Source organism: Amia ocellicauda, chromosome 3, assembly GCF_036373705.1.
Source record: "Amia ocellicauda isolate fAmiCal2 chromosome 3, fAmiCal2.hap1, whole genome shotgun sequence".
Taxonomy (NCBI): domain Eukaryota; kingdom Metazoa; phylum Chordata; class Actinopteri; order Amiiformes; family Amiidae; genus Amia; species Amia ocellicauda.
In genome coordinates this window covers 30,447,778-30,507,328 of record NC_089852.1, presented here as the reverse complement: position 1 = coordinate 30,507,328, position 59,551 = coordinate 30,447,778, and the positions used below count along the sequence as shown (strand labels likewise).

Here is a 59,551-nt window from a genome sequence, read left to right as displayed (position 1 = left end):
ATATTCTATGTGTTTTTTAAAAAGCATAAAAAAATTTAAATCACACACACACACACACACACACACACACACACAGTCCAGTCCAGAGGCACCTGTAGGGAGAGCTGTGCTGATCCCCTGTGGTTTCCCGCTCAGGTCTGGTTACTCAGCGCTGCAGCATCGGGGCCGGATTACCTGCCTCCCTTACAGGGAGAGGCACCGCGGCACCGCAGGGGCTCAGCTGGCTGAAAGGTCACAGGGATCTGCTGTCAGCCTCAGCAAAGCAAAACAAATTAAAGCTGGCTTTGGATTCCTTTGCTCTCGTTTCCTTTGTTTTGATTTTCTCTCCTTGCTTGCCTAATGGCACGGGCAATGCATTCCATGCCATGACAACACAACACACACCACTTAATACAACTCAAGAGGCCTTGATCACAGTCCAGTTTCGTGTTCCCAATGTTCCTACAGACTTCGCTCATTAGTTATGTACTCCACTCCTGAGTTACCGTCTCTCCTCTGTGTGTAACACATTATAACAGAAACCATTGGAACCTACAGGGCTCGGCCCCTCAGCCCTGCAGACACCCTGCGTCTTGCTCCATGCTCCCTGCCATTTGGGATGTTCCTCTTTCAGTTCTCTGAGCCCCCTGTACTGTAGGAGACTAGCTTGGGCTCGACCAGGCAATGCCTTCCAGTCACAGGAATCAGCTGGGAGGCTGAGAGTCTACGTTTCTACCTTGCTATCATCAGACCCACAATCATAGCGACAGCTCTGCCTTACCCTGAGGTGAGCCTATGTGCTGCTAACCCCAAGGAGGCCAGGACAAGTCTCACATCAATGACTTACTTTGTTTAGGGCGGTAAAATGTGCACAGTGACTTTGTAGTTTCCCCTGTCTCTCTGTTGGTGTCGTACCTCTCCATCCTTTTGCTTGGAACAAGTGTCTCTGAGAAAGTGTTTGTGTTTGTGCATGTGTGTGTGCACTGCTTTTTTTCTCACTTGTTACTCCATATAAGTCCTTCCTTTCTAAATCATTTCATCAGTTGTGTTATTTTCCATGGTCACGTCGCATGTCTCAGAATGATCTGCACTCCTTCCGCGGCCCTGGGGGGCTGATTATACACTGCACACAACAAATTTTGTTGTCAGCGGCTCCCTGTGAAAGCGCTGAGTGTTAAACGCATGCCGTTTTAATGACCACTTACTTCCTGGTGGTATAAATCTGGATCTTTAATAACCCTGCATGCCTTAGTTGCAGGCGACAAGGGCCTGGCAGCGTCTGCACAGACCTGCAGCTGTATCTGCGTGCTGGACAGGGCAGGATTGGTCTCCTTGGTGTCTTATGCAACTGTGTTTGAGAGGCTGGGAAAAGCACCTGGTACACCCAAGTTACTTTTTACGATCATAGGTTGGCATTGGCCAGGAGGTACAGTATTAACATAAAGTGCCCTGGGGTGTCCTTGAAAAACTGTAGACTGCAGACTAACAGTGTCTCCTACAGAGACGGAGGCACAAGGTCACTCTGGCATTGTGGGCGGAGAGTGTAATTGTTTCTCTCCCATGGAGTTCGGTGCGTTTCTCCTCCAGGACGGAGCACGCAGTAGGAGGGTTGCAAATCAATTATACACCCGATTGATTGCCAGCGGAGTTCGGAGGGAGTTGGCAATTTACGGCACCCTGCTTGTTAATAACCAGCGAATTAGAACATTAAATTCACTTTAAACATGGAGGAAGTCCCAGGGTGGAAGGGGGACCAGGCGATGGGAGGAGAAAGGAGGCAAATAGATAAAGAAACAGAAACAAGACACAAAGGAGAAGGAACAGGCGGGATAAAAAATTGAATGTATTCACTTTATTTTGATCTATATTAGATTATTTCTGTGGGAAGCTTTTTAATTTGTATGCAAACTATTAACAGCAGAAAGGATAATGAAAGAAAGGATATATATATATATATATATATATATATATGTATATATATAGAGAGAGAGGGAGAGAGACAGATAATAATAATAATTATCATTATTATTATAATTCAGTGACCAACAGGGCTCTGGGCACTTGATCTCTTTAAATGGACACGAGCAGCTAGATTTACACCACGCTGTCACATCCTCCAATGAGCCGCATTTGCAATTCTAACGGTTCGGGTGGAGGCTTTAAACCCAAACACAATGTGCTGCCTCACCTCCTTGCTTATTTGGGCTGCTGTGACTCAGTTCATTTTGAGTCAGTGCTCCCAAGGGTCACCTAAAACACAAGAGTTTCACACTCAACTAGACAGGGCAGAAAACATTGTCCTCGGTAGGTTCATTTTAAATTCAGGCCATCTGCAGTCTGACTTTCCACAGTAAAGCTCTGAGAGAGATTTTAATGCAGACTACACACAATAAAAATGTGCAGTGTATGAAAAACTTCTGCTGGGCACAATCCACACGGGTGCCTTAAAGGAGAGCTTTTTGTCAATTAATTTCAACCACTGCTGCCATTACAACCTGAGCAGCAGTTTCAGTTGACAGGGCTCTATATCTGCAAAACTTATTTTGATATATTTTTATCCGGCTGATGACAGCAGTATTACAAATTCTCTTCCAGATTTATTTTTTGTATGTGTATATTCTTTAACTGTCAAAGGAATATGTAACTAAATTATTCTGAAAATGTGCCATATTGAATTACTGGCTGCCGGGTTGAGCACACTGCCTGTTTGTGTTTTTTCCTTTGCAAAATGAAAGACACACCTTGCAAAGCAGCATGCTTTGCACAAGAGACGAGGTAAGAAATCACAGAGAAGTCAAAGTGTGTGGCTCCCTCTTGTGGGTTCACATGGATTACTAGCATTGGAAGGATAGTATTAGGGTTACCAGGATTATGAAAAACCGAGACAGCCCTTTGAGCCCTCTCCCTAAAATAGATTAGAGAGCTGACAAATAAAAGGGGCATTTCATGTCCTGGACAATGTTTCAGATTCCCAGGGACAGTCCCTAAGAAAAGAGAGCAATCCCGGCCAGGAGGGGTGGCAACCCTGGACAGGACAGAGCAAGACTCCAGTCAGCAACGCTGGTTGATCGGCCAAATCCCCTGTGAGATTGGTGTGTGCTATTTTATTATTTAAAAAGAGTGGGTTTGACACTAAACAGGTTTACAGTTCAATACATTTGATTAAATATTAGGTGCTATGGCAGACAGATGGTGCACACAGTGTCTGCCGCAGATTCAGCGTGTCCAGTGCAGAGCTGATGGGAGGAGATCCTCAGGTGACAGGGCCTTCTCCACTCACATCTCTGCTTTACAGACTCTCACAGGGAACTGTCTGGACAAGCATGATTATCCTACTATATTTCAACACACACACGCACACACTCAAGCAATCACACAGTGACACAAAGGTTTGTTATGTGGACTTTTCCCTTTTTAAAAAACCTCTCTGTATGTTTTTTATTTGTTGTTTAAGTGTGTTCCTTTTTCTACATTGAACAGAAGTCATGACTTCCCTTACTGTGAAAAAGAACAAGCACGAGAAATGACAGAGACTCGAACACCGCCCTTCAGACCAGTCTTAGTCAGTTACAGAGTCATACACTTCCCCCTGCTTTAACATAACGCTCTTGAAAGAACACAGATAAGAAACAGGAATACAGACGCCTGTGAACTATTGTAGTAACTCAGAACCCGGGGCAAACATGTCATCCTCTTTAACCAAGCGGCTACTGAAGCTGCCCCCAGCCTGGGCTGCACTGTGGCCATTGTCACAGTCTCACTCTGGAATGCATTCCTGTCATCACACTCAGAGCAACACCTCACTATTGTTATTTGTTTTTATTATTATATTTCTGAGCAGACGCCCTTATCCAGGTATATCACATTATTTTTACATACAATGACCCATTGATACAGCTTACTGGATAAATCTAGGTACAGTACCTGTACAGTACAATATGATTGCCCTGACCAGCACTCCATGCTGCTGCCCTCTCCCTTCTGTGGTCGGTGATAATAAATCATGTATACATGCACACAATGGCAAAATCTGAGAACAAGTATGGAGAATGTGTTTGTTTGTCTTGCTTGGTTTTCTTAATCTGCCGACCCGAGTCACATTCTCCACACAGTAACCTGCAGTTGTTGTCCATGGTGTACTCTGTATTGTGTAGTATCTGCGTTGTGTGCATCAGATGTAATGTTGCATCCTGCTATTTTACTGGTACTGGGGAACTTCTTATTGTCCTGCTTTGCTAGCTGGATGTTGGCAATGTACTTTCACACAAAATGCAATTGGAGGGGTAGTCCTTAGTCAGCTTGGATAAAGGCCCAGGCTAAATGATTTTCATATCATAATAATGCATTAATAATTCATGTTGCCCCTTGGTGTTAGCAGTGGGATTGAATATACGGATTTACTAGGGGAAATTGGGGTGGGGGGGCCTGAACAGCACAGCTACAGCCCAGGATGGCCATCAGAGAGGAAATGACGGGGGTGAGTTAAATAAACAGGCAGCTGCAGGGTAGTTCTTCTAATGTGAAAAGATAGTAACAAAAAAAAATTATGTGAGAGGTGTAATTCCCTTCAGTCTACAATGTAATTAGCACATATGTAGAGAGAGAGAGAGAGAGAGAGAGAGGGGGGGAGAGAGAGAGAGAGAGAGAGAGAGAGAGAGAGAGAGAGAGAGAGAGAGAGAGGGAGAGCCTTTTAAGATTTAATATTTCCCTCAGGTGTTTCTTATGCACAGCCCCAGTTGAAGGAAACCTGAGGACTGATTCAGGAGGTAACAATTATACAAGGAATGATTTGCTTCTGACCTGGGAATACTCTGGATTGGTCTAATTAAGTACTGTAATTAATTCATACACTGTGGCTGAGTGACTGGTGCTGTGGGACAGTCAGACACCTAGAGAGCCTGCAGCTATGAATAAGGACTTGAGCAGTATGACCTGACACACGGCAAAGACAGACAGAAGGATAAAACAAAAGAATGAATACGTAAATAAATAAATAACAAGAGTATCCTGTTCAGCCTCACAGTTCCAGTAGATCTGCCCAGTTTGTTATTGCCATGGCAACAGGGTGTCGGCAGTGGCGTTTTTTAATTGTTGTGAATAATTTTTAAACCATTCACACAGTGGCAGTGCCAGGAATACAACACACAGAGGGGATGAGGAACTGGGGCACAGCAAATGAGAAGACAGAGACTTTTGCAGGTCTTTTGATATTATAAATAGTTTATTTTACTGTTTTATGTATTATTATTTAATTTATTTTTATTTTTCCTGCATGAAACACAAATGAAGAAACTGATCTAGTACAATAGGGCCTCGTTCGTGGGAACTCTGCAGGCCCTTTGTGTAACAAGGTGAACGTCCACTTACCATTACAGAGAGCTCGGTCAAGGTCAGTGCAAGGTCAGTGTAATGGATACACCCATCAATACACCTGCAGACAAGCTATGCGATGAAGCTCCCTTCACTGGGACGGGGGTGACACAGGTTTCTTGCTCCTCAGAGGCTATATGTTGTGAAGAGACAATATGTACTGTAATGTTTTAGCAACAGCAGTACTGCCAGTCAGACCGGGCCCCTAGCCTACACAAACACATTGTCAGCTGCAGTATTCTGGCTTTTATCTGTTCCCAAGATGCTTGGTCACATTCTGCCTATTCATACACTTATTTGTTCACAAATGCCATCGTCTTTACATAGATGTTGAATGCTAATGAGTATGAAGACCGATGATGGAGGTTTGGGGCAGCAGGCAAGAAAAGCAGGGATCCATTTAAACAAGCACACGTCTCTAAGAAGTTAAAATAGTTTGACTTAATTTAATTGAAATTGTACAAAAGGTTCTGAAATATTATTATTATTATTATTATAATTTGTATTATTATTAAGTGTGACCTTGCTTTGCGTGAAGAGAAATCACGGTCTCATCCCCGCTCTTCCCAGCACAGTGCCGAGGGTCTCACTGAGGTCCCAGATTCTTCAGTTTCACAGGGGAAATGCAAGGGAGGGAGAAACTCAATTATTTGATTCGACTTCCTTTTTCTGTAATTTGCTTTGGGAATATTTCCGGTCCCAACTCAAACCCAAAGAATAATCAGTGACTCCCCCCCCCGCTTCTTTCTTTATTGTCCTCTCTTTCGCTCTCTCTTCCTCTGTACCAGTTCCTGTGACCAAAAGATCAAATGATGTTCCCGTGTTTTCTTTTTTTCATTCCTCTTACTACCCATTCTCCAGTTCAAACCCAAGAGACTCAGCAGTATCTGTTTCAACCCATTTCACGTGTTAATGTCACCATGCTGCCTCCTGGCCCACTGATCGGGAATATTCACAACACTAACCCCCTTCTGACACTTCTCCAGCAATCTGCCCATCCCAGGCTGTACAGTGCACCTCAACGTGGTTATTATCCGCAACAAAGCTGGACTAATTAGATACTGCTGCAGTTAATTAGGCAGAAATTCACCATGGAAGATCCCATCAAGAGAATATGTATTACAGACCCTGGGTGAAGCCCTTTCAAAATGCACCCACCATGTTTTGTCATGTTTCGTATGTTATTTTTAAAATCCTAATTACACACATCATGCATGCTCATGGTTTAGCTATGAATGAACTGATTCCAGTCCTCGCCAAATACACACACAATGGCTGAGTGTGTTTCTGTTGTTTTTGCTTTTTCCTTCATCACTTCCCCAGGAACTTTCTGAGTATAGCCTGTTTAAGAATATTAGGGGATGGTGGGGCAGTGGGGGAATCTATTATTGGACACGGTCTTGTCTCAATGAAATACGATCTCAACAACAACAACAATTGGGAGCCATTGTCGGAGGCCTGTGTGCACGCAATGAATGGCTTCAGGAGTGAAAGCGGAGGATGCGTGAGAGACGCTGAGAGGGGGGGTATTGATTTTTGAAAGCTATCTCCCCTCAGCAGAGCCTCACTGAGAGCTAACTGATAACAACCAGATGGGCTCAGCACACATACAAGGGAAGGGGGGGCATAACACGCCCACATGACAGAAAAACTCTGACAGGATGGCTGGGTTAGGAACGCCAGCACCTGTTTGTATCCCTTTAACAATGCATCCCCACTCTCACACACACACACACACACATGTACACACGCACACACACGCACACACGCACACACACACACGGTGCTTGTGAGTGGAGAGCTGGGTCTCTGAGAACAGGAGTGATTCCACCGCTGCAGCCAGTCAGTTCCCTAGCTCTGTGACAGCCGGGGGTTGAGTGTAGTCACTGAGCACTACAGTGAAGCATATCTGACGAAAAAAGCAACAATTAATTGAAACAACCATTTGCATCCTTCACCCTGCGAGTGTCAGTGGGGTTATCAGCTTGTGGTGGCGGCGCCGGGCCTACATGCACTGACATTTAAAAGAGATCCATTCAGAGATCACCCGATATGTCAGTAAGTGCATTACACAGCCCCTGAAACAGTGCAGCAGAGATTTACACGTTCATTCCCAGAGTAATCCCTGTGCTGAAACCCCCCCAGGACAGGGCCGGTTTGAGGAAACATGCACAGAATTACATTGCACTGGGAGAAAAGCTGGCCAGTGTAATGAAAATTGAATCCTTGATCTTTTCATTTTTATTTTTTGTATGGACATTATAATGACTTTAGGGAAGGCAGTCACTGCCAGGAATCAAACCCTGATGTCCCACACACCAGCAGAGCACCCTGCCACAACCTCCAGAGCAGCTGGCTGGGCATGTTGGCTTAAACACAGAATATTTAGAAATTCGCAGACTGTTTTAGGAAGGTGTCTGTGAAACCTACTCCTTTTTTAACAGAGAGACAGTACAACAAGAAAACAACCCCCTATCACTATTGCCCGGTGATGAAGAGACTTGCTTGTGTGGGCTGACATACAAAACTATCATTACTTATTTCAATTTTTTTGTTACATTGTCAGTATTTTCTGCATTAAGTTAAATGTCATGGGGGTCTTTCCTCAGACTGCTTCAGTTAACATGTTCTGGGAGCCTTAAACTTTAAGCTACATTCCTGGGAATTCTTTGAAAGAAAGAAATTGCAGCTTACAGAAATCAAATATTCATATATATATATATATATGGAGGGAGAGAGGGAGAGAGAGAGAGAGAAAGAGAGAGAGAGAGGGGGAATATTGTGAATCGCTGTGCATGTGCTATAAAACACACACAGTAGGTTTGGACACAACTGTTTCCAGCAAAACAATAGTGTTAGCTCTCTGGTTCCTGACTGTATGATCCTTTCTTGTTATTATTGTTCGAAAAGAATAAGAGACACAACTGGTTTGGGGAGCTTTTAAAAAACACCAGCCATGGCGCAGGAGCCTGAGGGAATCTATGCTACAGCACCGGGAAGCAGGATGACTGTGCCTCTGCACACAGGTCCACGCCCCAGCAGACACAGGCCCGCCTCCTGACTGTCTACAGTGATGATGTTGTGGAAAGATCCAGTGACGCTGGCTGAACGTCATCTACTGAGGATAGCAGGCGCACTGAGCCGAACGGACTCATCTGCAGAGGTGTCCAGCGAGTTCAACAGCATATAAATCTGGGGACTCTAAAATAAGTGGCAGCATTGTGTCCTTACGATGCACTTACAACAGTTGCTACACCCCCCATCATAGAGCCATAGAAAACAATACCAGGAGAGACTTTTCTGGACTGTTTATTTTCCAAGGATAAGGGGTCAGATGGGCACCTGTGCTCTGTTCACTACCTGTTCAGGGCAGACAGGAAAGAAAAACAAGCTGCTGTGAGAGGGGCACTGATTTTAGTCCTAAAGTGTGTCAGTCAAAGATTTGCTGACTCATGGCCTCTCTCCTGACTGTGACAGAGACACTAATAACAAGAGCAAATCATTCATTTCACAGGGTAGCAGCCCAGACCATTGCATTGCTATTTCCATTGGAAACACCCTGGATTCGCAGGGTGCCTTATTGGTTCAGCCACCACCAGTCAGGGATGAAAGTATTTAAATTTTTGTTGGTGTTGATATTCTCAAACAAGGAACCAGTCATCAGGGTTCCAGCACTGGGACTTTATCAGGGGCAAGCTCCAGTCCTGAGCCAATTAGAGATTAATTACACCTTTCATTTTCAATGTCACAAATCTATCTATCTATCCATCTATCTATCGGTGTATCTAAATAGTTGTTTCTTAGATTCTGTTAATTGTTTCGTAGTTAAAAGTCAATTTATTGAATGCAGCCCCGTACGATACCTGATATCTCTTCTGTTACTCCTCATACAGACCACATATTAATTCTAAATATATGACACAAATGTTAATCCTTATACTTTTCAAATGCCAAATTCCCCCATTGTATATTTAAAATATATGGGATATATTTTCCATATAGTTTCATATATAATGGATGTCTATTTTATATGTTGAAAATATATTGTAGAAATGAACCTGACCATTTATTTTCATTCAATATTATATATATATAACTTGTATAGAAATGAAAGTGTCTAAAGCAAGTGGCTTCTCTCAGATGGTCCATTGTAAAGACATAAAGACAGCTAAATGCTGTATCTGCGCCCTGTCTCCGTCTCCTCACCCTGGTGAGTGGGCTTGTCCCGCAGGAGGCGCGTCTTCAGCTGGCTGGCACAGTTGGCTGCGCATACAAGTTTGACTCACTTCTGCGCTGAGCGAGCTGTACTGTGCTTTTAACCGGTTTGCTGTTGTTTGTGACAATAACTTTTTTCTTTTTGGAGGAGTTCTTTTTCCTCTTTTTTTTGGGAACTGTGACACAGATTGCTTTACCTAAATGGGGAACAGGCGTCTGTTGCGGACTTGTGCTCATTAATATCATGCTTTGGGAAACATCTTCCGTCCGCGACCGGTATACCAAGGTAAGCGATTTATACTGACTTTGAATTAGGCGTCTGGAGAGGTTAAACATACTGACCTTTACGGATGTGTCGGGTCCTCGCCGCACAGGTGCGTATATCCTAGTTGTCTTAAGTGGAAACATGTTCAAACTTAGACTTCTCTACCCAGTTCTAAATAGTTCAACTACAAGGAGCTGTAATGGTTCATGGTATTTCGATTCTATGTATCTATGTATGTATCTATCTATGTATAACAAAACAAAATATTCCATACATACATACAGACCTAAATCCCTCCTTACTCAAATGTCAGGTGTGTTTCAGTTTTAATACACAGTCCTTCACTTGCAGACAGCTGTATCCACACAAATTAAAATACTACCATATACAATTATTCACACAGGCAAGGGCACATATTAATTTAAGGAATCCATAGACTACATTGTGGAATATGTATAAGGTGATAGACACAGTTTATTGCAATGATTGATACCAAATAGATGCTCTGTGAAGTATAAGAGGTACAGCAGGGCCCCTGTCTTGGGAGGGGGTGCATTTCTGGGGACACCATATTAGCAGTCGGGTGCCAGTTTGCCACAAGTGCCCATTATTATTATTATTATTATTATTATTATTATTATTATTATTATTATTATTATATTATAATAATATTATTATTATTATTTCTTGGCAGACGCCCTTATCCAGGGCAACACAACATGCCCATGTATGTCTGTCTAGTGTGGGACCTTCCTAGCTGCATCAGTTCCAACATGCCCAATCAAACTGCACCTAATTCGAATTGGTTCATGTATGAGTGGTGTGTTTTGTAATGGAAAATATATTAATGATGAATCATGTTATTGTTATTAAAATTATCATGTGAACCATTACTATTGCACACAGATGGATTCCATTCAACTTATGGTGCAACCGATTGCACAGTGAGTTTATTTTGGAGTGTCATAGCACCTTGGCTGAATAGTTCTCTAATGAACACTTTTCCGTTTTTTATTTTTAGTTGATTTTTCCCCACCCCACACCATTTAATATGGTTCCCCGCTTGGCGAACAGGGGGAGGGGCAAGAGAAGCATATTTGTTGTGGTGAAAGACAAACATACTTTAAATAACTGTTTCGTACTGGTCAACATTAAACCCAAAGGAGCTGAGCGTGATCTGTTGCTGAAATGTAAGTGTGGTGTGCACTTTGCAGAATACAAACTTTATGGTTCTGAAAATAGCTCTGCATTGTTAAAACTTTTAGCACCCCAAAATACAAGCAAAACTAAGTGCTTATTTAATCAGGAGTTTATTGCCGGTTCAGTTAGGGTAATTCAGCAGTATTCCACACCCTTTGAAACTGAGTTAACTAACGCAGTTCACATTAAACTTTCACATTGAGTCATACCAGACAATTATTTTGATGTTTTTTTTTCATCTTTTTAAAAATAAAGTGTTTAATTTGGAAGAACAATGAGTGTGCAGGGAGGTTTTATGTTTTAATTAAGACAGTGAAGTGGTTAGAGCAGTGTCTGTAAAACACAGATCCACAGCAGACTGCGGTTTATTTTACAGAACCATGCTGTGTGGTGAGCTACATCTCTGGACTGTGACGGCTGCTCTGCGCCAGGGCCTCCCTCTTCTCCTGCTGCTCGTCTGCTGTGCTCCCAGAGGTAAGACAGTCTGCTCACGTCTCGGATACTGAGGCTACAATGGGAGTTCGAAAATGACACACGGCCATCCAGGACCAGCCCTCTGCCCCTCCATTACCAGAGAGTGAAGAACAGTGCTACAGTGGGACATAGCAGACACTGCTGGACACACCTAGCAGGCACTCCACTGCAGGGTGTGGCTATAACCACGTCCCAGATTGTGTTACTGAAATGGGTTTCAAATAATTAAGCAATGGCCTTTTGGTTCTGCCAAAATGTCATTATGAAACGCTACTGGAAAAGCAAGTCATGAAGTATCCAGTACCATCTCATGTTATTTTTAAGATTTCAGTGACACCTAGTGGATTTTAATAAGAAAAACACTAGGAAGATAATGATATGTGGGAGAGATAGAAAGAGAGAGAGAGAAACAAGAGATAGGGCAGATTCAGCCTATAGAGTACTGTAGCACTAGCTTTATCTGGAGGAAAAGGGAAAAGTTTTAAAAACATCAACAAGTCAACAAGTATCTGCACTCTGAACGCAAACAGCATTCTTAGAATAGCACTGTGGTGAAACTGTCCCTGTGAAGAGCAGCCCAGACCAGTCTAAAAATAAAAATCTTTATCTTCGCATCGCTGGCATCCTTTGTCAGCATTGCAGTTCCTCCTGCCTATTGTTTCCAAGTATATGAATACAAAAAGCTGCTCATCTGGTTCCAGATGTACGTCACTCCTTTCACAATGAGGTGCAGCTCTGTGAGCCCCAGTGCAGCAGTGCATGGGGAAGGGCGGGGTGACAAACAAGCTGTCCAGGGATTACATAATTTAGCAATGACAAAACTAATGAACACCATTAGTTAATGTGTGTTAAAGGACAGACAGAGACCAGTCACACAGAAATAAAGTATTCATTTGCTGCTGGACCCTGGGTGTGCTGGGGAATGGGACAGAAGTCACAACAGACTTGACTTTTCAGCACCTGTGCCTGACCTGCAGCATTAATTAAATATCAGCTGAATTACTGGCATTTGCCCTTATTGTAAACATCAATAACTTGTATTTATTTATACACTACTACTTAACAATAACAAAAATAATAATCATTTTTCTGCAGGGCACGGGGATTTCTTGGGCAGCTACAGTGCTGAGTTCACAAAAGGATGCAATGATGGCTGGACGCTCAAGGAGACCGTGAACTTGCCCAGTCTTGTGAACCTGACTGTATGCGTGAGTGTCAAGTTGAAGGCGCCAGGAACCTGGACTGCCTTCACCTATAAGGCCGATGAGTCCAAGAACTATGACCTGGCCATCAAGGGCAACCAAAATGGCATACATGTCTGGCTCAAGGGGAAAGATTACAAATTTACAAACATCATGAGTTGGAATATTTGGCATCAGATCTGCCTGAAAGTGAACATGATTGAAAAGGGCTTCACCCTGGATGTCAGTGGGGCCTCGAATTGGACGTCAGTCAGTAACATCACTGTGCCGGGCAGGGGGAAGCTGAGGCTGGGCTGTGGGGCTGGCTTGGATGACTCCGACTCCAAGAAATTGGAGCTGTACCTGTTCCGGCTGTGGAGGGACACCGGGAACCACTCAGCCTGTGAAGACGGGAATGCTGTCGGGTGGAACTCGGACTACTGGGACTTCCAAAACAAGACGCTGGTCTATGATACATCCCTGTCATGTAAGTACAGCGGATTACTTAAAATAACAAAATGTATTTCTTCCTTTCTCTTTGTCTGTAAGCACTGGGGGGGTGGAGTTGGAGAGGTAAAAACATAAATGGATAATTAATTCTCTGTGCACGCAAGTGTGTATGCGTATTTGTCCCCCCCCCAGTAAGACTGTTATTGCACAGAGAGCACTGTGCAGAAGGACTGCAGGTCCACCCAGAGCAACAGGGCAGGGGATTGTTGTTCTCTATTTCTGTCCTTCCACCGTCTGTGCCCCTGACCATAGCCGTCTCTCTTCTCTACACAGGTTCTCTTCCCACCTCCGTGTCTCAGACTGCACCTATAGGTGAGTTGGACTCTGCCCCAAACACTCATACTTGACAAACTACATTCTTCTACAAATGATTTTGGGAAGATTATTCTCATACTCACACATTTAAATAAATCAGGCCTAGGTCTTTGAGATGGGTTTTATGTGTTTTTTGGGTTTATGGAAACATGTATATATTGATACTTCACTTTAACATAAGACTAAAGTGTTTGCTAATGGGTGAATATCAGCTCTTTTTCTTAAAATAATAAAACCAGCAGCAATTAACATGAAAGCCTCTTTGAGCCGGCTGTGAGAATTGTTCATTCTCAGATCTGATTAAATCAAATCCTGGGCACCTGCATGCTGTTTGATGAATTCCTTAAAATGTTGTGAACACTGTAGTTTGGTGTGGGGATCAAATGTGACAAAAAGTAACAGCAGGCAAGGTTGCCCAACACTGTGCCTGTCCACTTCATGTTGGTGTTAAATTTGTAACCTTTTAGGCCACAACCGAGTTAAACGTGAAGGTAAGCCCAGCAGCATGACCATTCCTTTAGTCTGTCCTGTTTCTATTCTCTCATTGGTCTGGGGTCTCATGCATCCTCTCTCCCTGGTCCCTTTCCCTCACTCAAGGCTTGATGGAGACAAAACAGTGCAAATGTTTGTGCAATTTCATCATAAACCAAGCAGTGCACAATGAAAGACTGACAAGCATGGGTTTCCATGAAACTGCAGAGATCTGGTCACCCTGTGGAGAATCTCAAGGTTAATTCCAGTTCAGAGTCATTGGTATTATTACCTGACACTCTGTTAGGGGTGCTGTGCGGATGTTGTTAGCACATTCCTGTGGTGGGTTTGGACCATCACCATGTAGACAGGGTCCCTTCCTGCTCTTTGGCAAAGCTTGTGGCGGCTGGATGTAGCCTTACAATGAGCTTTCTTCACAGCATGGGGAATTTCAATGTTTACTGATCAGTTCTGTCAATAGATGCATTTTTTTCTTTAAGCGGTTCATTTCTTTTAGAGGTTAAGGAAAGATCTGTATTTTAAATGTCTTAGAAGTTGATATGCCCTTTTTTAGCATAAGACGGTGTGGTGGAAAGTGCAATAGTAAAGTGTGATTTCCCTTTACTTTGCACATTACTGGGTTGAAGTTGAAGTTCAAAGGTTACCAGTATGGCGGTAAGTTCAGGCAGAAAGACAGACAGACAGACAACGAGTAAGTGGGCAACATTTTTATATTGAGATAAAGTAATTTTTTTAAAGTATAATCTGAATAAATTGCATCACCATTGAGTTTCTTCCAGGTAAGCCATATGCAGCAAACAGAGAAAAGCCCTCCATGCCATTCTCTCTTGGACACATCAGTCCTGTGTGGTAAAGGACTCTGATGGCTGGTTTCTTGGGGCAGGGTGGATTATGGGGAAGGGCGCGGAGGTTAAAGAATAGGGACAGTGTAGTGCTCTCAGGGTGTTCATGCAGTGAGAAGCACAAAGTCAATACAGCAGAGGTGTGTCCAGCTCTCCCTGCCTGCGAAAACTGCCCAGTGCTGGAAGCTATTCAGCAGTGACCCATGCCCCTTGTTTTGATTACACTATGTGTCATTTCAGAGTCCAGTACCACCACTGTGACTGCCAGTACATCCCAACCAGTTACTGTGAACACGACTGCAGGTACGGATTCTCTCATTATTAATATTCCTGCATTAATGTGGGGCGTCCGTGTCACTAATTTATGGAAATGTGAGATTGCGGTTCAGCCATTCACTCCCATCTGCCCTGCTCCAGCTGTTCCTCATGTCCTACCATTGGATATCCTTCAGTCCCCAGGAACAACGTGTGTCTGCTGCCTACAGAGCCGTCAGAAATCCTTCATTCTTTCTGAGTGAGAGTGAACTGAGGAGCTGTGTTGGGAGATTTCGCCCATTGTGTTGCTTTACTCTCTTTACAGGGCTGAATGTGACGACCACTCCTCCAGTAAACCAGACCGCAGTGTCACCATTCACCGGTAGGCTCCGGATGTGAATACGAGTGAGAAGCACATGTTGTTAATGCTGTGAATCCATGTTGTGAGAAGCACAAGCACGCAGGGGCCCCCAGCCTCGTGTTTCTGTAACTCTCCCCGCTGCGCTCTCATTTCAGGGTCAAACTCCACTGCCAGCGCTGCCAACACGCCCACGACACAGGGGCCCACCAACACCACGGGTAAGGAGTGAAGGTGGTCTTAGAGCTCGTTCACACTAGAGGTTTGTGTCGTATTCAGTACGGTCCGGTTTGTTTAGTTTGGGGAAGAGTGTGAACAATACATTTCCAAACAAACTCAGCATGTTTGTACACAAGACAAGTGTGACCAGCCAGCACACTGATACATTGTTTCAAAGCAACCGAACCAAAACTAGTGTGAATAGGGTGTTAGATGAACTCACTAGGGTGTGCCAGCTGATAACGATGAATAACATCTGAGACCACTATGGACTCAAATTATCACCATAAGTAACGAATTTTAAATTAAAAATATATATATATTTTTTTTGGCACTGTTTTGTCATGAGGGCGGGGCTTAGAGGGAGTCGTAGGTCATGGCTCTCCATTGATCCTTTATGTTTGAGTGACGGTTCTTCCTAACCCAATCAGTGAGCAGGCAAGCTGGTCTCAGGTGATCTCTGTGTGGGATGGGAATCAATTGTCTCGGTTTCAACAGCAGCGCCGATTCTAGCGACTCCTTAAGCATCCTGTTTGTGCATAGACCTGCAGTCAAAAGCTGGAAAATCTGCACACTGGATCCCACCACCTTCTTCAAAATATCCCCCCCCGATACAGCACTGAAACAAAACATAGGATTGACCTGCTATGTGCACAGTAACATGTTTAATATCATGTTCATATTAATGTAACCTGCAGAGCACTTTAATTCAGCTGCTCAGATAACACAGCACCTGGATGGAGCTCACATCATTTAGCAAGAGGCAATGGAGGGGCATCATATTCATTAAGAGCATGTGATGTCCCAGTTTATATTTAGGTAAGAAACACACACACACACACACATACACACACACACACATATATATATATGGGGGGGTGGTTCTAAAGACTGTAAAAGTTAAGTTAAAGATGTGTTCATTATAATTGTTCACCCCGTTCTGTATGGTTGTGTATTGGTGTTGTTATTCCCCTTTTTCTGTATGTCTGTTTCACATTTGGTCTTCCCCCCGGTGATTAAATAATTTGGCTCTTTCCACTGCCTGATCTGCCTTTATTAAGGTGGAGCATAAGTGCATGTGTGAAATGAAGAGCACGTTTACTAAATCAGTGTCTGACTCCTTGTTTTGGACCCAGAAGGGTTTTAGCAGTACCAAAACTGTTACAATAAGTAATATGTAGAAAGTGACTGTCTATAATTTTCATTAAAAACATCCTTTGTTTATAAATAAATTCCCAAAGCCACGTAGTTGCACCCCAGTCTTGTGGGTACAATCAGTGGTAAACTCATAGTGGTGACTGTCAGACCAGCTTGCCTGCTCATTGATTGGGTTAGGAAGAACCATCACTCAAACGTAAAGGACCAATGGAGAGCCATGACCTACGCCTCCCTCTAAGCCCTGCCCTCACGACAAAACTGTGCCAAAACTCGTAAACGAAATAAAAATGAGAACAAAGAAACTGGCGGCAAAAGCAAAGATTGCAGCATCGCAACCAAAGACAGGGACTTGCTTTAACATTATTTGCTTTCATTTTTTTTTTTTTGCTTTTGATATAATTATTTTTGTTTACATTTTGTTTTCGATTGTTTTATTTTTGATCTAAGCAACAATTTTTTCTCAACTTTATTTTTCTCATTTACAATATTTTTTATTTTGAATTCATTACTTATGGTGTTAATTTGAGCCCATAGACCACTCTGTGTAATCCACCCTGCCCAGAAAAAACAGACCACTCTGATGGTGGGCCCCTTGGTCACAGCACACCGGTTGTGAATGTGTGTGAGGAGCACATGTTGTAAAAGCTGTGAATCCATGTTGTGAGAAGCACAGGCACGCAGGGGCCCCCAGCCTTGTGTTTCTGTAACAGGACTCTCCCCCCTGCGCTCTCATTTCAGGGTCAAACTCCACCACCAGTGCTGCCAACACATCCACGACACAGGGGCCCACCAACACCACGGGTAAGGAGTGAAGGTGGTCTTTGATGAAATCACTTGTGTGTGACAGCTGATAACGATAAATAAAACATGAAATCACTATGTGTTATCCACCCTGCCCAGTGAAACCAGACCACTCTGATGGCTGGTTTCTTGGGGCAGGGTGGATTATGGGGAAGGGGGTGGAGGTTAAAGAATAGGGACAGTGTAGCGCTCTCAGGGTGTCCATGCAGTGAGAAGCACTAAGTCAATACAGCAGAGGTATGTCCAGCTCTCCCTGCCCATGAAAGCTGCCCAGTACTGAAAACTGGTCAGCAGGGACCTGTGTCCCTTGTTCTGACCACACTATCTGTCATTTCAGTGTCCAGTGCCACCACTGTGACTGCAAATACGTCCCATCCAGTCACTGTGAACACGACTGCAGGTCAATGACTGAAAACGCCTTTATAAATAAATAAGTTTGAGAACTGAGTATTAATTATTATAATTTATGTAAATGTGAGTTTGTGGCAAAGCCATTCACTCCCATCTGCCCTGCTCCAGATGTTCCTTATGTCCTACCATTGGATATCCTTCAGCCCCAGGAACAATGGGCATCTGCTGCCTACAGAGCCATCAGAAATCCTTCATTCTTTCTGAGTGAGAGTGAACGGAGGAGCTGTGTTGGGAGGTTGCGCCCATTGTGTTGCTTCGCTCTCTTTACAGGGCTGAATGTGACGACCACTCATCCAGTAAACCAGACTGCAGTGTCACCATTCAACGGTAAACCCCTCAGTCACAGCACACACACTCCGGTTGTGAATGCGAGTAAGAGGTGTATGTTGTGAAAGCTGTGAATCCATGTTGCGAGAAGCACAGGCATGCAGGGGCCCCCAGCCTTGTGTTTCTGTAACAGGAATCTCCCCCTTGCGCTCTCATTTCAGTGTCGAACTCCACCAGCAATGCTGCCAACACGTCCACGACACAGGAGCCCACCAACACCACGGGTAAGGAGTGAAGGTGGTCTTTGATGAACTCACCAGGGTGCGCCAGCTGATAAAGACCACTCTGAGTAATCCACCCTGCCCAGATAAACCAGACCATTCTGATGGCTGGTTTCTTGGGGCAGGGTGGATGATGGGGCAGGGCGTGGAGGTTAAAGAATAGGGACAGTGTAGCGCTCTCAGGGTGTTCATGCAGTGAGAAGCACTAAGTCAATACAGCAGAGGTATGTCCAGCTCTCCCTGCCCATGAAAGCTGCCCAGTACTGAAAACTGGTCAGCAGGGACCTGTGTCCCTTGTTCTGACCACACTATCTGTCATTTCAGTGTCCAGTGCCACCACTGTGACTGCAAATACGTCCCATCCAGTCACTGTGAACACGACTGCAGGTCAATGACTGAAAACGCCTTTATAAATAAATAAGTTTGAGAACTGAGTATTAATTATTATAATTTATGTAAATGTGAGTTTGTGGCAAAGCCATTCACTCCCATCTGCCCTGCTCCAGATGTTCCTTATGTCCTACCATTGGATATCCTTCAGCCCCAGGAACAATGGGCATCTGCTGCCTACAGAGCCATCAGAAATCCTTCATTCTTTCTGAGTGAGAGTGAACGGAGGAGCTGTGTTGGGAGGTTGCGCCCATTGTGTTGCTTCGCTCTCTTTACAGGGCTGAATGTGACGACCACTCATCCAGTAAACCAGACTGCAGTGTCACCATTCAACGGTAAACCCCTCAGTCACAGCACACACACTCCGGTTGTGAATGCGAGTAAGAGGTGTATGTTGTGAAAGCTGTGAATCCATGTTGCGAGAAGCACAGGCATGCAGGGGCCCCCAGCCTTGTGTTTCTGTAACAGGAATCTCCCCCTTGCGCTCTCATTTCAGTGTCGAACTCCACCAGCAATGCTGCCAACACGTCCACGACACAGGAGCCCACCAACACCACGGGTAAGGAGTGAAGGTGGTCTTTGATGAACTCACCAGGGTGCGCCAGCTGATAAAGACCACTCTGTGTAATCCACCCTGCCCAGATAAACCAGACCATTCTGATGGCTGGTTTCTTGGGGCAGGGTGGATGATGGGGCAGGGCGTGGAGGTTAAAGAATAGGGACAGTGTAGCGCTCTCAGGGTGTTCATGCAGTGAGAAGCACTAAGTCAATACAGCAGAGGTATGTCCAGCTCTCCCTGCCCATGAAAGCTGCCCAGTACTGAAAACTGGTCAGCAGGGACCTGTGTCCCTTGTTCTGACCACACTATCTGTCATTTCAGTGTCCAGTGCCACCACTGTGACTGCAAATACGTCCCATCCAGTCACTGTGAACACGACTGCAGGTCAATGACTGAAAACGCCTTTATAAATAAATAAGTTTGAGAACTGAGTATTAATTATTATAATTTATGTAAATGTGAGTTTGTGGCAAAGCCATTCACTCCCATCTGCCCTGCTCCAGATGTTCCTTATGTCCTACCATTGGATATCCTTCAGCCCCAGGAACAATGGGCATCTGCTGCCTACAGAGCCATCAGAAATCCTTCATTCTTTCTGAGTGAGAGTGAACGGAGGAGCTGTGTTGGGAGGTTGCGCCCATTGTGTTGCTTCGCTCTCTTTACAGGGCTGAATGTGACGACCACTCATCCAGTAAACCAGACTGCAGTGTCACCATTCAACGGTAAACCCCTCAGTCACAGCACACACACTCCGGTTGTGAATGCGAGTAAGAGGTGTATGTTGTGAAAGCTGTGAATCCATGTTGCGAGAAGCACAGGCATGCAGGGGCCCCCAGCCTTGTGTTTCTGTAACAGGAATCTCCCCCTTGCGCTCTCATTTCAGTGTCGAACTCCACCAGCAATGCTGCCAACACGTCCACGACACAGGAGCCCACCAACACCACGGGTAAGGAGTGAAGGTGGTCTTTGATGAACTCACCAGGGTGCGCCAGCTGATAAAGACCACTCTGTGTAATCCACCCTGCCCAGATAAACCAGACCATTCTGATGGCTGGTTTCTTGGGGCAGGGTGGATGATGGGGCAGGGCGTGGAGGTTAAAGAATAGGGACAGTGTAGCGCTCTCAGGGTGTCCATGCAGTGAGAAGCACTAAGTCAATACAGCAGAGGTATGTCCAGCTCTCCCTGCCCATGAAAGCTGCCCAGTACTGAAAACTGGTCAGCAGGGACCTGTGTCCCTTGTTCTGACCACACTATCTGTCATTTCAGTGTCCAGTGCCACCACTGTGACTGCAAATACGTCCCATCCAGTCACTGTGAACACGACTGCAGGTCAATGACTGAAAACGCCTTTATAAATAAATAAGTTTGAGAACTGAGTATTAATTATTATAATTTATGTAAATGTGAGTTTGTGGCAAAGCCATTCACTCCCATCTGCCCTGCTCCAGATGTTCCTTATGTCCTACCATTGGATATCCTTCAGCCCCAGGAACAATGGGCATCTGCTGCCTACAGAGCCATCAGAAATCCTTCATTCTTTCTGAGTGAGAGTGAACGGAGGAGCTGTGTTGGGAGGTTGCGCCCATTGTGTTGCTTCGCTCTCTTTACAGGGCTGAATGTGACGACCACTCATCCAGTAAACCAGACTGCAGTGTCACCATTCAACGGTAAACCCCTCAGTCACAGCACACACACTCCGGTTGTGAATGCGAGTAAGAGGTGTATGTTGTGAAAGCTGTGAATCCATGTTGCGAGAAGCACAGGCATGCAGGGGCCCCCAGCCTTGTGTTTCTGTAACAGGAATCTCCCCCTTGCGCTCTCATTTCAGTGTCGAACTCCACCAGCAATGCTGCCAACACGTCCACGACACAGGAGCCCACCAACACCACGGGTAAGGAGTGAAGGTGGTCTTTGATGAACTCACCAGGGTGCGCCAGCTGATAAAGACCACTCTGTGTAATCCACCCTGCCCAGATAAACCAGACCATTCTGATGGCTGGTTTCTTGGGGCAGGGTGGATGATGGGGCAGGGCGTGGAGGTTAAAGAATAGGGACAGTGTAGCGCTCTCAGGGTGTTCATGCAGTGAGAAGCACTAAGTCAATACAGCAGAGGTATGTCCAGCTCTCCCTGCCCATGAAAGCTGCCCAGTACTGAAAACTGGTCAGCAGGGACCTGTGTCCCTTGTTCTGACCACACTATCTGTCATTTCAGTGTCCAGTGCCACCACTGTGACTGCAAATACGTCCCATCCAGTCACTGTGAACACGACTGCAGGTCAATGACTGAAAACGCCTTTATAAATAAATAAGTTTGAGAACTGAGTATTAATTATTATAATTTATGTAAATGTGAGTTTGTGGCAAAGCCATTCACTCCCATCTGCCCTGCTCCAGATGTTCCTTATGTCCTACCATTGGATATCCTTCAGCCCCAGGAACAATGGGCATCTGCTGCCTACAGAGCCATCAGAAATCCTTCATTCTTTCTGAGTGAGAGTGAACGGAGGAGCTGTGTTGGGAGGTTGCGCCCATTGTGTTGCTTCGCTCTCTTTACAGGGCTGAATGTGACGACCACTCATCCAGTAAACCAGACTGCAGTGTCACCATTCAACGGTAAACCCCTCAGTCACAGCACACACACTCCGGTTGTGAATGCGAGTAAGAGGTGTATGTTGTGAAAGCTGTGAATCCATGTTGCGAGAAGCACAGGCATGCAGGGGCCCCCAGCCTTGTGTTTCTGTAACAGGAATCTCCCCCTTGCGCTCTCATTTCAGTGTCGAACTCCACCAGCAATGCTGCCAACACGTCCACGACACAGGAGCCCACCAACACCACGGGTAAGGAGTGAAGGTGGTCTTTGATGAACTCACCAGGGTGCGCCAGCTGATAAAGACCACTCTGTGTAATCCACCCTGCCCAGATAAACCAGACCATTCTGATGGCTGGTTTCTTGGGGCAGGGTGGATGATGGGGCAGGGCGTGGAGGTTAAAGAATAGGGACAGTGTAGCGCTCTCAGGGTGTCCATGCAGTGAGAAGCACTAAGTCAATACAGCAGAGGTATGTCCAGCTCTCCCTGCCCATGAAAGCTGCCCAGTACTGAAAACTGGTCAGCAGGGACCTGTGTCCCTTGTTCTGACCACACTATCTGTCATTTCAGTGTCCAGTGCCACCACTGTGACTGCAAATACGTCCCATCCAGTCACTGTGAACACGACTGCAGGTCAATGACTGAAAACGCCTTTATAAATAAATAAGTTTGAGAACTGAGTATTAATTATTATAATTTATGTAAATGTGAGTTTGTGGCAAAGCCATTCACTCCCATCTGCCCTGCTCCAGATGTTCCTTATGTCCTACCATTGGATATCCTTCAGCCCCAGGAACAATGGGCATCTGCTGCCTACAGAGCCATCAGAAATCCTTCATTCTTTCTGAGTGAGAGTGAACGGAGGAGCTGTGTTGGGAGGTTGCGCCCATTGTGTTGCTTCGCTCTCTTTACAGGGCTGAATGTGACGACCACTCATCCAGTAAACCAGACTGCAGTGTCACCATTCAACGGTAAACCCCTCAGTCACAGCACACACACTCCGGTTGTGAATGCGAGTAAGAGGTGTATGTTGTGAAAGCTGTGAATCCATGTTGCGAGAAGCACAGGCATGCAGGGGCCCCCAGCCTTGTGTTTCTGTAACAGGAATCTCCCCCTTGCGCTCTCATTTCAGTGTCGAACTCCACCAGCAATGCTGCCAACACGTCCACGACACAGGAGCCCACCAACACCACGGGTAAGGAGTGAAGGTGGTCTTTGATGAACTCACCAGGGTGCGCCAGCTGATAAAGACCACTCTGTGTAATCCACCCTGCCCAGATAAACCAGACCATTCTGATGGCTGGTTTCTTGGGGCAGGGTGGATGATGGGGCAGGGCGTGGAGGTTAAAGAATAGGGACAGTGTAGCGCTCTCAGGGTGTCCATGCAGTGAGAAGCACTAAGTCAATACAGCAGAGGTATGTCCAGCTCTCCCTGCCCATGAAAGCTGCCCAGTACTGAAAACTGGTCAGCAGGGACCTGTGTCCCTTGTTCTGACCACACTATCTGTCATTTCAGTGTCCAGTGCCACCACTGTGACTGCAAATACGTCCCATCCAGTCACTGTGAACACGACTGCAGGTCAATGACTGAAAACGCCTTTATAAATAAATAAGTTTGAGAACTGAGTATTAATTATTATAATTTATGTAAATGTGAGTTTGTGGCAAAGCCATTCACTCCCATCTGCCCTGCTCCAGATGTTCCTTATGTCCTACCATTGGATATCCTTCAGCCCCAGGAACAATGGGCATCTGCTGCCTACAGAGCCATCAGAAATCCTTCATTCTTTCTGAGTGAGAGTGAACGGAGGAGCTGTGTTGGGAGGTTGCGCCCATTGTGTTGCTTCGCTCTCTTTACAGGGCTGAATGTGACGACCACTCATCCAGTAAACCAGACTGCAGTGTCACCATTCAACGGTAAACCCCTCAGTCACAGCACACACACTCCGGTTGTGAATGCGAGTAAGAGGTGTATGTTGTGAAAGCTGTGAATCCATGTTGCGAGAAGCACAGGCATGCAGGGGCCCCCAGCCTTGTGTTTCTGTAACAGGAATCTCCCCCTTGCGCTCTCATTTCAGTGTCGAACTCCACCAGCAATGCTGCCAACACGTCCACGACACAGGAGCCCACCAACACCACGGGTAAGGAGTGAAGGTGGTCTTTGATGAACTCACCAGGGTGCGCCAGCTGATAAAGACCACTCTGTGTAATCCACCCTGCCCAGATAAACCAGACCATTCTGATGGCTGGTTTCTTGGGGCAGGGTGGATGATGGGGCAGGGCGTGGAGGTTAAAGAATAGGGACAGTGTAGCGCTCTCAGGGTGTCCATGCAGTGAGAAGCACTAAGTCAATACAGCAGAGGTATGTCCAGCTCTCCCTGCCCATGAAAGCTGCCCAGTACTGAAAACTGGTCAGCAGGGACCTGTGTCCCTTGTTCTGACCACACTATCTGTCATTTCAGTGTCCAGTGCCACCACTGTGACTGCAAATACGTCCCATCCAGTCACTGTGAACACGACTGCAGGTCAATGACTGAAAACGCCTTTATAAATAAATAAGTTTGAGAACTGAGTATTAATTATTATAATTTATGTAAATGTGAGTTTGTGGCAAAGCCATTCACTCCCATCTGCCCTGCTCCAGATGTTCCTTATGTCCTACCATTGGATATCCTTCAGCCCCAGGAACAATGGGCATCTGCTGCCTACAGAGCCATCAGAAATCCTTCATTCTTTCTGAGTGAGAGTGAACGGAGGAGCTGTGTTGGGAGGTTGCGCCCATTGTGTTGCTTCGCTCTCTTTACAGGGCTGAATGTGACGACCACTCATCCAGTAAACCAGACTGCAGTGTCACCATTCAACGGTAAACCCCTCAGTCACAGCACACACACTCCGGTTGTGAATGCGAGTAAGAGGTGTATGTTGTGAAAGCTGTGAATCCATGTTGTGAGAAGCACAGGCATGCAGGGGCCCCCAGCCTTGTGTTTCTGTAACAGGAATCTCCCCCTTGCGCTCTCATTTCAGTGTCGAACTCCACCAGCAATGCTGCCAACACGTCCACGACACAGGAGCCCACCAACACCACGGGTAAGGAGTGAAGGTGGTCTTTGATGAACTCACCAGGGTGCGCCAGCTGATAAAGACCACTCTGTGTAATCCACCCTGCCCAGATAAACCAGACCATTCTGATGGCTGGTTTCTTGGGGCAGGGTGGATGATGGGGCAGGGCGTGGAGGTTAAAGAATAGGGACAGTGTAGCGCTCTCAGGGTGTTCATGCAGTGAGAAGCACTAAGTCAATACAGCAGAGGTATGTCCAGCTCTCCCTGCCCATGAAAGCTGCCCAGTACTGAAAACTGGTCAGCAGGGACCTGTGTCCCTTGTTCTGACCACACTATCTGTCATTTAATTGTCCAGTGCCACAACTGTGACTGCAAATATGTCAAAAAAATAAAGAGCATATGTGCCGGCATAATCAAAGAGGTGGTGGGTTAGTGTGACATCCTCTAGGACCAAAGGAAAGGATCCAAGTTCAGGCTTTACAGTTGAAACAGATAATCCAATAAGGGCAAAACGAGAGAGCATAAACAGGGACAGTCCAGGTCAAACAATCAAGCAAACAGGCTAGTAGGGAGATCCGAAAGGGGTAAACGTGAGAAGGAAGCAAGAGGTCAAAAATACACAGGAAGGCAATCAAGAAACAAGGCTTAGAATTGATCCAGGAGAGAATGCAAGACTTCATGATGAATCTAGGAAACAGAGGGGTTTAAGTACTGTGAAGGAGAGAGGGATTGAACAAGGTGAATGAAGGATTGACCAATGATAGGAGAAGAGGACAGAACAGGTGCACCTGGTAGGGAATAATGTGGAAAGACTGGTTTGACTGGACAAAGGAAAGGAGAAGCACTAAACTAGTATTTGGGAGAGAGAGACCTCTGGTGGTGAACTAAGGTGGAAGCAGGGGAGACTGTGACTGGTAGCATTATATGTCAGAAATGACATTGAGGCAGAAGAACTCAAATTAGATCCTGCTAACAAAATTGAATCTTTGTGTGTTACATTTTTGAATAAAAGATCCGGAGGGTTAGTGGTAGGAGTGTGTTACAGACCACCCAACTCAGATATTCAGAAAGATGTTGCATTGTACAGTGTAATCAGGACTGCATGTAGCAAGGATGTGGCTGTTATAATGGGGGATTTCAATTTCCCAAACTTAGACTGGGAAAGCCCTGTTGGGACTACAGAAGCAGAAATCGAAATGGTTGAGATGGTAAATGACTGCTTTCTAACTCAATCTGTCAGGGAACCAACCAGAGATAGCACATACATTGACTTGATCTTTTCAAATGACCAAGACAGAGTCAGAGGGACACTAGTTAGAGAACCAATGCTGAACTTTGATCACAATATGGTTAGCTTTGAGGCATTCTTTTAAACAACAAGGAGCAAGTCTAAAACAATGGTCTACAATTTTAGAAAAGCAAACCTTGAAGGTATGAGGCGGCACTTAGAAGAGTTAGACTGGGGCACACAGAATACAGATTCAGATGAAAATGGATGGTTATATTTCAAGAATATACTACTAGAAGCCCAGGAGAAATCTGTACCAAAACTTAGCAAATTGAGGACCAAAAAACATTGTCCAAAATGGTTTAATAGAAGTATCCAAAAAAAATATAAAGCGAAAGAAAATGTTGTATATTGCATACAAAAAGGCTAGAGACAAAACGAAATACAAAGAATATATATAATATGATATACTTGGATTTTCAGAAAGCTTTTGATAAGGTTCCACACCAAAGACTGGTCCTAAACTTGGAAGCCATAGGCATTCAGGGTAATGTAAGTAGATGGATTATGAACTGGTTGATGTATAGGAAACAGAGGGTGTCGATTAGAGGAGTTGCTTCTAACTGGAGTGAGGTTGTTAGTGGAGTTCCACAGGGATCAGTACTAGGACCTTTGCTTTTTCTAATTTATATTAATGATCTGGACTCTGGGATAGTAAGTAAACTTGTCAAATTTGCAGATGATACTAAAATAGGTGGCTCAGCACATAAAATATAGGCAGCACAGGTTATTCAGAGGGACTTAGATAATATTCAGTTCAGAGGCGAGCAACCAGACTTATTCCAGGTTTGAAGGGAATGTCATACTGAGAGACTTAGGGAACTGAACATTTTCTCCCTGGAACAGAGAAGACAATATTGTGATTCAAGTCTTCAAAATCATGAAGAGCATTGACCACATCAAACCAGAGGAGCTTTTCCAGATCAGCAGGGACACACGCACCCGGGGACACAAATGGAAATTGTGCTTCAAGGCATTCAAAATGGAAAACAGGAGACACTTCTTCACACAATTTGGAACAAACTCCCCAGCGATGTGGTTGAAGCTGAAAACTTGGGAACATTCAAAAATAGACTGGATAAGATCCTTGGATCACTTAGTTATTAATGGACACCAGACGAGCACAATGGGTCGAATGGCCTCCTCTCGTTTGTAAACTTTCTTATGTTCTTATGTTCTTATTTACTTTGTCCTGTGGAGTAGTTTGAGAACTGAGTATTAATTATTGTAATTTATGTAAATGTGAGATTGCGGCAAAGCCATTCACTCCCATCTGCCCTGCTCCAGATGTTCCTTATGTCCTACCATTGGATATCCTTCAGCCCCCAGGAACAACGTGTGTCTGCTGCCTACAGATCCATCAGAAATCCTTCTTTCTTTCTGAGTGAGAGTGAACGGAGGAGCTGTGTTGGGAGGTTGCGCCCATTGTGTTGCTTTGCTCTCTTTGCAGGGCTGAATGCGATGACCACTCATCCATTAAACCAGACCGCAGTGTCGCCATTCAACGGTAGGCCCCTCAGTCAGAGCACACATGCTCCGGTTGTGAATGTGTGTGAGGAGTGCATGTTGTGAGAAGCACAGGCACACAGGGGTCCCCAGCCTTGTGTTTCTGTAACAGGACTCTCCCCTTTGTGCTCTCATTTCAGTGTTGAACTCCACCACCAGCAATGCTGCCTACCCGTCTACGACACAGGGGCCCACCAACACCACGGGTAAGGAGTGAATGTGGTCTTTGATTAACTCACCGGGGTGCGCCAGCTGATAAAGATGATTAAAACCTGAGACCACTCTGTGTTTTTGCAGGTTTTTTACCAAGCACAACACAGGAGAAACCTGGGTGTAATCTTACTGGCTTCTGCAACAGCACAGGTCAGTATCTGCCCCCTTCGTCGCTGTGTTGGGTGTGTTGGCTGTGTTGCGTGTCGGGTGTGTCGGCTGACACCGGGCCTTTGGCTTTAAGTGTAACTCAGATGCTCAGATGTTCGACAATGTCAGACACAGCCGATCTCCTGCACTGGACTGCCCTTTGCCTGTGGTTTGATGGTCAGGAACGTTTCCTAACTACAGCTCGGTCAAACTCAAGACAGGTTGAAAGAGCTGAAAACACATCTCTCACCTCCCTTTCACCGCTCTCTTATTTATTGCTCTCCGACTGTTATGCCTTGTTCTGGTACTTTAGACTGTTATAGCAAAACTCACCAGTGCCCTTAGCAAACTCGACTGCTGGTGAGTGTGAGTGTTGAAGAAGTGAGAGCAGGAATCCCACTGTGTCTGCGCCTATGGTGTGGCATCTGATGAAAGACACCGAAACTGATCGGCACTCGGGATAGAGGCATCCTACTGATAGAACCCGTTCCATGTCTCAGCCAGACCAGAAGAAACAGAAAAGCACTATTAATTCACAACTCACCTTGTGGCACGCAAGTCTTTTCATGTACCCTCTGCATATATTCCAGGCGTATACTACAGGGTGGAGATTCAAGTCAATGACACAACCCTCAGCCCGGAAGAAATCCAGGAACTGGTAAGTGCACTTGAGAACTACTGACATACACTGCATAGCAATTGTCATCTGTTATCATCCCTTGATGATGAATCTTTCCTCTGCCATTCACATATGCACTGCCTCTGTGTGACTGTGTGACTGTATGAATGTGTGTCTGTGTGACTGTGTGTCTACATGAATGTTTTTCTGCATGTCTGTGTGACTGTGTGTGTGACAGTGTGTCTGTGTGACTGTATGTGTGTGTGACAGTGCGTCTGTGTGACTGTGTGTCTGCATGAATGTTTTTCTGCATGTCTGTGTGTCTGTGTAACCATTGGACATAGCAGTGCTGCAGCTGACTGCTCTTGTCTGTCCACAGGTCATCCAGCCTGGCCCTGTCTGTCACACCTCCAATGGCACCAGACTGTACGTCACAAGGCCCTGGCCCCTTCACACTTCCCTCCTCCCTTGCTGTCTTCATATCAAGAGCTCCTGGGCTGTGTCTGGGGTTGGGGTTGAGGTTTGGGGTTTGGGGTAGTCAGGGGGAAGATTCAGGGTGTAAAGTAAGATGTTTGGATACCCCAGGAGACTCTTCTTATGCTTAAGACTAGTTCAAAGTCAGATTGTTTTTCCCTTTATGGGCCGAATTGCCTTTTTCACTACGAGAGCACTATCCAGGAGGAGAAGCAGATGTTCCTGAACTGCATACTTATACTAACTTACGTCAGCATTTAAAGTAGATCAGTGACACAACAATATTTGTAATGTTACACAATGTTAATGAGAATGGATGGATAGATGGATATTGCTGGTTTAATGCAGACTGAATACTAATAACAATAATGTGATTTCTAAATGTGCTTTCCCCCACTTCCCCCTCAGTGTGCGCTGTGACATTGTATTAAAGCTGAACAAGACCTGGGACCTGTGCTTCATCACCAGCAACATCACCTCTGGTTCACCTGTTAGCCAAATAGGTGAGTTTGCCTTTTCAGTGGCATGTTTGCCTGCCAGTTACTGCAAATCATGCTCAAGCCGTGGGTGAAACTTTCTTAGCTAGTCGTGGTTTTACTCTGAGTGAAATTGTGTACTGCATTTCCTCTACTTGTATTTAATATGACGTTAATACAGCACAAAGACAACAATAATAATACTAATAAGATTTACATTGCTAAAAGAGTGGACTGAGCTGTAAATTAGAAAGTTCTTGTTGATGATGTTTGGTTTGTTTGTGTGTTTGTTTGTTTGTCATTCACAGCCATAAGAAGCTGGCAACTTACAAATGTGTCAGAGTTGCCTCCAGTCTTGTCCTTTCTTCATAATTATGCTCAAATGTGTGACAGAGAAACCCTGTATACATTGTCCTGGTGAGTTACAAGGGCTCGCAGTGCCTCCAGCTCCCCTCTGTGCTGTTCGCCGACACCGTGACCATTCATTCTGTGGTTATGCAGATTCTGAAGGCTGTTCTGTCATTATAACCAGGGTCTCCCCTGTGTCTCCTTCCTCAACAGTGACCGGGAAATCAGTGCTTTAAACTGCACAGTCCTCACCAATCACACAAGCTCATTCAATTACACAATGTCTTCCACAACAAGCCACCCCCCCAGCGCTAACACCACCACCACCACCAACGCCACCACCACAGGTAATCCTCAGAGCTGTGTCCACCTCAGTGTCCTCCGGCTGTCTCGGCAGCAGCGTTGCCTCCAGCCCGTCCATGAAACGAAATCAAATTGACAGGGAAAAACAGACCTCTACAACTGAGCTTCATTGTCAGGGTTCAGGGCACTTCTGTGCTGCGATATCATTAGTAAAATGAATAAAAGCAAAGACCAGGTTTCACACTGGTGAAGTTTCTTTTCAAAGTCCTTGTCTTGGGTTTTGAATTATGTTTTTAAATTCACATCAATATATCAAGCCCAATCAGAGATCAAATGCAATGAGTCGTCATGTGCTGTGTAACAGATGAGCTGTATCTTGAACTGCACGATCTTCCCTGTCCTCCAGCTGTGGACGGTGCACTGAGCGATGTGAACAACCTCCTAAAAAACACCAGCAACGTGTCTTCTCTGAATGCGGCCGAGATTGAGAGCCTGGTGAACAAGCTGGTCGCCCTGGTGAACCATACACCTAACATCAGCCAGGATCTTGGCCACGTGGTGGTGGACGTGGTCAGCAACCTTCTCAACGCCTCGGCAGAAAACCTGGCTTCCTCCTCCTCTAAGTAATCAGCTTTCATGTACCGTTGCTCACACCAGGACAGCCTCGGTCCAGTTAGCTATAGTGAATCTAGAGCCCCCCTATCAATGTGGTATGCCACAGTAAGGTGCAGTTAAATCTCTGTAAAGCATGGAGGGGCATAGTATTCTATATCATGATACATACCGTCTGTCCTATTGTTAGGCTCATGGGAGTGGTGGACTCAGTGGGCCTGAAGCTGTTCCTGGACCCCAGCACTGACTTCACAACCCTGAATTCCACGTCTCTGGCTCTGGCCGTGCAGAGGGTCAACAGCAGCAACTTCAAAGAGATTTCCTTCTCCATCGCAGACCCCACCAACCTGCAGGTACACTGCCCTGCCAGGCCAGGGCTTTAAGGCATAGTTAAAGATGACCTGTGAGGAGAAGCACAACTCTGCTATCTGCTATACTTGCGTTAGCAAGATACTTTTTGTGTAGCTAGTGTTGACACTGCCGCTGTGATTGTGTGCAGTGCGGACAGAGAGACAGGTGGAATCAGGCTGTCTTGTGTTGTTTCTCTGATGTGTGTGTGACGATCTACAGGTCAGCGTGACAGGCCAGGCCACCACCAGAGTGAGGAGAGACGGGGAGGGTGATGTCCGCAGCTCCACGACGGCCGCCTCCATCACCTTGCCTGCCTCCCTGATGAGCAGCCTGTCTAGCGAGGAGCACAAGCTGGCCTCCAGGGTGCAGTTCCAGTTTTTCCAGAAGAGCACTCTCTTTGGGGTATATACGCATGCCTGTTTTAACCCCCCCCCCACACCATTTGTACTGGTGTCTTTATCAGTGGTTAAATGCTGTCATTTCATTGTATCACATCCTTGCAGGGAGACTCCAATTCACTGAACAGTTACGTCCTCGGGACGAGCGTAGCCAACCTGTCGCTGAGTGGGCTAAGAGACAACGTCACTTTCACCCTCAGGAATCTCAAGCCCCCAACAGTAAGTCATGGTTACCTGCTAAATAACATCCCCCCACCACCACCACCCCCACCACCACCACCCCCAAACACACACACATTCCTCCTCCTGCCAGTAGTCAGGAACAGGCCCAATGACCCCAGCACTGTCTGTTTGCAGGAGAACGACAGTGTCAAGTGCATGTTCTGGGATCTCACAAAGAATGGTCAGTATCACTTCCTCACTCCCCTTTCCCAGTCCCTGTGGTTCTCCAGCAAAGACACTGCAAGTGCACAGTGGAGAATGAGAACTGATAGTAACTCCACTGAGAAACTCTCAATATATTTATTTCACTTATTTTTCATGTTTATACTGGGTAATTCCTCTGTAAGAACACATTCACAAAACTGTGCTCAGAGGTGGCCCATGCTGCTGTCTTGTTTAACAAGTTCTCGTGTTCTGTAGGAGGAAAGGGGGGCTGGAATGAAAAAGGCTGCACTGTGGCCAACTGGACAGCTGAAGAAACCATCTGCAGCTGTAACCATCTCACAAGCTTTGGAGTTCTTTTGGTGAGAATACATTCCTGTCTGTGTTTGTTTGAAATAAAGATCTGGTCTGTTTTTATAGAAACACATAGAACAATGCCAGGTTGTGTATACAGAAATGAACAAATTTAAACAAAAGCAAAAAAAAAAACTGTCAAAAGAAAATATGTTGACAGATTTGTCACCCATCTGTATACACTCACCTAAAAGATTATTAGGAACACCTGTTCAATTTCTCATTAATGCAATTATCTAACCAACCAATCACATGGCAGTTGCTTCAATGCATTTAGGGGTGTGGTCCTGGTCAAGACAATCTCCTGAACTCCAAACTGAATGTCTGAATGGGAAAGAAAGGTGATTTAAGCAATTTTGAGCATGGCATGGTTGTTGGTGCCAGACGGGCCGGTCTGAGTATTTCACAATCTGCTCAGTTACTGGGATTTTCACGCACAACCATTTCTAGGGTTTACAAAGAATGGTGTGAAAAGGGAAAAACATCCAGTATGCGGCAGTCCTGTGGGCGAAAATGCCTTGTTGATGCTAGAGGTCAGAGGAGAATGGGCCGACTGATTCAAGCTGATAGAAGAGCAACTTTGACTGAAATAACCACTCGTTACAACCGAGGTATGCAGCAAAGCATTTGTGAAGCCACAACACGTACAACCTTGAGGCGGATGGGCTACAACAGCAGAAGACCCCACCGGGTACCACTCATCTCCACTACAAATAGGAAAAAGAGGCTACAATTTGCACAAGCTCACCAAAATTGGACAGTTGAAGACTGGAAAAATGTTGCCTGGTCTGATGAGTCTCGATTTCTGTTGAGACATTCAGATGGTAGAGTCAGAATTTGGCGTAAACAGAATGAGAACATGGATCCATCATGCCTTGTTACCACTGTGCAGGCTGGTGGTGGTGTAATGGTGTGGGGGATGTTTTCTTGGCACACTTTAGGCCCCTTAGTGCCAATTGGGCATCGTTTAAATGCCACGGCCTACCTGAGCATTGTTTCTGACCATGTCCATCCCTTTATGACCACCATGTACCCATCCTCTGATGGCTACTTCCAGCAGGATAATGCACCATGTCACAAAGGTTGAATCATTTCAAATTGGTTTCTTGAACATGACAATGAGTTCACTGTACTAAACTGGCCCCCACAGTCACCAGATCTCAACCCAATAGAGCATCTTTGGGATGTGGTAGAACGGGAGCTTCGTGCCCTGGATGTGCATCCCACAAATCTCCATCAACTGCAAGATGCTATCCTATCAATATGGGCCAACATTTCTAAAGAATGCTTTCAGCACCTTGTTGAATCAATGCCACGTAGAATTAAGGCAGTTCTGAAGGCGAAAGGGGGTCAAACACAGTATTAGTATGGTGTTCCTAATAATCCTTTAGGTGAGTGTATATATATATATATACAGATGGGTGACAAATTAAAGGACTGGAGGGATGAACACCATTCTTCCAAAAGATATTCCCTCATTTGGGGTTTTGATGATGGTGGTGGAGAGCGCTGTCTTACACGTCAGTCCAAAATCTCCCACTGGTGTTCAATTGGGTTGAGATCTGGTGACATAGCATAATATTCACATTATTTTCATACTCATCACACCATTCAGTGAGCCCTCATGCCCTGTGGATGGGGGATCCTGGAAGAGATTATATATAAAAGTGTATAAAAGTGTATGTATATATAATTTTATTTCTATATCTCTGAACATGTAGTGCTATCCTCTTTAAAATGTGCAAATAATAAGATTATATTGTCAGTATAGTTAGTATTTCACACTAACTTTGAATTTAATGGAGTGGACTTTAGACTGTGTGTATAATCAATATATAAATGACGTACTTCATACATACATACATACATGTTTGAAGCATGGCCATCTGAAATACTGAGACTTTTCTGTCCAGACTCAGCACATTGATACTGCACTAAATCTTACACTAAATGGTTCCTATATCAGCATGCACAATGTTCTGCATTGCCTTGTTGCTACAGCTTAGATTCCCTTTCCTGAAACCTCCAGTGCAGCTGCCTGCTTGTTATTTATCCCACAAGGCAAATTATTAGCACTACCAGAGTGTGCTAATATTTTGCTTTAATCTGCACTGCCTCGCTTTTGCTCTTCTCCCTGCAGAATCTGCAGGAGCAGGTGGAGTCGGACCCCAATAATGTACTCATCCTCACCTTTATCAGTTTCATTGGCTGTGGAATCTCTGCCATCTTCCTCTCCATCACACTGATGACCTACATCATCTTCGAGTAAGTTGCTGCCCAAGGCCACGATAAGCAGGGCTCTCCAGACGGCCAGGTGGAGACCCTCAGGAGACGTACCCATGTAGGGAGCTATTTTGCTGGTGGATGAGGTGTTTTGTGTTGCCTATGGGCAGACACCATCAGGCTGTCTGCAGCCTGCAGCACGAGTCTGTAGCCAGGTCTCGGTGGTGCGAGAGAGCGTGTACGACTAGGCCTGCTTGACCTGTGTCCTCCTACCTTGCTAGGAAGCTGCGTAAGGACTACCCCTCAAAGATCCTGATGCACCTGTGCACAGCCCTACTGCTGCTCAACATGGTGTTCCTGTTAGACTCCTGGCTGGCGCTGTACAGCAACGCCATCGGCCTCTGCATCTCTGTCGCCTTCTTCCTGCACTACTTCCTGCTCGTCTCCTTCACCTGGATGGGCCTGGAGGCCTTTCACATGTACCTGGCCCTGGTGAAGGTCTTCAACACCTACACGAGGAAATACATACTGAAGCTCTCCCTTGTGGGCTGGGGTGAGCTGTGGATCTTTCTGGCTCGGTGAACGAGATGAGGGGGTGCTGCCACTGCTTGCTGCAGGCCTTCAGGGCAGTTTGAGCTCTCACTGTAAACTCAGCTCAGTCGGCCCTGCCGAATTCATTGTTTATGGTCGTTAGGTGCAAAAGCATTAGAGAGAAGAAAAGGCTTTTTTTTTAGCTCTCAGAGAACACTGCCCTGGAAAATTCACACACTGCTGTGGCTGCAGTAGTTTTTCATTATGAAACTTGAAGCTCAGCAGTTTATAAAATTGAATACAACTCAGCCTGTTTTATGGCTTCCCCTCTTCATAATGAACCACTCTCTGTTTAGTCACTTCTTCCTCTTCCTCTCTTCAGGTGCCCCTCTGATTGTGGTCATTATTGTTATTGCTGTCAACAAAAACTTCTATGGGCTCGGACACTATGGAAAATTCCCAAATGGTGCAACGGATGATTTGTAAGTTGATTTTTAAGATCATGCATCTCCCCTTCCCCCCAGCCATGACCTTTGGAGCATGTGGCAAACACAATGTCTGAACTGTCCCATGTTACCGTACTATTGGGGGATGTTATGAGAGCTCACCATGGCATCCCAATCCATAATAATGAGACACAGTAAAGTACAGACAGTGAAAGGGAATGGAGATTACAATTATTCTGGAAAAAGAAAAATAGAGCCGATTTAGGGTGAACTGGGTTAATTGGAACTCTGGAGCATGGTGGACAAATCAGCCCATCAGCTCTGGCCTCGGCCAGTGCACAGGCCGGCCCCAGTTATTTCCATTTTCATGCAATTTAAATAAAATAAATAAATAAAATAGATACACAGAATAAATAAAAAATATAGGGAGATGGGAAGTCAGACGAACACACAGATGGTCAGACGAGTTGATTAGGTTTTCCTGTGCAAACAGACAGACAGACAAGACAGACAGAGACACTCACGCGGGCCTCTCTCTCTGCCCCGCAGCTGCTGGATCCAGAAAGAAACGGTGTTCTACGGGTCAGTGGTGGTGTACTTCTGCCTGGTGTTCCTGCTCAACCTGTCCATGTTCATCACCGTCATGGTGCAGCTGTGCCGGATCAAGCGGCAGAGTCCCCACAGCTCGCGCCAACACAGCACCACCACGAGCAGCCTGCGCAGTGCAGTCAGCCTCACATTCCTGCTGGGCCTCACCTGGGGCTTTGCCTTCTTCGCCTGGGGCCCCGTCAACCTGCCTTTCATGTACCTGTTCGCCATCTTCAACACCCTGCAAGGTAACCCCCCACCCTCCCATCCTCCCATCCTCCCATCCCCCCATCCCCTCTCCTCACATCATCTTTCCTACCTTGATGTGTGATTATAGAGACGAAACTAACTAGCATACTCTTTTTGAAATAATAACATTTACGATAATAATTTCAATGTTTCATTATATTTTTTCCATGATGTTTTTCTTGCAGGGTTTTTCATTTTCATTTTCCACTGCGCCTTGAAAGAAAACGTCCGCAAAGAGTGGAGAGCACACCTGTGCTGTGGGAAACTGCGGACGGCGGAGAATGAAGGTACGGCCTGCCTTCCTTGCCTGGAAACGCAGAGAGAGCCTTTGTGTTAGTAAGAAACGGAGACACCATCTAGTGTAGGTGTCTGACTGGGTCGGTAGTACTAGAGACCTGAATTCACAAGTAGCCAGTGGCATTTTGTTTTAGATAGGTATGAGAATTGGGAAACCAAATTCTCTGTTGAGTTTAGAAATGTCTGTGTGAGATACCATCTACCATACCGTGTTTTTTGTATTGAACTGTGTATGTTTATGACAGTCAGTGTCACACAGCTTGCATCTTTCATTAGACAGGCAGACAGGTAGACAGATTTCTAGGCCTCAGACCCACCTGTGCTCAGTGTTGATGTATTGCCATACTGTCTCAGACTGGAGCCAGACAGCTTTGCAGAAGACGAGGAAGCAGCCCGTGACGGGGGGTGCCTCCTTTCACTCCTCCGACTCCACCAACTCCACCTCCTTCCTCGTGAGCGACAGCAGCGGCCCGAGCAATGAGTTTGGTCAGTGTGGCTTCCCAGTTTGTGTTTTATTCATTTCTTTACCGCTTTTCATTAAAGTGCAAGACATGGGTTGGATAATAGCCAGAGCACCAACCCTAGTCAAAATCAAAATCTGAAACCCCAACCAGTAAGAACATAATCTTCCCACTAACAGAACGGTCTTTACTAGGTAATCTAACACAAAGCCCCACCCTAGTCCCATCCTTAAAACCCAAATCTGCCATGGTTAGTGTTAAAGGAGCAAGTGTCAGGGATCTGTTTCTATTCCTGAAACAAAGACCGGATGAGTGGTGGATTGGACAACCCAAATTGTGTGACATCATCTGCTCTATTAAGATTGTCCTAAAGTTAATGTCTGAATGGTTAAGTTCTCTCCTACCCCAGCTAAACAAGATAATCAATCAGTCATTCATAAATCAATGTTCTGTATATCCAGTAGGTAACCCCTATGAAAACATTGCCATCGCACCACTGACTGACCCCAACTTTGACGTTCTGCTGAATGAGGTTTTCAACAACAGAGCGATGCAGAAAAAAGAACATTGATTCTGGAGCAAAGGGACAGATGGACAGACAGACTTCATCAAGGCTATTCTATGTTACGAAGAATACTGACAAGAGTGCTGCTGCACCGTTTATGTTTACAAAGAACAAATTGTTTTATTTTTGTTTCTTGGCTACAAGAGTGTTGCTATATTTAACATATGTATAATATATATGAATAGGTTTGTCTCAGATACAGGTGCTTGTAATATCCACGTATCCCTACTAACATAGTAGTGATATGTTTTTTCTATATCTATATATTTATGTGTAAAAATATGTTCAAAGTCAAGCTTCTTGTGACTGTAAAATATGAATATTTTTATAACTTTCCAGTTGCACTTGAAATCAACATAATAGTCTTGGGAACTCACAGGGAGGTGTTTCTACTGCAGCCTGGTGATGAGGGGATGCTGTATACGGGAGCTCTCCAGTAACATCGTTTTGATTCAGTTATCCAGATGTGTGCTTCTTTTGAATCACAGACCTACACCCGGGATTGCAGCCCTGGTCCTGGAGGGCCTGAAGAGCCACAGTTTTGCTGCACCGTGTGCTCCTTCTCTGGGCTGTGCTGTCATTCTGCGCACTATCCCCCCTCCAGTCCCTGTACAGCATTAAGCTTACTTGCATGTTATCTACTACAGATTAATGTTATTGTTGCTTTTTATGCACTCTTGCTTTAAGCAATGCTGTAGTCTTATTTCAACAGTAGTGTAAATTATATATATATATATATATATATATATATATATATATATGTATATGTATCTGGTACAAATTATTACAGTAGTTTGAGTTAATTATATTTTTATAGAGGTACTACTCTCATTTACAAATAAATGAATGTAATTTTTTAGAATGTTTTTTTTTCAGTTTATTATTGTAGATGAAATATCATATGTACAAATCTCACACACACACACACACACACGCACACACGCATACAGGCATACACACACTTACATTTATATACATACTATTACCAAAAGACAGCTGGCTACGATATAGTTGAGACGGTGTTGGCCAACCCTTGGCCTTTCTGACTGTTGCAACTGTTACGCCACTCCTCCAGCAGAGCGGTCTAAACCTCCACAAGAAAAACTGGACTTTGCAGTCTCTGCTTGTTTGCTGTTTCAGTTGCTCCCAGAGCTGTTCTATGAGATTGAAGCTTTGTGATGTACTGTTACTGTGTTGGCAAATGAACAGGCCTTGATCATAAACACTCACCATGTTTGCATTACACTATTGTACAAAACATCTCAATGCATACGGGCAGGTAGAGTCCCTCACCAAACCAAAAAACCAACTTCAGCTCTGTCTAAGACCCACAGCACCATCCATCACCAACAGATGGAGTCTTGTGCAGTTATCCTCAGTATCATTGTGTGTGCATGCACAGATGTATATACAGCAAAATCAGGTTGGTTGGTGGCTGTTTTCTAAGTTTAAAATCTATTAAAACCCCAAAATGTCATGTCTGTGAAGAGACTTGTGGAAAAAAAGTAAATTAAAATGACTGCATGTCACCCTCAGTTTACGCAAGTTTTGCACATCTGCAATTGCACAGAGTGGCTGGAGTCAGAGGTGCCCCGCTGCCCGGCCTATGAGTACAAGCTCCAGTAGATGATGTTGAACAGAACGTACGCAGCAGGGAAGAGGATGCGGGAGTAGGAGTCAATGATGTGGCTGTTGTTCATGATGTACTCCACATTGCTTTTCAGGGAGCGCCTCCTGCGCAGTCGCCGTCCCTCTGTGGGGGGGGGCTCGGACGAGTTCCGGGGGGGGGGCTGCTCCACGTTGTGGGGGATCTCTGGGAAGGGCGTCAGCTCGATTTCATTGTCGTGGAAACAGCCATCGAAAGCCATGGCCTGGGTGGTATTGAAGGACACAGGAAGCTGTGAGGAAAGACAAAGGACACAGTGAAATAACAGCTACTCGGCTGTCACTGCTGAACATGTGTTTCTCTCCTTGGCAAAGGATAATCAATACATTCCTGCCTTAAATACAAGTTTTTAAATGTAATCTAAAGTTAGTCTCCTGTGGAGTGTCATAGAATGGGTAAAAGGAACACTAAGTTAGGAACCTTTACTCCCAGAAACCTTTGAGGTTCTGGTTTTGAGAGTAAAATTTTCCTCCAGACAGAGAACAGAGTCAGACTGAAGGTCACAGTACTGTAGAGTGACTAAAATCAAGTTTCTCACCCAACTACAAATTGATCTGCAGTACCTTCACTGAGCACCAGATGGCGACACTATAAACTGAGCTAAACTGAAGAATATCTGCCACTGAATGTGCGGCAAGTGCTTTTCACCAAACAGAGACTCAGGTGAGGGGGACAGAGAGCCACGTTCCAGAGGGTTTTTCCGGTCTTTTAAAATAACCCACACTGCCATAGATAGGAAAATGTTTCCAAAACTGCAATTAAACAGAATCAGCTTCACCACAGAACTACAGAGGTCCAGAATTACAACCACAAAACCCTGAAGATCACCCTGGACCGGAGCTGTAACCCCCCCCAGCCCCAACCCAGCATACAGATAGCACAAACTCCAGAGACCTTTCCTCTCTTGAGCTTCCTCATCTCCTCGAGGGTGGTCAGGTAGTTGACGGCCGCGTACTCAATGACAGACAGGAAGACAAACAGGAAGCTGGCCCACAGGTAGATGTCCACCGCCTTGACGTAGGACACCTGGGGCATGGAGGCCGACACGCCTGTGATGATGGTGGACATGGTCAGCACCGTGGTGATCCCTGTAGGGGGGTGCGAATGCACACAGACAGGAACCTGAGCCTCTCTCAGAGAAGCACACACACAACCTGGTTACCGCACTGCTACTGATTTGTCGGTATCTGCAGAGCCTTATTAAAAGGACTAGCCCCAGCCCTAACCCTAACCCAGAGCCCCAACTAGAATGGCACAATTCTGTTCTGACTGCCACACTTCTAACACTCTCCCTGGCATGAGCATCAGCCTTCTGCCTCTACTAGTGCCACATGAGGCCCTGCGTGAAGCGTGAAGCTGAGCTGCATCAGATACTGCATCAGGATGCCGATCACATCCTGTCTACCTCAAATCTGTCTGTTGTAGTTTGGCAGGGCTCTGCAGTTTCATTTCTCAGTGACCATTTCTACAGCACTCGGCCACACCTACAACAGTAAACATAGCATGTTAACATAAATCCCATTGTGGGAAACTGGTGCACTGGTGCATGGTGAATGGACGATGTCATTACTTCAGCACATACCCTCTGTAAACATCTGTGTGCCAAATAATGCAGGTAAATCTGTCTTTTGTTGCCTGAGCAAACTAATTGTAAAGTTGGGCTGATACTAAATCTTTTCTGAGTCAATAATAAGTCAGGTGCAATGCCAAGGCCGGAGACGGGAGTGGGGAAAAGGGGTACATCACCAGAGTTTTTAAACTACCTAGAGAAACCCTGGCTGGAACTGCCCTCCTGTCAATCCAAAACGACACCCAGGATAGCATCACCATTAACATGGTCGGGAAATACGTCTGCAGCATGAAGAAGAATATGTGCCTCCTAAGTATAAAGTTTATATACAGTCGGTTGTACCATCCTGAAACATAAGTAGGAGAGAGAGAAGAAAGCATTAGCAGGGGCAAAGAAACTCCTGGAGGGAAGTGCATTGAAACCGGGACATAGTACACAATCGGAGAGCTCAGGGGCCGGCTGGAGGGCAGCCCAGGCGAGGGAAGCTGAAGTGCACAAGCCAGGGAAGGCATCGAGAGACAGACACAAAGAAGCAGTATGCCAGCGACACTTGACTGTGACGTTAGTGGCAGCATTGCACTGTATTATCACACTGTGTCATTGCAACACATGTACAATGTTGGCACATGCAAGGTGAGCTTACTGCTGGAACAGTTTTCCTTGCATGTACAATGTGAGGTTTACATGTAAATCCTATGTTATTTAAAAGGTAATAGCCTACTCTATAGATACCATAACCAGGGCCCATGTGTTTTGTTCGGTTTGATGTTTTAAACTACCTATCAACTCATGCAAAATGCAGGCTATATCTGTACATGTAGGTGTGTTGCAGTTACACTGTAATAACACAGGAACCAGCACAGCATCAAGAACAAAGTGTCAGTGACAAATGCACAAGCCTAGGTAAGGATTTGCACGAGGCTCGAACTAAGAGTTAGGAAAACACCAAAGGTATGCTATAATCCTTGCATTCATATTCCATGTCTGGCCCATTAAAGATACAGGGATGCTACATTTCATTTCACTGTTCCTGCTTCTGTTCGATTCCTGTTACCGAGCTCATCAGCGTTCACAGTTTCACAGACATGAGAGCACAGTGCTGGTCTGTCCAGCTCTCATGCTCTGAAGCCGGCTGTCTGATTTCCCAAATACTGCAGAGGAACAAGGCAATCCTTTGCTGAACAGCGAATCAAACATTAGCAAAGACACAGGAGTTAAAAAACACACAAAAAACATAGATAGAGGCGCATGAATGCTGTGTTATTAACATCTAAAAGCGAACACAGTTTACCCCTTGAATTGCCTTGAGTCGCCATCAGAAAAACAAACAAACAAGCAAGCAAACACAGAGCTAAGCAGAGCGGGCGGACCGCGTGTCCATGCATTACATTTTGAAAGCAGGAAGATGCTGAAGCTAACGCTGCAAAGTGAGCAAGGTTAGGCACACTCCACACGCTGAACGTCTGAAAAGGAAAAGAGTAGAAGTCTGTGAGCTTCAGGGGCGTCTTTTCAGATTTTCAGCTTGGAACACAAAGTAACCTCGTTCATTTTGCAGCATGAATGTGAAAAGCAGCAGCAGCTCACTACACCGAAATGATCCCCACATACCAGTACTGCTGTAGAAGGCTAGCCCATTGGAAGGATTAAATTCTTCAATAAAGAACTGAGACAGTAAAATCTCATCAGTCCTTAATGAATCGTTCCCATTCTTCCAGTAGAGCATTAAGTCATTTTCATTATAAGCATCTTAAAGAAAGGAAAGAAGAACAGAGGTTTATACAGGGAAAGGGACTGTAAAAACAAACATCAATACACACATCCTCAAAGCCTCATCTCTCTATAAAGGGAATGCAGGAGATGTAACCGTGGTGCTGTGTATTGTGTCTCATGTGACAGTCAGGTCTTATTCACTAAAGACAGTATGGGAGGGATACTCTGATGTGTATCTGTACTGTAAAAGAGCCTGTTTTCAGGAGCAAATCTTTCTTACTGTGATGAGGTTAAAAAAAACAAAAAACATTTTAGATAAGCATATTATTTTTAAAGCTGTCACAAGCCTTGCTCAAAGTAGATGGCAAGACTACAAGACTATAAGACTACAAGAGAAAGGACAAATTGTTAGTTTTATTATTATTATAACAACAACAATAGGTTTTAAGATTTTATGGGAGAATAATAGCAGAAAACGAGTGAAATGAGAAATTCCTTCCTTCAGTCGAGACAGAAGTTCAAAAACCCTGCTTTTGTTTATCTCTCCCAACAGATCAAATTTACTTTTGAAACTTCTGACACACAAATACCAGAGGAACAAAAAGTCCAGCCTACGGTGAACAGCATTCTTTTACTGCTTTCGTGTAAAGAGGTGTAACCTATTCACGGCACGGAGAGAAAAGGGGAGACGTCATTGTAAGGTGAATAGCTGTTCTGAACTAGGTCAGTTATTCATGCAGCAGTCACATGACCTCGCCCACACCACACCCACTGAAACTCGTCTATCAAAGCACTATGAGTCGAATGGCCTCCTCTCATCTGTAACCTTTCTTATGTTTTGGGTTCTTATCTAAACAATGGGATTCAGCTCAAGCCCCTGAACTATGACAAATGAAAGAGAAAAAAAATACTTACAACTTTCAAGTTCTAGGGAACAGTTCTGTGTGTCGAGGGGAAATCTACTGAAATCCATGGAGCAGAGCGCAGTGACTGTAATCCTGGAGGACAAAAGGCAAGACAGAGCAGAGAGCAATGAGGAGACTGGACCCCTCGAGACAGGGTCACTCTGACCCACAGCTCCCTCACTTCATTACAATGCCATCATTCTTGCACCGAAAAAGGTTTAGTGTTGTTCTCTTCAGGTCAGTTTTAAATAGACAAAACTGAAAGCTGGCACGAAACACAAGCACAGAAATCCTCGCTTAACCATGACCGTTTGACCGTCGGGACCGTCCTCAGACTCGCTATGTCAAATGACAACCCCCTCCTGCCGCGAGAGAGCCTCACCTCACGCTGTAAAGGATGTTGCCGTCGGGGTACACCCTGAGCATGATGTTCTCCATGGTGGTGTCGTGGATGAAGGACCTCTTGGAGTGGACGAAGAAGACGTCGGGGACCCAGATCTTCTTCACCAGCCGGCCGTCGAAGGTGCGGCTCTTGTTGTTGGTGGAGGGGAAGGCCAGCCGCTCGTCCTTCCAGTAGTGCCTCAGGTACAGGGTCATGGTGAAGTCCTGGAGGGGAGGAGGGGACAGGAGAGGAGGGGAAAGGAGAGCTAAATGTCAAGATCTCAGGCCTGCTGCTCACACACTGCAGAGCCACGGGTCACCTATTGTACAGATTCTTCTCTCCTCTGGACTCCTACAGCATCACAGGCCCCTGTATAAACCATCGTGGTTTAAACCATCCAGACCTGTGGTAGAAAACCAGCTACTGAGCTTCAATTGTTTACATATATATAATTGATCTAGTTAATGTTTCGTGATATAATATAAAAAACAAGTGGCAGGAAGGGAGTTACAGTGAGGATGAACACGGGTGCAGGAGATAGGACAATCACAGGGGGACAGTTGCTCCCGTGCATTGTGAAGCTTGACTCATGTGTACGCTGCCTGCTCTACTGCCCCGTCTCCTCTTTATGTAATGAGGACTGTAAGCCGGCATGGTCCAGCTGACAGGGGCTTTCTAGGAAAAGGGATTCCAGCCTCTCTGCGAACAGGGCCGGAAAATGATTGTTTCCTACCATGTTAACTTCTGAGATGCTGTCGATGCTCTCCACCTGAACGTCAATGCCCACTGGGATGGCCGTGCCTGTGGACACAATGAGCACAGAGAAGACAGACACAGTGACTCAGATATCGTCATTAGTAGTAGTAGTAGTCATGGTAGTAGTATTTCATATATAAGAAAAAAACATCTCACAGTGCCTTACAATTAAATAATTAAGAATCTTAAAGTATTCTTATCCCACATAGAAAATACGTTTTTGGCAATGGGCTCTTACTTAGCATTCTTTCCTAATGGGCAATAACTTTTATAATTTTTATGACTGATAGCACTTTGAGAGTGCCAAAATACTCAATATTTCAGGAAAATACCGTGAACTCTTCAGATATGCACGAAGTGGGCGTGACGTCACAAGTGGCAGACGACAGCATGGCTTCTGACAGCTAAAGCGACTGTTTTGGCGTTTCTGATATTGTAAGTAATCTGTACGATAGGATAGCCGGAGTGATGGTTTTTGTGTGTGTGTAAATGAAGTTGAACATGAAGAAATAGTGGGAGGTCCGATTCCTTACAGGTTTGAACCACCAGCAAGAAAAAATAACCAGGCTTGTGCAGGGATGGCAATTGGATCCGCCACAGCACTCATTTGAGATTTTAAAAGGATTGCTATATTATTATTATTATTATTATTATTATTATTATTATTATTATTATTATTATTATTATTAATCCAACGATTCCATGGTGGCATACATAATTAATTAATCATTTTAATAGGGTTATTCTAAATGTATTTATATATCACATACAATCATAGTTATAAATAGTTGGGTTACCAGCCTGTCGAAACTCCTTCAATGATTCACTGACTTGAGTCTGGCTGATTCGTTCGTAACAACTTAATTAAAGTTATTATGTAGGCATTGCTAGGATTACAATACATTCGGAGCTTAGCCCAGAGTCCAAACCCAAAGGGGCATTATCCCCCTGAAGAAAAAAAATGAGTTTGAACAGCTAAATGTATTAATCTGGTGCACGTTTTAATGAGTATTAATAAAAAAGATTTTGGAAAAAAAAGGAAAGAAAAACTGATCTGAAAAAAATCTCCAGCCAGCAGTAATGCTAGCTAGCTAGCTAGACTTACACATTGTCAATCAGACATCAACTCTTTAGCTGTACTTCCGATATTGTTCTTAGAATGTTTTCATTAAATCATAAATATCTAGCTTAGCTATAAGCACTCACATTGTGTGGAAAAAAATTCCTAATATCTACCTTATGTCTCTTTGCTCTAGGCAGTCTCACTACTGTTGGCAGTACTGAGGTAAACAGACCGTGTGAGTTTTCTAGCAGCAAGCAACCTTAGAGCAGTGCCTCCATTTGAGAGGACCCAAAACGAACTAGAGTTAAACGAATATAAGATGTGAGACACTGTGCTCTACCAAAAGGTTCCAGTCAGGTGCGTAGGCTGGCTTTCACAATATAAAATCAAAATAAACAAAATCACCAAATCAGTTGCAGAGATGCATACGAGTCATACATATGCTTCAGGGGAAATTAATTATGGTTTGAAGACTTATCAATTGGATTCTACAAAGGCAATGTAAGGTCATCCCACTTTCTTTCTATGCTGAGCCCATGTTCCACAATATCACAGTGAGTGCAGGCTAGCTAGACCAGTGGTTCTCAAACTGTGTGCCGTCGCACACTTGGGAGCTGACCAGGTGTGCCTTGGAATTAGTCTTATTTATGATGATTTACATAGCTATAATCATATGTAAATGTGTGCCTTGGAAATACTTGTTTTCATAAATGGTGTGCCTTGTGACAAAAATGTTTGAGAACCACTGAGCTAGACTAGCTAGCTAGCTAAAGAGCCCTCTTCTTCACCAACCTGAGCTTTTAACGTTAGATGAGGCAGTGGCACTCTCACGTCCATCTGCAGCTCCAGCTACAGGGGATAACTCGTCCTCATCCTCCACCTCCTCTAGCCCCTTGCCTTCATGATCCTTTTTCTTTTTGAAAAAGCTTCTTATATCTATAGCCGCCCTTCAGCTCAAATCTTGCCTTAGTGAATTAGCTACCACCAGATGCCAACAATGGCAAGCCCTGTAACCGGTGCGCTCTCTCTCTTTCTCTCTCTTGGCTCACACAAAATGCGCTGTGCCATGTAATGTGCAGTAGATCTGCTGCTTGAATGACACACAGAGGACCCAAAACATACTTGCGTTATTGACCAACGATATCATATTATTTTTGAGGGTTTTAATGCATTATCGGAATGACAGATGAATAGATCCGGGGCAATTTTGGTATTATTATTATTTCTTAAAAAAAAAAAAAAATGAGATCCGGGGTTCATAAAACATTCGGGGCTGTAGCCCAGGCCTAATGATACCGCCGTAGGTAACATGGGGTCAATTGCAATGAACTTCTAGAGTTAGTACAGAGCTCTGTACTAAGTTGCGTACTAGCTAGTATGGTAATATCTTGGGATCATCCCCAGCTGCGTACTAAAGTTAGTACCCATTGCAACGAAAAAGAGGTGGTGCAAAGTTGGAGACTAGCTGACCCCCAGCTTTAGTACTGTACTAAGGGTTAAGGTTATTGTTATGCTACCAAACTGGAAGTGAAGTCAGTGAAGAGGCCGGGCCTCGTCTCAACTAGCAAACCTGAGCAGAGTACCGGTGCTGACATGCTAGCGCTGCTGCGCTTTGGCAATGCTAATCGTGTTAAAATGCAAATCCCATATAACACGATATAATGATACATTTATTTTAGTAGCATAATCGATAATACAATGTCTGCAGAAATGTGTTTTGTCTGGGTGATATTTGTGTATGTATATATATATACTGTATATATTACACAATTTAATAATTCAAACTCAAGAAGTATATGAAACAAAAATATATAGCTAAAGCTAAATTTCATTTCCCACTGCACTTTATTTCCCAAAACAAATTATTTTCAAGAAAATAATGGGTGCGATGCACATGCTGAGGTTCGGACCCGGCGCCTCCAACACCGCAGCCCAGCAGCACTCCTTGAGCTCTCAGCGCTGACCCAGCCCTGCCCGGGCATGCCATACTGATACTGGCATATACTAATACTAAGTCAGCCAATTACATACAGCGCAATTGTATTATAACTCCATATTATTAATATAATGTTGCATTACAATTCCAGCTGGGTAATAATTCCTGTAGAGCTTTCAATATATTCTCAGTTATTTCATAGTAAAACCTTTAATAAACTTTTAATAAAACCTTCCAACTGACAATTTGTACACTGGTTCTTATTTTAATTATGTTTTTGCTAGCGGGGGGTGGGGTGCTGACGGTGTTTCATTCAGGCTAGCGCGGCTGACGGCGTTCATATAGGGGGCCGCCGGGGGGCCGCTGGAGGGGCCAGCCTCATTTCAGGGGGGCCGTGGCCACCCCAGCCCCCCCACCCCCCAGACACGCCCCTGCAGTTAGTACGCAGCTTTCGGTTGCATTTGACCCAATGGGTATGTCTGCCAAATAAATAAATAATACAATAAATCAATATGAGGTCTGTTTTTGTTATTTTTGTTTTATACACATACAATTTTTTACGATTAACTATTTTGCACAAATTATGATTAATACTTACAAGTCATCTTGAGTAAAATCAACCAAATTACCAAAACGTATTAATAATAATTGAGATACACCTATGCATGAGAAATATATATATATATATATATATATATATATATATATATAATACATTTAGATTAATCTTGTTGGCTAAATAATGTTCATGCTTCAAACTGTTGTTTTCTCAGGGACTCTAAATACATATTCATCACAGCTGTATTTAATTTAACCCAGTCAACCAAATATAGATTTTTCCTAGCTTTTGTGATGTGCAGTTTGTGAAGGACTCATTCTTTCCCGTTCAAATCTATTTAACCAATCCTGACTTGGTCTGCATTGGCTTGTGTCACTGAATCAAATTAATCAAGTCACTAAAAATAATTGAACTGCCCATCACTAATCCTAGATGATCATCGGCACTATTGATCTCTATTCTCATCAAACATGGCCCCCAGCAGGCAGAGAGTCTGCAAAAAATACTTATGGCAGGGGTGCCCAACTCTGGTCAGTTTAAACATAAACTGGGACATCACATGCTCTTAATGAATACGATGCCCCTCCATTTGCCTCTTGCTAAATGCTGTGAGCTCATCAGTCTGGCGCTGTGTTATCTGAGCAGCTGAATTAAAGTGTTCTGCAGGTTACATTAACATGAGCATGATATTAAACATGTTACTGTGCACAGTGTTGTGTCTCAGTGCTGTATGTTGGGCTCAATGGCGGTGATCAGTGATTGTGCAGCTCTTGACTGCAGGTCTGCGCACACAGGGGGTTTAATGAGTCGCTGAATCGGCGCTGCTGTTGAAACCGAGTACGGTGTCCATTTTAGGACATCCTCACGCATCAGTCGTCCTCGAGTATCGAGCATCACCCACTCAAGTCTACGGTAACAGGATCGTTACTCCCCCCTCCCTCAGTCCGTCCTCAGCTCCTCCTCACGCCTCCTCCTCAGTGCTCCCACATCAAGTCTTTTTTAATGTTAGGAAATCACAGCTCCCAGCTGATCCAGTCAATCTGCATTTACGTAAGGCGGCTCTTAGACGTGCGGCTGGGTCACTGCGCTGTGGTGTGAGAGACCCGCGTCCTGGCAATTATTGATACAATGCTTTGATTTTTATCTTTCTTAATTAATAGAAACGCTTCTTTACGCAATGAAATGTGCTATGTTTATGTAACAACCTTGTGATCCGTTTAAATTACTGTATTGATCATGCCTTTACATATTTTGAAGAATATGGGATGGAAATCCAAGACTATCCTTTAAAGACGAATAGTAATTACTCATTTAACATAAATAAGTCAACATGTATACGCCGCCCCCCGCCTCATTCTGCGTGAGGCGTGAGGAGGAGCTGAGGACGGACTGAGGGAGGGGTGAGTAAAGATCATGATACCGGAGACTTGAGTGGGTGATGCTCGATACTTGACTCGAGGACGACTGATGCGTGAGGATGTCCTAAAATGGACACCGTACTACACAGTGGATTCCCATCGCACACAGAGATCACCAGACCAGCCCACCTGCTCACTGATTGGGTTGGTGAACCGTCACTCAAACCTGCTGGAACAATGGAGACCCAGGATCCGCGCCTCCCTGTAAATCCCGCCCTCATGACAAAACAGCGCCAAAACTCGTAACGAAAAAAAACAAACGAAAGCAAAGAAACTGGCGGCGAAAGCAAAGATCGCAGCATTTTGTTTACAATATATATATTTTTAATTCGTTACTTATGGCGCTAATTTGAGCCCATACAAGGGTGACCTCTTAAACCTGATGGATATGGGCTTTCCAGGGCCAGGAGTGAACACCCCTGACTTATGGGAATGGGAAACTGAATTCTCCTGACTTTGTAGTGTTAATGAAAATGCATTTAAAGCAAACTGCACAATCTTAATTCCTTCTCTGAAATGCCACCATAGACAAGCATTTAAAGGCTGTTTAAAAAACAAACAAAAAAACTCTGCAGGGGAGCATGGCCCCTGGACACTCCTAGGAGTAAAGTGTCCATTTTTTGCTTTTGCTAAAGTTGGCAAACCTATTTATTATCCCTTCTGATGTTAAGTATATCAGCCTGGATAATGCCAGTCTTGTCATTTATAAAGTTTGGATGTAAAAGGCTATGTTTTATGTACAGTAAGCCATGTTAAGCAATTTCTTCACATTAACTGGATTATAAGGCATAATGTCGTAATCATATTGTTTATGTTAGAAAAAATATATCCATCCTTTATTCATAGTATTAGGACATGCTTAAATGTAAACGTACACACCTTGACAAGTAATGGTTATGTTTAAAGCACATTAAGCCACGTTTAGTAGACTCTCCCTCTGCCAGGGGCCATGGCTGTTGAGAATGGTGGTTGATAGTGCTGATGATCATCTAGGATGCCTGATCTAAGTTTTTGAAGTCAGTGAGAAAATACTCTAAAAGAATTGCAAGCATGTAGCATGACTTGCAAATGCGCAGCAAATAAGCAGGCCGCGAGTTCCGCGTGCACGCAGACAAATTTCACATTTCACACTCCACTGTAGCCTACACGATCTCTGATTTCTGGTTCATAGAATGAGCTGGACATGAAAACGTCACTTCACAGAATATGTTTCTACTTTTAGAATAACCTGAGAAAATATTTTCGGTGGAGTTCCCCTTTATGTATTGTAAATAAATTATATTTTTAAATGTAGAATTACTATGCAAATAAAAAAAAAAGTAGCAGTATTGGTAGTGTAGTAGGAAATGGGCTCAGGCAGGCTTAGCATGCTGTGGTTGTGTCATCACAAATAATTCAAACTTGTCATTTGCTTGTTGTCCCATCATGCTTACACTACAGGTAAAAAGTTTTAGAACACCCCCATTTTTCCAGTTTTTATTGAAATGCAAGCAGTTCAATTCCAGTGGCTTACCTGAAATGGTTCAAAGGTAAGCAGTAAACTGCCAGAGGTTAAAAAAAAAGTTTAGGTTACCAAAAACTGAAAAATAATGTACATTTCAGAGTTATATACATATACATTGTTACTACACCCTCTTAAGCATTAATTGGTCAGTGTTACACCCAGAAGTTACACTGTATTCCTACAATGCACACATCGTTTGATAGCTTATTCTCTAGGCTACCAGTGCGTTTCATTCTCAAACACATCCGATTTACAGTGTCCGTGTCGCCACCATCATTCAGAGCCTGGGGGGGTAAACGTGCAGTCAGCTCCGGGGGGGGGTGGTTTCATTTAGATGGTCACAGATTGACAGATGGTCTCAGTTTCAATCGAATTTCTTTGCAAATAGGCTTGTTTTGTTCAGAACAAGCTAACAATTAATCCAGTATATATTATTTGATGTTCTATCAAACACAGAGAAGTTCAGACCCAGTTGTGTATTAGTGCACTGTAAACAGAGTTTTCCATCTTGACATTTTGAGCTCTCTATGGGTGTGTGTTGCTTCTACCAAAACGTGGATGGTCTTGTTTTGATCAGTAGACTGTCTGGTTCCAGAATATGTCATAACTGTCAATATTTTCTGCGATTTTGTATTTCTACTCAGACCAAGTATCCCCTCACCCCCCATTTCATAATGGGGAGGGGGGTATAAAAACCAAATTTTTCACATCAGAGAATGCTTCACATCGTTAGAAGGGGTTAACTTTTGTCTCCGATTGTTTATTTGTTCTATGCTTTAATTTCAGAGTACATTGAGACATTAAACTGCATAAATTTCAATGAAAACGGGAAAAATTTTGGTAAACGTTAGACCAGTAGTGTATAGAGCTCAGCACCAACCAGGAAACTGGAGCAGGAAAGCACTTGAAATTAGGTGCCTTCACACAGTCATGCTCTGTGGAGCTGGTCTTTAGCAATCAAAGGAATGTAACTAGGAAAAGTATCACAGTTAAGCCCTTCACAGGAAAAACCACTCAGATACTATCTTATAATCTGTAGATCCAAAATCACAATGAAAACATGGCAGGTGGTAGTGGTGTTTCCACACCTGTGTCTGAACACAGGGCCTGACCCGCTTGTCCAATGATAGGAATGACAGGAAAACCCAGCTCCTAAAGGAAGCACCGCCTCACCTACCATGATGATGGACTACCCAGGGAGCCAATGGCAGTGTGTAGTGTCCTGCAGCCGGGGCATTATACAGGACTGGCATTACACCCCTCATCTTGATAAGAATGATAAGTAGCATATTTCTACTCTGGACCCACAGTCGAAAACAACACAGTGACAAAGGCTGATTTGGAGCATTCAGTTGACTGCAAATAAACTGATTTCAAAGGCTGGGAAACAAACAATGCAACACAGACATCTGCTGTCTCTCACATTGCTGGCCCACGGTCTCCCACTAGTAACACTGCGGAGCCTCATGAACATCCAGTTACACACAGGGGCTGAAGAAGACCCAGCCCACTGTACCCCAATGGAGATCAGCATCCTGAGCATCACCCCAGGTGACGCAGACCAGACTACATTCAGCACCAGTGCCACCGAAACTGTGCGCTGAGGGCGGAGCCTTGTACCAGCTGGGCCACTCATGAGCTCCCTTGCCCCAAGGTGATGAATCCGTCACTGGTTTGTGCTGTGTGTCTCAGACATTGGGAGGTGAACCGGAGATGCCAGCCCATCTGTATTACCCGCACCTGGCCACCCTCACAGAGTGACCGGGGACGTCACACCAGGCACCAGCAGTGAAACATGGAGGCATCTCCTGTTTATTTACCACCCATGTGACCTCAAACATTGTGTGTTCTGTCCGCCTTGCTGCGGGAGAGCTGAGCATAATCCAGATTATATGGCATTAAAACACATCTGCGTCCTCAGTAGCCATTGTTTCAGTTATAGGACAAAAAAATCTAGGTTATATTTTTTATATAGTTGGCTGCCTAGGATGACACAATGACCTACTTTGTTCCTGGCAGTCTGAAAACCTGGGGAGGAACTCAATGGCTTGGACCACACAAAACTATCGCGAAGACTCTGGAAAACTGAAAGAAAAGTGACGTGCAGAAAACCTTGGACTGACATTTTAATAATTGAGGATTATTCTTTATATATTTTTTTTTATTTGCTTGATTTAGTTTTTCTTGTTTTTTTCTGCACATTGTTCACTTGAAACCTTTTGTGATATAAAGTCTTACAACAGTAACAAGGTCTTTGTGTGAAAATACTGCATAACAGATATTTGAGAAAAATAGCATGCCTGAACTCGAGTGCAGTCTGTGCCTTAGAATGCGCTGCAGGGCACGAAAGTGGTACATTTGACTGATAGCATCAGCAATGGAGTAACTTTTTTTTTCAGTATAGACATTCCAGCTGTTTTCTCTTTATAAAATAGGACAGAACAATTACTAGCACATTTAGCACAATTTAGCACTAGCACAATTATTATAATAATCAACCATAGGTAGTTCACATTACCTCTCAATAGCAAAAAACAAGAATCAGAAGAATGCGCTAGCACAGTCTCTCCACAGCTGGGCTATAAAGCTTATGTGTGCCTGTCAGATGAAACTAGGTCAGGGCTGTCTGCTTATTTTGTTGATTTTGTTGATGTTTTTTTTTCCTATTTTGTTCCTATTTTTTCCTGAGTTCTCAGAAAAATCTGAAGGCATAAACGGTAGTGCTGTCAGCTGAAGCGTATTAGAAAGAGCAGAATAGGCCTGGGTAAGCCTGCTAAGGGTTAGGCTGGATTGAACCTCCCAAATAAGCTCTCTACACAAACAGTCCCCCCTGCAAATGCAGACAGCAGGAGGAAACTCACAAACTATTGCTCTTGAAAAACAAAAGCAACTTTATGTGAATAACAGACAAGCACACACACACACACACGCAGAGGAAGAGCAATACAGCACAGGGGAGTGGACCCAGGCGACCTACCACCAAAGCCTGGCCGCATGGCGAAATCATGGTCCTCAATCCGCAGCAGCTGCTCCGATTTTATCAGCATCGATTTTGTGCTGTCAGACTTCTTCAGCTTGAAATCTATCCGACTGGGAAAAACAACAAAGCACAAGAAGCAAGACCACCAGTCAGGCGTGCCTGGAACGATACATGTGTTCTGTGTTTACGTTTACAGCGATGCTCTACAAGGGAGGAGAGAGGCCATAAACTCCATAAATAGCAGCTCTGTAAACTCTGCGGAGGGTCCGGACTGGACCATCCCAAAGCACAGCTGCTTATCCCTGGCAGTGGAGGTGTAGGACTTCACTTAGTTTTACCTGCCTGATGTGTGTACAACACTCATTCTCACAGTCAAATAAGTGTGAACTTACAAGACATTTGCCAAATGTCCTGTTATCGATATAGGTGTTTTCAGTGGCAGGAAAAAACATGTTGTGTAAGGTAAACAAGCAAACACACAGAGAAGCAGTGAGAACCATGTAAAAGTCTGTGATGGATGTGGTTGTAACGCCAGCACAATTAGTTGTTCGAGACTCAAATGCAGAGCAACCACTACCTCACCGCAGAGCTCTGCTCGCTTGGCCAGATGGCCCATGCTCCGTGCGTGAGCTGCATTCCCCAGCTGTGCGGGAACGTCATCCTGCAGTTTAATAAAGGGATACATTTCATGATTGTAAATTCGTTCGCCTTTCCAGACTGCTACCTGTGAAGGCCTGAGCTCTATTCCTGTTCTTGTAGGAAGTGAAATGGTTAATCATGTTAAAGAGGTTTCACAGCCCCTTGACTTGGATAACAGTCACAACCAGCCCCACACTCTCGACACAGAGTGGCATCTTAGTGGAGAAGACTCCTGATGAATGTGTAGCACTGGTGTCTCATCAGCATAAAGAGCCATGGTTGTGAACAATGCTCTGGAAAATAGATAAACGCTGAGAGAGCGAGGTCAATGTGTGGGAAATGATCAGGAAAATCATGTCTAAAGTGTGGATTAGAGGAAAGATTAGATGGGGGGTCTTCAGACACCCTGTGGGGAAGAGCAAAGTGTCTCCCAAACTGCTCTCAGGGTATCTGGAGGATTTCAGCTTTCAATCAATGTTCGCCATTTCATATAGGGGACAAACAAAGATTACAGTGAGTCTTCAGGTAATTGTGCATTTTGTGTGGCAAAAAGTGAGCCCACTCTTGTTCGTAACCTTTACTGTTATGTTCTTATGTGGGGGAGAAACATTTTGTTCACCATGTCAATGTAGAAAACAGATTAAAATGGCACTCTAAGAAATAAGCACTGCTGACACACCGAGGTCCTCATCGTGCCTGGGACAGCTGGACAGTCAGAATTAAAGGAACAACCCAGAGAGAAAAGGTTAAGGTTTCGCAAACCTATCGAACCCACAAAGCCGGCAGGACATAATCACGCTGTGCATATCAGTTATATGAGATTATTATTTTGTAATTGGACTCTGTCTATCTTGGAAAAATCACCCTTCTCCTTAATGAACTGTGGAGTGTATTTCCACAAGATCTAGATACTGACTGGTAGTGCTGGTTGCTAAGGTGAAGCTGAGAGTGTGTTACAATGCCTGTCATTGTTCCCTGTGGCTCCTGATACAGTCCTCAATTGTTGTGGCATAAACACAGCTTTCAGCCTGTCTAGGAGGCTAGTGACGGCAGAAATCCAGACAGAGGAGCCATGAAGTGTTGCGTCTCATTGGCTTCCCATGCTGATCACAGGGATGGCAAGGGATTCCCAGAGTTTCGGTATGAAGGGGTCAAAGGAGCGTTTACCCAGGTCCACCCAGGAAAGGGCAAAAGCAATGTCTCCGTAAATGCCTTGACCAGGGAAATGCAACCATGGTCGGCCGTTCTATGCGGGCCACCAGACACGCTCTGCTCTCCTCTTGCTTTTCTCATCACCTCCTACAGACACCTGCTACCAGCTCTTATTGGCTGGTACAGAGCTGGCTGAAGCCACAGCCATACATTTCTGGTGAGGGAGGCTACCATTGTGGTGTGTTGCCAGGCCCTATGTGTTACTGACTACCATAGCCAATCATTCAGGCCAATTAATTTCATAGCTGCTGTACTGAATGACTGAATGACACAGCTCTAGGAAGAGTGTAAACATGCCGTCCCCACTTGCTGATGGCCACCGCTTGCTCATGGCCATTTCTTGCTCATAGCCACACCTTGCTCATGGCCATGCCTTGTTGTTGGCCTGTATTGGTTCCAGGCTGTCCCAACTCTTTTCCCACCTCCCCCTTTTCTCTTAATCACTACAAGTTTTATTGTTACCAAGAAACTCCTTGGAAATTCTCTAAAATATATAGTAAAACATGTCATATACCTGTGAAGGTACACAAAAGACTGCACTGGCTGCAAGGCTGCACTGATGATTGACACAGTGCATGCACACAGGCTGGCCAAGTCTGCATCCGCATGTTGCCACTTGCCCCTACTAAAGAGCTGAGCAACTTTCTCCCATGTTCTGGATCTCCAATTCTCAGTAAAACAGCATGTTCTGTATATGCCATTAAGGGGAAAACATTTCCAAATGAAAAACATGACTGTATGAATCTTACAGCTGTGCTTATTCTGTTTTAACTGTTTGAAAACATCTTAATCATTACCATAGAATGACTGCAAATCTTGACATAGCCCTATCAAATATATAAAACCAGTCTTCCCCAAGGACAGAACCACAGTCACAGCTCTCTGGGGACTCACCTGCCCTGCCTCCTGTTTTCTCCAAGGGACACATCCTTGTTTTTCTTTCTGCTCTGGAAGTGGCTGCCGTTCAGCAGGGCTATCGGCCAGATCCAGGAGAGAAGGAGCAGTTTGAATGCTAGCAGCATGATGTTCATAACAAGGCAGATGGTGCGGAGCTGCACTGAGCCCTTCCTGTCACGGTCGCCTGCATGGTCATCGCGCTGGATTCTGCCTGGTTCACGGACACCTTCACTGCTGAGGCGACGGCGGCTCTGGCCATCTCCCCGCTGCCTTCCCCACAGCTGCCTGGCTGCCCACCTCTGCCAGTCTGGCTCCAGAAATCCTCTTTAGCCTCTCAAGAAAAATCATCCACAGCTCTACATCCTGAGGTCCAAGTCAGACCTGCATGGCAGCAGTCCTGCTGTCACGTACCAAGTCAGTGCCAGCGCCTGGTCCCGTGTTGACGTCCTGCCGTTTGGACTCCGTAACACGATTTATGTTTCCACGGAGTCCCGATTAAACAGAATATCAATTTATTCCTATAATGACAAAAGAATGACGTTAATTCCTTTTAATCTTCTTATCTGTGGCTGTGCCATAGAAATCTTTCAATAACCTACAAAGTCAGGAATCAGACAAGGAGGGGCTGGGGGAATGGGGGTAGGAATAAAACAACGGCACTGTTCCAGTCATGAAGTCCCAAAGAATAAAAATTAAATTACCTTCTTTTGAGATGCTCACTGGAATGTATTTTGCAGACCCAGATTAAAACTGCTTCGTGCAAAAAGGCAAACCGAGAGTATATTCCTTCCAGTGCAGGAATTAGTTTAGCTTTCCCTGCTGCAGTTTACAAACCTGCGCTGCCAAGTAACTGGTATGTAAGCGGGAGGAGAATCCTTCAATGTTTTCTCTACAATAATTCTATATCTCTGTGAAGTGTTCCAAATGGCTGCGAGTCACGATGTGCAGTCCCGGGCTCATGTGTGAAATGGAGAGATGGGTGGACAGCCTGTATCCGCTGGGTCCTGTAATCCTCACTGATGTTCGTGTCGGCTCTTAGTCCCTGCACATTAGCCATACACAGAGGTTCAGTACCTCTTGGCTTGCTGGATACTGGAGTTGCGGTTTACGTTTAATAGAGAGAAAGAGAGGGGTGAGGGAGAGTGTGACGGAGAGAGAGACGGAGTGAGAGAGAGTGACAGGGCAGGGAGGGAGGGAGAGGTTCTGCAGTGTTTTTTTTTTTGGTTTTGTTTTTTCAGTATGATTAACTGAAGGGTGGTGGGGTTCTCATTTTCAGAACTGCTATTTTCGGCAACAGAGGCTGTAATCTCATCTAAAACAGTGTTCTTGACCCCAAAATCCCTGCCCCATGGCTTCATAACCATATCACACGCAACTTCTTCACAGATCTCCGCTGCACAGAAAACCAGATATATCACTCAGCTCAAGCCCAATGTTAACACTAACAATCTGAGTGAAACAGTTACATTTCTCCTGTCATCTAGTGGATTGACTCCAACAAGAACCACGGTTAACCCTGGCCCTCCCGGTCCGTCCTCCCTTGGTGTCCAGTGTGCACAGCGAGACTGACAGAGCTGCCGCCCGCTCACCACAGGAAGTGACCAATATTGGTCTCCTGCTGCTGACTCAATTAAAAAATTACAGTAACAGCTGATGAATAATGTTACATAACCAAAGACATCTAATGTAGGTTAATTGGCAGCGATTAGAGAGCTAAAAACTAGGTAAAAAGCATGCTCGCTCCAAGTCTTGCTGGTGAGAGATGATAGCCTGGCAGAGGGGATGAACCCACTCTAAATTCCTGTTCACTTCTCAGAGCATTCTCTCAACCCCTCTGTGGATATTGATCAGTGAATAACCCAAATTATTATTATTACAAGTATTAGCAGGTGTTAAGGTATGCTCTGTGTATTGTCCCTGTACATTCCTGTGCTGATAATACTATCTGCAGTTTGTGATGCACAAGTTCTGTAAGAGGGTGTTTCTTTACTGCAGCCTTGAAACTATTGTATGAAGAACTGCTTTTCTAATTGTCAGTACTTTTCCATGTCCTGTGCTGTTTCCAGGCAGAATAGAAAGCTTAGTTCTGTATTATGATGTCATGTTTTCTATAAAATACTGTGTACATGGTAATGCAGTGGTACTGTCTGCAGAGTTTTCCAAAGTCAGCTCTGCATGCTTGAATAAAGAACCAGCCTTCCAAACACAAACTCAACCTCTCCAAATCTGATATCCTCTTTTCCCCCCTGCTCCTCACCTTCTGCTGATCTCTCCATCTTAATACCCTTTGAATCTACAACACTCTCTCTCTCTTCTTCAGCTAAGAACCT

General features: G+C 44.7%; 2 protein-coding genes across 4 annotated transcripts; one reads left to right on the top strand and one right to left on the bottom strand.

Annotated features, from left to right (window-relative positions):
• The first annotated feature begins 9,626 nt into the window (after window positions 1-9,626).
• adgrg2a (adhesion G protein-coupled receptor G2a) lies at window positions 9,627-38,221 on the top strand. 3 transcript variants are annotated; one of them, XM_066699014.1, is made up of 46 exons: window positions 9,627-9,850; window positions 11,406-11,503; window positions 12,599-13,171; window positions 13,468-13,506; window positions 13,977-14,000; window positions 15,084-15,146; window positions 15,424-15,480; window positions 15,615-15,677; window positions 17,572-17,634; window positions 18,316-18,372; window positions 18,534-18,596; window positions 19,262-19,318; window positions 19,480-19,542; window positions 20,208-20,264; window positions 20,426-20,488; window positions 21,154-21,210; window positions 21,372-21,434; window positions 22,100-22,156; window positions 22,318-22,380; window positions 23,046-23,102; window positions 23,264-23,326; window positions 23,992-24,048; window positions 24,210-24,272; window positions 24,938-24,994; window positions 25,156-25,218; window positions 27,930-27,986; window positions 28,126-28,191; window positions 28,283-28,348; window positions 28,936-29,003; window positions 29,344-29,390; window positions 29,847-29,941; window positions 30,223-30,331; window positions 30,476-30,609; window positions 30,972-31,188; window positions 31,368-31,530; window positions 31,748-31,930; window positions 32,032-32,145; window positions 32,284-32,329; window positions 32,569-32,672; window positions 34,805-34,929; window positions 35,169-35,440; window positions 35,801-35,900; window positions 36,414-36,700; window positions 36,887-36,988; window positions 37,353-37,484; window positions 37,924-38,221. In XM_066699014.1, exons 2-46 carry the CDS (start codon window positions 11,410-11,412, stop codon window positions 38,028-38,030), a joined length of 4,530 nt encoding a protein of 1,509 aa, XP_066555111.1. In that variant the 5' UTR covers window positions 9,627-9,850; window positions 11,406-11,409; the 3' UTR covers window positions 38,031-38,221. The 3 variants fall into 3 exon arrangements, with proteins under 3 accessions (XP_066555111.1, XP_066555110.1, XP_066555113.1); XM_066699013.1 differs by having other exon boundaries at window positions 37,921-38,221; XM_066699016.1 differs by lacking the exon at window positions 13,977-14,000 and having other exon boundaries at window positions 37,921-38,221.
• Window positions 38,222-38,941: 720 nt separating this feature from the next.
• Window positions 38,942-57,764, bottom strand: LOC136746489 (gamma-aminobutyric acid receptor subunit rho-3). Its single transcript, XM_066699017.1, has 9 exons — window positions 57,219-57,764; window positions 54,471-54,583; window positions 44,991-45,058; window positions 44,258-44,481; window positions 43,886-43,968; window positions 42,869-43,006; window positions 41,454-41,606; window positions 40,585-40,778; window positions 38,942-39,922 (listed from the first exon to the last, which is right to left on the bottom strand). The coding sequence occupies exons 1-9, from the start codon at window positions 57,353-57,355 to the stop codon at window positions 39,629-39,631; spliced, it is 1,404 nt and encodes a 467-aa protein (XP_066555114.1). The 5' UTR covers window positions 57,356-57,764; the 3' UTR covers window positions 38,942-39,628.
• Between the last annotated feature and the right edge of the window lie 1,787 nt (window positions 57,765-59,551).

Bases quoted from the DNA above. Each gene is read 5' to 3' on its own strand.
- adgrg2a (XM_066699013.1), top strand. From the start codon at position 11,410: ATGCTGTGTGGTGAGCTACATCTCTGGACTGTGACGGCTGCTCTGCGC. The intron at 28,349-28,935 runs GTCAGTATCTGC...CATATATTCCAG, and splicing joins TGGCTTCTGCAACAGCACAG to GCGTATACTACAGGGTGGAG. The intron at 31,531-31,747 runs GTACACTGCCCT...GACGATCTACAG, and splicing joins CAGACCCCACCAACCTGCAG to GTCAGCGTGACAGGCCAGGC.
- LOC136746489 (XM_066699017.1), bottom strand. From the start codon at position 57,355: ATGAACATCATGCTGCTAGCATTCAAACTGCTCCTTCTCTCCTGGATC. The intron at 45,059-54,470 runs GTAGGTCGCCTG...TTGTGTCCACAG, and splicing joins CATGCGGCCAGGCTTTGGTG to GCACGGCCATCCCAGTGGGC. The intron at 44,482-44,990 runs GTAGGAAACAAT...CCTCCCCTCCAG, and splicing joins GCATCTCAGAAGTTAACATG to GACTTCACCATGACCCTGTA.